The sequence below is a fragment of the Cuculus canorus genome, chromosome 7 (assembly GCF_017976375.1).
Source record: "Cuculus canorus isolate bCucCan1 chromosome 7, bCucCan1.pri, whole genome shotgun sequence".
Lineage (NCBI taxonomy): Eukaryota > Metazoa > Chordata > Aves > Cuculiformes > Cuculidae > Cuculus > Cuculus canorus.
In genome coordinates, this window is record NC_071407.1 from 8,863,732 (window position 1) to 8,924,679 (window position 60,948).

At 41.5% G+C, this 60,948-nt stretch overlaps 1 protein-coding gene across 1 annotated transcript; it reads right to left on the minus strand.

Annotated features, from left to right (window-relative positions):
• Positions 1–30,702: 30,702 nt before the first annotated feature.
• Positions 30,703–59,015, minus strand: LOC104054570 (solute carrier family 22 member 15-like). Its single transcript, XM_054072120.1, has 12 exons — positions 58,919–59,015; positions 55,510–55,656; positions 51,671–51,803; positions 50,417–50,581; positions 48,652–48,781; positions 46,599–46,820; positions 45,563–45,703; positions 44,374–44,459; positions 40,145–40,253; positions 35,601–35,673; positions 34,969–35,132; positions 30,703–33,942 (listed from the first exon to the last, which is right to left on the minus strand). Exons 1-12 carry the CDS (start codon positions 59,006–59,008, stop codon positions 33,930–33,932), a joined length of 1,473 nt encoding a protein of 490 aa, XP_053928095.1. The 5' UTR covers positions 59,009–59,015; the 3' UTR covers positions 30,703–33,929.
• Between the last annotated feature and the right edge of the window lie 1,933 nt (positions 59,016–60,948).

The following is a 60,948-nucleotide window of genomic DNA, read 5'->3' on the forward strand; positions in this document are numbered from 1 at the left end:
GTCAGCTTTCAGAACTTGAGCTTATTTATAACAACATGGAGTTGAGCACACGGGGTGACTTGAGCCTTATTTTTCCATTTGTGGAAAGTCTCCTTTTCCGCACCAGCATCACCACCAGCATCACACCAGCCACCACAGCCTGAGGATGGGTGCAGACCCCAATGGGGCTGGCATTAGTGCTGGCTCAGCTCCCTAAAGCTAGTGCCAAGTAGGCAGCTGGAAGCTGTGAAGTTTAGTCAGAAATTTTGATGGAAGATGACAAAAAGTTAACTAAAAGCTGCTGAGGCTTTTCTTACACAAGGGACCCAGAATTTCCACTTACAGAAAGCTTAGAAGCAAGATCAACATTTCAGGGAGCTGGAGAATTGGATAATATGACAGCTGAGTTATTGTAGCAGCAACTCCATCCAAGACTAAATTACTTCCCAGGTCATCTCAGCCATTCAGGATATGTCTGGAGGATCTTGTTTAGAAATAAGTCTTTTTGGTAAGACTTCTATGGCAAACCAGCAAAGTTTGTGATACAATTTTGCTAACAAACACTCACAAAAATCCAGTTAAATAAAGAAATAAATGTACGCTCATTCCCCAAAGTACAGCATGCATTAAGTCCTCCCCAAATGGAAAAGCACCAAAGTGGTTACCCGAATCATTCCAGTGACTTTCCAGCACAAAGGATTATTTTATACAGCACTTGGTCACAATTTTCCATCCGATACTTGAAAAAAGCAGTGACCAGCTCTGAAGGGGAGTCAATCCATTAATAATGGGAGACAAACTAAAATATAGCAATGTTAAAACGACACAAGAAGGAAGGTGTTACTGAGGTCCTGTTCACCCAGACACAGGCAGCTCACACACAAGCACAGAACTACACACACAAACAGACTGGGGTGACAGCCAGACAAGCACACCTTCACCCCGCTGCCCACAACACTGCATCTCCAGGGGTACCTACAAGCTATTTCAGACGCAGCAAACTTCACACACTCTTCCTGTGGCAATTCAGCATTTCTTTTTTGACCCCAAAACAACCTGATGTCCCTCTCAAAGCCAGCCATCTCTCCAGAGGCTCGTAAAAGAAACACACCACAAGCAAACAAAAAGTTCTCCAGATTTCCTCCATCACCCACAGCTTCTCCAGTTTGTGACCCAGCCTCCCTTCTGATCTAGCTACAGCATGTTTTGGCAGCTAATCCATTTAACTACAGAATATGGGTCCAAGCCACTTCCAGTTGCCCTACTCGCCTCCATCTCCCCCAAGGAAAACTTTCTCATTTAACCCATTTCACAGTTTTTCCTTCTGATAATATAGCCACACTGCTTACAAGAAGGAGCAGAAAAGACAAGAATAAAGAAAACATAGACAGAAATAACTCTCTTTAAAAACAAATGCCCACATTTCTTCCAGACATTTCAAATGTTATCATTCTCTTATTGCTAGGCATCCTGCTCACCTCCTCCTCCATGCAAGTGAGAGCACCAGCAAGGGTACGGGTCTCTGAGGTATTTCACACAGCACTGCTTTATAGCTGTCGTTTCTGATTAAAAGCTGCATGTGTATCCCTCTCAAGCGAGGCTGGATCTCTCTGCAGGACTGTTGTCAGTCCGCATAAGGCCTCTACATAAAACAAAAAGAAAAAAAAAAAGAAATGCTGCAGCTCCTTGTGTTCATCTGGCTCAGCAATGAACATCTAAATATAAAATGTTTATTGTCACTTAAGGTGAGTTCTGTGTCCCAAGCCAACGAGTTGGCAGCCTGCATAGGCAGGCATATATTTGCAATTTTTGCCATCTGATACTTTGCATTGTTACGAACAAGATTTAATGGTTATGCTCTGTATCTATTACCTGTTTAAATTACTATTCCAGCATGTTAATATTAAAAACTGGAAGAGGCAGATGAATTCCTGCATAAAACTACAGATAGAAAATAAAGATTCAAATGAACAATGTTCTAACCAAATATGTAACGGAAACAAGTACTACCCTGACTGTGGGGACATTTCATTCCTCTCCGTCAAGCCCAGAGTGAATTACATTGTTCCAAACTTGTTATCATAAAATCATAGTATGGTTTGGATTGGAAGGGACCTTTAAAAGCAATCTGGTTCAATCCCCTGCAGTACACAGGGACAGCTTCCACTCTGTCATGTGCTCAGAGCCCCATCCAACCTAGCATTGAATGTTTCCAGGGATGGGGCACCTACTACCTCTCTGGACAACCTGTTCCAGTGTTTCACCACCATCATTGTAAACAAATTTCTTCCTCATATCTAGTCTGAATCTACTCCCTTTCAGTTTAAAACCATTACCTCTCGTTCTGTCTCCACAGGTCCTGCTAAAACGTCTACTGCAAATAAACCAGTAAATAAAACATTTCCATCTTCAATATTGCCCTGCTTAACTCTTGATTTACAAGAACAAAATCTTACACACGAAAGCATTTTTAAGAAAGTCATACAAATTGGTTCCTGTGACTTAAATGGCAATAGCAAAAAAAAAAAAAATTGCATCATCAAGCTGCTTTTGATAACCTTTTTTCCCATAAAAATGTTTCCTGCAAACCAGGTGTTCTTCCATGTTTATTCTCAAATCTTTCTTCTATATTTCTAACATAAGTCAAAGAGATTCAACATTTTTTAGCATGATTCCAAATACTATAAAGAGTTATTGCTCTGGGGAGGAAGGAGGACTTCCCCTCTAGTTTTTTTTAATCTGGTGCCCATGACTTGGACATCTTTCCACAGTTTATTTCTAAAGCTGAGTACTCAGAAAAGTCCTGTCATCAGGGCACTACAGCAGTATTCAGATCATTCTGCACTGGGAAGTCCAATATCACCAACAACTTCCTGAGGAAATTCAAAAAAAAAATAAAATCTCTGTTTTGATTGTAGAAGACACTATTGTCAATTAACATTGTCTGATCACTCCTTGTATACCAAGCAATTTAAACTCCTTGTTATAGCTGCAAGTCAACCTTAATTAGACCTCATTTTCTTATTTTCTTCTTCTGGTATAGCTTCTGGGAGGGACACATCCAGTTGTAGCTCTGCCACTTCCTCCTTAGCCTAACATCACATTTCTTTTTTGTGGCCAGCTCTTGGAAGTTACTTGGCAGCACAGTTAGTGCCCAGCTTGTAGAGGACAAGGACAAGTCTCCCTGCCAAGGAACACTAAGGACACTGTGCTGCCATGGTCTGTCCTCACCCTGCAAAGAAGAAAATCAAGCAAAAAAAAAAAAACCTTTCACTGTTTGGGGGTCTCCCTGAAGACAAAGAAGGAGGTCAAGATTGTGCCAAGTTGGTTGTGCCAGTGTGTGTGTGTATAAGGAGTCCCTATACACGAGGGAATGAGAGTCCCTTGGTACAAGCCCTGGCCATAAACAGCCTTCCTAGAACTAGGGTAGGAGGGAGAAGTCATTAGTCAAGCGTATCCCTCCTGTTGATCCTTTAGACTGTATCCCTGATCCCTCCTATGTACCTAAACCGCTCATCTGGATCTCTACAGCACCTGCTTACACCCTTCCTCAGCCTCCTTCCAGCTGATCTCCGCAGCTATTCTGGGGCTGGCTGGCAGAAAGTGCCACCAGACCTTCTGTCATCTTCCAAAGCAATAATCCCCATAAAATGTAATGGATCCCAGAGGTATAGAGTGGAAATGGGAGGGAGCAAACCAAAAGCAAACAAAAACACTAAGATCTTTCCAGCATGAAGAACTGATAAAAGATCCTTTGAATCACCGGATCTTCTCTGGATCCCCGAGTCAGTTCTCCTAAATCACCCTAAAAGAAACAAGACAAGACAAGACAAAAAAAACCTACCAAACAACAAAAGCCCAGTCAACAAGATCATCACCTTCAGCCTGCGGTGAATAAGGGCAGGGTATGAATTATAGGATGGCAGATCCTTCACAGACAAAAGACATCTGCTTTTATTTTATCATACAGCATCTGCCTGCTGCTCTTGGCCCAGCAGTAGCCACCACTGCACTACTACTCATCATCAGGGAAGGGCAGCAGCCTCTTGCAGGGACAGTCTAACATCTAATGACAGTAATTCCCTTTCTCAGTTACTAATTGAAGTTGGTATTGCAATTTTCCTCCCTGACCTTTGGATTCCTGCAGCTCGAGCATTACTGTAAAAGGCTCACAGCAATCTCATGTCATAGCCTGACCATTACAGGCTCTTACTTCATGTAATCTGCTCCCAGATGTGAGAGTAAGGCTACTTGTGTTTTGGCAAAACAGAAGGTTTAGCATTAAGACAGAGGGCCTTGCTGAACTGAACTTATAACTCTTGCAAAATATGATTTTATGGCTGTTTTTCAATAAGACAAGGCTGAACAGGTAGTTTGGAGAAAGAAATAGGTAAGAAATTGTAAGAAATATTAACATCTGGTACAGTACACAAAATTCTTAGGAATGCAAGTACTTAGAAAGTACTTATACTTCTGCCCAAACAGATTGGGCAAGAAATCTAATGCAGAATCATAGAATAGTTTGAGTTGGAAGGGACCTTAAAGATCATCCAGTTCCAACCTCCCCTGCCATGGGCAGGGACACCCCCCACTGGCTCAGGCTGCCCAAGGCTCCATCCAACCTGGCCTTGAACACCTCCAGGGATGGGGCAGCCACAGCTTCCCTGGGCAACTGTACCAGTGTCTCACCACTCTCATGGTGAAGAAATTCTCCCTTGTGTACAGTCTAAATCTGCCCCTCCAGTTTACACCCACTGTCCCTCATCCTATCCCCACAAGTCTTAGTGAAGAGCCCCTCTCCAGCTTTCTTGTAGCCCCTTCAGGTACTGTAAAGTCTGTATAAGGTCTCCTCAGACCCTTCTCTTCTCCAGGCTGAGCAACCCCAATGCTCTCAGCCTGTCCTCGTATGGGAGGTGCTCCAGCCCTCTGATCATCTTTGTAGCACTAAATGCAAAAGTTAACCTAGTAAGAGCCTTGTAGTAGCTTTGAGATAGGTTGTAAATTTGAGGAGAGGGTGGTCTTGCCTTGAAAGCGATGGTATAGAAGGCTATGCATTTTTTGACAAAGGGGAGCACTTTCCTTCTTGCCAGAAGAGAGCACTCCTGCGATTGCAATCACAAATAAATCAATATTGCTGCATCACAAGATACATGCCTCAGTTTACCCATTTGAATCGCGAGTGTTTCTCACACTGTGTAGCCCACAGACAGTCCGCCTGAGGCAGCAAAGACATCTGTGGCAGCAGGTTAGCATGGAATTCAGGGAGTGGATCAGTCTGGTTTGGTGCGAGCCAGTGCTAAGTATAGCTGAACACTCTCCCTACCTGCCTGTCGTGCTTTCATGGGTGCAATGGCCCCAGGAAAGCAGCACGTGACAGGGCTCACAAACTCTGGGTCCTGCCCTTCCCAGGATGCGGTGGCTGTGGCCCTGCCCCAAACTAGTGGGAACACCCCAAATAAACACATCTATATGCGCGCATCCATCGTCCTCAGGCACTGGGGCTGCTGAGCTCCCCAAATGCCATGGGACTCCCTCAGAGGCTGTGTATAAGTCTACAGAAGCAAAGGCTTCAGGCACATTCCCCTGCTCCAAAACCCACTTGTGCAGAACCTCCTTCAACATTTTGGCATCCTTTGGCAGAGAAGGCAGCATTACACTTAATCTAATAAATTTAATTAGCAAATTTTACAGACTTGCTAACACTTCTAAATTCCTGCCCAAACCAAATTAACTACTTAACAACTAATCCTGTCTCAAAAGGAGAATGCAAACAAAGTTGCTCAGTCAATAATAAGGGTCAGAAAATATTCTTTCAAGGTGAGTCCATTTAGTCCTGCATGAAGGAAGGTGCACAGAAAAAGGCATGAACAGTTATGTCAATACCATCATCCACAGGCAAGGGGTGCATAGGCATACACGAAGATTTTCACCTTACACTTTTCCGTAGGAAAGAAAACTAACACTGAAAAACAAAACCACTCCAAACAATTAAGCTGAGGGGTTAGGTTTCAACTCTGATCTGACAACGCTACCTAAAAATAACCCACAGCCATCGTACCCTAATGGTCATCATGAAGAAAAGGTTTATTTTCTTTAAGGCCTCCCCAGTACTAAGTTCCAATCAGACAGTTCAGAAAGTCAGGTTAAAAATAGATAGAAATCAAACAATGGCAGTTATTTAAACTACTGTTAATATGTCACTGCCAGCTAGTTGCCCCCACAAGCTGTCCGCCACCTAATCACCATCAGCTTACATTCAACTGAAAATTAGATGCAACAACATTGAAAGGTTTATGGAACTCTTTCAGTTGTATAAAAAAGCGTGAATGAAAAGCAAATATGCATTTTCTTTATGTCATCTCTCAGTCTGGCTCATAACTCAAGGACTGCTTAGGTTGCAGGGGGTGATTTTTAAACTCGTAGAGTCTTTTCAGAGTTTAAACTTTAAGTTAACAAGAAAAGATAGACTTCAGCTACCAATGCTGCAAGATACCACTCTAATATGGCATCAACAGTCACACCATTTTAACCAATGTTGTTCCTGTTCACTGAAGCACATTTCCGATCTTCAGCCGAATCACACAAGAGAAAATTGCGTTTGTATTCCCTGGCACTGCTGCTTCTCAGTAATCTATTACTGTGTTGAAGCAGGTTGAAAACCCTTTCTCAAAGACATTTTTCTGTCAGATCTTCAGAGGAGGGGAAGAAGGGGCAAAAAGCAGCATATCTCCAGCCCACAGTCCCACCAAGGGTCCTTTACTCGTAAGTGAGCATACTCACCGACTAGTGAAACAGGATAGTAGTGAAACACTTAACACATTAATACTTAATACATTATTATCAGCCTACAATACGCCCACAATTTTGGTTCAGTAATTAGATTTCTTCTCACAGCTGCATCTGGCAAGACAATCTCTTCTGGAAGTTACCTTTTCTGTCAATGAGCAATTAAAGGGATATTTTTTGCCACAACATTTTTCTCTCTTCCATCATCTTAGGTTTTGGTCTGTGTTTTTCATATCTAACCTTTTGTTTGCAGCTTTTGTACCCACCTGTATTTGCACTGCACTTAGTCAACACAAAACCCCAGACATCACATATTTGCAGTCTTGGTGAGTTTTAAGGGTTCTAAAAAGTACATAGCTGAATTTCTCACTAATCTTTCAGCAGGACCATAACCCTCAGCACCTCTAGAAGAACACTTACCCTACAATTCCCGTTGCGCCACGCACGCATCAACTGAACAGCACTCTACAAAGTACTGATAAATCTTTCAGTTTTCAGGAAGCACATACAAATTCTACACCACACTTGAAAAAAAAATATGGGATCTGCAGTAGAGAATAATGGGCCAAATGACAGGATTTAGGGCTACAGCAGATCACTAAAAAAAAAAAAAAACCAAAAAGAAAAAGATAGAATCTCTTTTTGGACTTATTAATAAGTATGTCATCAAAACAGAGTTGTCAAGCCAAGTCCCTACACCTCAAAAATGTTTTGGAGAAATGCTTGCCCCCCACTCCAATGTTACCTCTTTAACTTGCAGTTGTGTCTCCTTTTTAGCTTTCTGCTATCACAGGATCACAAAGCTAAGAGATGCCAATACTCCGACACACGCAGATTTCCCCAGGAGCTGTGGCATTGGCACCAAATGCCACAAAGCCATTAAAGTCATGAGAGTCAGCAGAACCTATAAGCAGTGGAGATACCTCAAATCGCCTTTTCCCAATGCCCTGAGCTGTCTTTCCACAACGAGAAGGAACTGGGGTTACTGCACAAGTTTGCACATTTCAGTCCTAATAGTAGGAGCTGTATCGTACAGGGGAGTGGTGGGAAACAATGCTCCTCAGAGGTGTTTCCAAGTCTCACAAATTCACTGTGGTGCTGCAGTGCTGGAGTTGCTTTAAATTCAAGTTTCTTAGGCCACATGAGTAAAAGACAACCTCAGCCTCATTTAAAACTAGATACATCTCTGGAAACTCTGATCCATAAAGAGCTTAGAAAGACTGGAAATATATGCTTGCCAGGTCTCAAAGTACATGATGGATCGTTAGAAAAACGCTGTTTTACTGTGGGTTTTTTCTTCTTTGTTTTTTTTAAAGCATCACTGTGTATTTGCAGAGGTTTAAGGCCAAAGTACTGGACACAGCACCTCAACGTCTTTCTGAAGCAGTAGACCACTACAAAGAACAGAAGGGAAAGCTAAAATCCTGCATTTCACTGGATGTTCCGACTGAAAACTGTGTTTCCAATAGAAAAATCGATGCCTACGTCCTACCTCTAAAGCCAGCTCCACTACGGTCAGCCCAAAGAATTAAAACCTCAGTAAAGATTTGTTCTTACGGCATGCTCTGCTTCCAAGATGTCCTACCTAAGCTTATCTTAGGCACCGCTCCGTGCTTATGTAAGCTGTTCCCTGTTATCTGTTGTGTCCAAAGGACATGCTCTGCCTCATAAGGGACTTGCACACACACCTGCAAGTGAAGAGACTCTCTCAAATCCAGGCACGTTCATTAAACTTGACAGCTACATCTTTAGCCCAAGGTAAGAGTTCCTCAGGGCTGATATTTCAGGCAAGAACTGTTCTTTGGCATGCCTTTCCTCCACAGAAAAGGGATTTTGGTTGTGATTCTGCTTCCTTGTTTTCTGAATGCTAATGTCCTCTGCTTAAAGCTGCCGTTTTTACGATCACATTGTTCAATGCCCAAATCCCAGTCCTGCAACTCAGAATTACTGGGGTGATGACAAGCCCCACAGGGCCACAGCTCAGGTTCACGTGGACTCATACCATCCATATAAACAATTTGTTTGATTCTGTTGCATTCTTCTCAAACTGCTGAAAGTTTTAGCAGCTCCAAGATGCTTTCAACCATCAAATAGAACAGCCTGTGACCTCCTTGCTGGCAACCACAGCAAGAGCTGCTCCTTCTACTTGAAGTCAAATTTCTGCCTTCAGCAGGGGTTCCCCAACTTACTCTGCTCTGTTGCATCCTTTCCAAATAGCTATAAATTCAGGTTATTGTAAGACACTTAAAGCTTTTAAGTAGCAAAGCTGAACTCTGCTCCTCTCTGACATTCACCCTAAAAGCCATATAGGAACACATAAGGTGGAAGCAGCAGAGCACGTTTTACTGTTAGCTTCCTCATGATACATAAATACACATGGTGTTTCTCATCATCAGAAGTTGCAAAGGCAACTGTTGCCTGACTTACTGCTCTTTGAAGTGGAAGAGACAACTGGAGAGCAGTGTTTGCCCTTACCTGTGCTTTAAACAAAGTTATGTGAGCAAACAAATAGAGCAGCTGAGTTTATGAGCACTCAGCCCTGTGGAGTTACAGATCTGTTACAGATTCAAGTCACTGATACTAAATCTAGGCCATGAAACAGCCTTAAAATGGCCTAAAACATGCACTTGGGTTCATACTTAATCTAGAGGAACAGAGGAGTTTGTGGCTGCTGCAGGTATCTCATGTGTTATTCAAACCCCCCTGTGATGCTCACACTGAGCACCCACATCACACACAACACGGGGGAGAGGAGCCACGCAGTGTGCACCGCTTAAGCCTAAGCACAGACACCAAAAATCACAGGCATCAAGGAAACACAACGGCCACTTCATGAAAAGCCAGACTGTGGACTCCAACAGACACGTACGTGAGAAGAGCAGAGCAGGCGATTCTCCCTGCATGCTATCAAGCCCACATCAACACACAGTTTTAGCACACCTGATACTGACTTGTTGACAATTTTGGGTGGCTAACCAAGCATCTTGTTTTACCTGTGAACAACCTGCAAAATTCAAGATGTTTCCCCAAACCACCTGCTTTCAGCATTTCCTAGCTTTTTTTATAGGGAGTTTGCAACAGAATGTGTTCAAATATATTTGAATGCATCATACATAAAACGCAGCAATCAGACCACTTCATTTTTATCCTCAGTGATCCACAGAAAGAGCAACAAGGACTGAGGTGCTTTAGGAAAAAAATGCATTGGTATTGTTCTTTTATGCTACAACTAAAAAATTTTAAAAAAATACAAGACTTATTCCTAATCTTCCAGCAAATCCCTGTCTGATTGCCTGTTGTCTGCATGATCCCAAAAGGAACGTAAAAATCAGAGCAGTAAACAGGAACAGAGCCAGAGAGATGTTGGTGGGATGAGAAGAGGTTTACCAGGTCATCCTTTACTCATGTTACCCCTTACTGATTTTTCAGTTAATGGCACCTGCCACTGTTCTATTCAAACTTTTAACTGGTTTTTTTTTTTTCCCCTCCAGGTTTTTCATGGATGTTTCATTGCCCCGGCCCAGCACTGCACCAACAACAACAGGGCTACACTGCACCCAATGGCAGGTTAGAAGGAGTTAGGTTTGAACAGTAAAACCCTGCAGGGGCCTTCCTTTAAGCATTTGTAGTTCTCTAAGTCTCATTCTCCACACTACAGCCATCAGCCAGCTGGGAAGCAGTGCCTGATACTCTCCCCTCTGCTTTCTCAGCTGTTTTAAAGAAGTGATGAGGAATTAGTGGTGGTTCCCTCCTGGCCCCTCCTAAACCCTGACAGAGAGGCACTACAGAGCCCACACAGCCCCGTGCCCCCTGCTCCACCTTGTCAGGTCTGCTGTCTGGAAACCCTTTGGCAGCATGGAGCCAGCAATACAGACCACAGATTGCAGACTGAGAAATGTGGCTGGTTTCTCCCCTTTGATTTATACTGGTCTATATTTTGCTGCTGGAGACCTGGCAAACTCCATGTCCCGCGTCATGGCTGCCATCTGCAGGTACCCAAGCTCCTCACTGGGGAACAGCCTCTCTCACGCATGGTAACAGGGATGCATCTGGCAGAAAGGCTTTTCCTCCCCTTCCACCTTGCTCACTATTTTTCTAGCTCCCATCTGTTCATCTTTTCCCTGTGTTCCTGGGCTCTCTGCTTTCTCCATATGCTTGCACCACTGACATCTATATTCTTCTTCACCTTCACATAGGTCCATCTGCTGATGCATTGCAGTTGCAGCCTAAGCTTCAGCAACCTCCAAGCATCGGAAAGAAATGTACCTCTTCATCCTCCTTTAGTTCTTACCCATTCTCAATCCTCCAACGGCACCAAGAAAACTTTCTCCCAATGCTGCCCTCCTTATACTTCTTCTTAGGATGCTCCTACACAGCACAATAGAACCAGGGCAATTCCCCCATCCTCTGTGTTTAGAGCCCCCTTCAAGGCTCACTGTTTGCAGATGCTCCCAAGCACTGGCACCTCAGTCAGAGTTAGGAGCAGTGATTTCAAGGGACACATTATTGGCAGCCTCACAAGTCTCCAAGACTGTCCCACACCTGAGGCCAAACAGGTATCTCATAGTCTGCCTAACCCATTAATGACTCCTTGATTAAATATCTAATCCCTCTCCCCCTATCAGCATGTTTAAGTTGCTTAGCTCTCTCCTCTCGTTGCCTTTCACAAGCAGAGCATTTTTAAAATTATCTACCTGCCTTTGGAAGCAAAGAGCCTATTTAACAAGGCACACGCACCAAGCTACCTTTTATCATCTTGCCAGCAAGCTGAGAGCGAGAACTGCAAAACATGAAGAGGGAAGAGCTCATTGTCACTGCCCAAAATATATTCAATTACCTTCTCTCCCTTCTGCAAAACACTACTAATGAAACGTGCAAACCCCAAAGGGAAAAGCAGGTCCCTTAGTATATCATCAAAGCAAACATACTGGCCCTGTTTCACTCCTAACCATCCTCCTTCACAACTGGACATATGTTCCGTGTATTTGTTGAGCCTCCCCCTCCCCAAGCAAGTGTTAAAGCGCCAGACAGTTCTACCAAACTCGCAGTGACATATTCTCATTTTCTGCATCCACACCACACCATGCACGTCATGACAGCTCTTCTGATAATAAATAACTCACAAACATGGTAGACGGCAACTAAACTCCGTTATCTCAGTTTGCGAATGGGAACGCCTTTGCTCAGCTTCTGGCTTTGAATTGTATTAGAGCATTTGAATTGTATAAGACTTCTGAATTAAGGATTAGCAAAGAAAAAAAATTAACATTTTGAAGAGCTTGGTTTTGTCAGATATACCAAAAATATAATGATTATTCATATTTTCAATCCTTAGATCCACTGCTTAAAAAACATTGTTTTAGAGAGTTAAAACAGATCTGTTCAATATTTGTATCAATAACTATTGTTCAGGCTGGAATGGTCCAGGCTATCAAAAAATATTTTAATTCTAGAAAACAAAGTTGTGCGATCGCTGATTACCATGAATATTCAACAGAGGGAATGTAAAACCATGCTCAGCAGTAGCTCTGCTGCTTACACCTTACTCTTTGCATAATTCAAGACTTTCTTTTGATAGCGAATCAAGGCACTGTGTGGGCACCAAAACAAACCTGATACAGCTTGCAAGAGCTAGAAAATCATTACCCAATCTAACACAACAGCAGGCAATATTCCTCTTCCTCCTCCATTATCTTAACTACTTAAGATAAGAGTCATGCTGAACACAACTACCAGGTAAGCAGAGTGTCAGAAGAAATGTGCCCTCCCTATCACATCCCCTGGAGCATCTCAAGGGTGGGCACTTGTGGTCATCCATGTGAGAATCCAGCAGGGTATAAAAAAGAAACAGGGAAAACAACAGAAGCAGAAAAGATTCCAAAAATCAGCACAGGAAAGGGAGAACCACACATCTTCAACAACATGCTCTGAGAGAAATGCATCGTGTATATTAACGGCATTCCCTGCCATTGCACTGGACAAGCACCAAGGAGTGAAGGGACTCCCTGCTGGGGAAAAAAAAAAAAAAGGAGAGATTAAAGAGAAAAATACAAGGTCCAAGACAAAAAACAAACCAAGACTAACCCTACCTCACTGGAACTAAGAATGGGAGCGGAGAGACAAAGAGATAGTTATAGAACATGTTCTAACCTGTCATGGTGAGGCAAGGCTCAACTCAATCACTTCACTTAGTGAAGTATGAGTTACTATGAGTGAACGCGTATTCAAATATAGACATTTTCTTACTCTCAGACAGAAAGCGTTAGTGTGTATCAGCCCCCAACATTTTATCTGTGAAGCAGATTTTATCTAATATTACTTTATCTAATTTTATCTAATAATAACATCACTGTGCTTGAGCACACTTCGTTCACCAGACATGGCCTCTACGGTTTCTATCTCTTCCAAAAGAAGAGGTGGGTGCTCAAAGGAACCCAGTTTTTGTCAGTAGAAGACGTGAAAGCAAAACCAACACAGATCCTCAATAGCCTTTCGGTAATTTGTCTGCTTTGAACATTTGCAGCATCATATGCAGCTGTGTGTCAACTCAGAAGGGAACTATGTTTAAGGCGATCACATTTGATTTTCTTAATTTGTTAAATAAAAAGTCATAGGCACAGTCATTTTTCTTTTGTGTTGGGCCTCGTATATATATGTCTGCTCCCTTAAAACTTCTTGACAGTGTACAGCTTTTACCTTTCCTCTGGATTTGAGCACACTCAAACGGTCAGAGCATCCTCCCTGACAGGAAGCCCCAACTGCCCGTGTGCTCCTTCTCTTTCCTCCTGGGGCTCACCAGCAACTTGGTGAGACATGAGGATGCTGAAACAGATGGATACAATGAGCAAAAGCGTGAATGTCACTGTGAAGGTTTAAATTAAAACTGAAAAGGTGCCATATTAAAAAGAGAAAAAAAAAAATGTTTTAAAGCATGTCAAGTTTTTGCAGTGGGAGCAGTTTCCTTCCATCAGCATAACAATTGTGCACTTGTAAATGAATGCTCCAGAAGGCTTCATCATGGCACTATGGACACTGCTCATGAATTGCAGGGTAGCCCTGAAAGGAAGGGAGCCAGCTCCCACCCTCCTGGAGAAGCACTTGCTGAGAGGAAATTTCATACCTGGATTCCTGCACAAGCTCATCAAGTCCAATGCAATTAAATGCCCTCCTCATTACAAAAGCCCTATGAAACACAGGCTTCTCAGAGTGCGCTACCTCTCATTTGACAGTCCTCACCATGCAAGTTTCTGCAGCCACAGCTGGCAGGAGAGCACTAGAGACAAGTGTCTTCATATGCCCCCATCAGGTAAGCCAAGCAGAGCCTGAATTAATACTGACAGTGCTTTGAATTACAATACTGTGCAAAGCTATGCTATAGGCAGACCCAGCTACGCTGAGTTTTCACCTAAAAACTTTGTCTCTCCCTTTGTGAGTGAAAGCCAGGGGCATCTCTGTCCCTGGGAGCAGCTCTCCAGAGACACCAGGAGCTGCCAGCCAGACCCTGACCCCCTGCACCCACACCCACTGTGTCTCTCCCAACTAATGCAGTGCCCAGGCACAGCAGCTCGCTCACTGCCTGTCTCCAGCATAGCTGTTATGACAGGTTTATTCCAGTTTAATATTAAAGCCTAGAAGACTATTTGCATAATTAAACATTGATCTGCTCTCCCTCTCCGCATGTGCCTCTCTTTCACGTGAAATACATTAATTCATCGCCTGCCCTAGGACAGAGGTCCTGCAGATGTGATGTGGTGCCTGTCCACTATGGAAAATAGTGTCCATCTTCAGAAAAACACACAATTTTTTAAATGTAAAGCCAAGGTGATAGACCAGGGGCATTTTCCTTTCTACCAGAGAACAAAAGAAGAGAAACAAAGGGATGTGGGGATTAGCCTCCAGGCCGGCACAGAAAAGGAGACATAATTGCCAGCCTCTGCTACTGCAATGCCCATAATCTTCAGCTGTGGGTGTTCAAACAAATCAGCATACCCAGAAGAGGCAACAAAATAAAAACACCAAGCAAGAGGTATGTTACAGAGCTGGTTTTCAAAATGTGATGTAAGCTACTAACCGTGGGCCACACTGAACCCGCTCTTTTTGTTAAATGATATTTCAGGAAGTGTAATATTCTGTCAATCCAAAGTTATTTTTTTATTAAGTAATTCTGAGAAACTAGAGGAACCAGCTTGAGAGAAGAGATTCTAATATTGGGCTACTACCAATCAGTGTGCTGCCCCACAGCTCACAATCCTTCCTTGACTAAGCCTCAATGGAAACAAGGGGTGAGCAGTTGGTTTGTCCCCTGGAAAAGCAAAATAGGGAATGGTCTGGGAAGATAACCAATAGCACCATGAAAATGCAACTGCTCACAGATGAGAGCCTGCAAAATCCCAGAGTGAGCCTACATAGCTTTGCATAGCCAGGGATGCGACAGGAGTCAACTCTCATCTAGAGGAGAATCGGCCTTAGTTTATCCTTTGGGAGAAAAAGGATATCAGTGAAACTACTGACAGAGCAGTCCAGGCACTCCTGGTAAAAGCAAAGAAGCAATTACAGCCCACCACAGGTGGTGTGGGGAAAAGATTCTAAAAGGAACACTAAGGTTAAAATCTATATGAGAATTTTGTTGCCCAGGCAAAATCTTTGCTTTCGTCACTGTGTTATTAAAGAAATTCAAATGAGGACACACGTGCACAAGATCTGCGCTTACAGGACTCCGCTTTTTATGGAGGGAAATTAATAAGTCTCTCTCATACATAAGGATGAAAACAAAAATTAAGCAAATTTCTCAAGCCAAATCAGCTGACAAGGAAAAACTCTGGGCATCACTCGTGGCAATGCTGGCATCTGGGCAAATCTTCCCATTCCAAAAGAGGGTCATCCTGAAGCTGCGAAAGCTTCTGAATATCCATCCTCAGAGGGGCACCGCCAGCCCGCGTTGGCAGTGCCTGAACTCAGCCCCACTGAAAAGCAGCAGCCTGAATTGCCCAGGTTTTAGATTCACTCACGAGCAAAGCGTATCGCCTGCCCCAAACTGGGATCAAAGGGGACCCCAAGTGCTTTCCTTGTGCTTTGCAAAACCAGGTGATAGGAAGAGGACTCTTGCTCATACCAGGAAGGCGTTGGGAAGCCAGCAGGCAAGCCAGGAGCACAGGTTCTCTTCAACAGGCAACACCAGCAATGCTACTTTGGGGAAATGTCTTCAGTGTGCAAAATGGAATTTGGAAATAAGCAATTTCCCTATGTAAATTGCATAAAAATATTCCACAGAATGTATCAAAATACCCGAATGCTCAAATTAATTGCTTTCATGGGAGACAACTGGCAGATAAATAGCCAACATTAATATTTTGAGTTCCAATTTCTATCTTGTAAATTATTTTCACATTTAAATGAACAAACTTGTATTTAAGCTAATGAAGGTTTAACATTTGAGACAATTGAAAAATACCAGGAGACTCCTATTTTTGCTGCTAGCACTGACTATTCTTATTTTGAAATATTGTAATTGGAAGATTGCAACTTTTTCCTCCCTAGCTTTCCCAGAATAAACTTACATTAGGTTTTCGTTTGGGTTTTGTTGTTTTTTTTTTTTAAAGTCACTTTATCTGGATTTTTTACTGGGATGTATCTTTTGCCTGCATCAAGTCTCTTACTTTCCTTATATGAATATATACTGAGAACCGTCAGCTACTTTCCAGTATTTGTTCTGCCTAGCATTTGTAAAACTTGCTTTGCTTTTTGTTTTGGTCCCTTCCTTAAAGGCCAGCAAGCATCACACCTAATCTGAGTTGTAATCACTCTAGTAAACGTGGCTGAATAGATAAATGCCAGCACATTGAAGTATATAACATCAAATGCACTGCTCTCTGTTCCTAATGAACTAGATAACAAGAAAAGCAGAACTATAGCACTTTTCCAGTGCTGATTTATAAGCCAAGATGTAATGGAGTTTGTGTGTCTTTCACCTGGCTGTAAAGGCTCCTTTTCCTCCACAACACACTGATTACTCCTTCCTGCTCTTCCCCAGGAGCTGCAGAAGGACCGAATAAAACAGCTGTACGGCATGAGCAAGGAAATAACTTTAGGTGCAACAGGTCAGTTCATAACGTAATATACTTTGCATATCAGCTTCAAGGGCCCATTTGAGTTTTGATGGCCATTCATTATATTGATCAGATTACCTGGCAACAATAAAGTCTAAAAGATGCGTATTTCAGAAGCCTTCATGGATGAAGAAAGCCAAGCAAGCCAGTCAAATAACCAGTATCGCATCCAGTGTCACACGCCACCAAACAGCACAGCCTTGTCCAAGGACCAGGTCACCCCCTCCTACAGGGGAACAGCAGTAAATCCATACATTTACTTTAATGAGTTAAGATAAATAAACTAAAGGAGGAACAGAAGAACACATGTGCAGGGAGCACGGTGAGACCACAGGGAATTTTCCCCAGCATCAGGTGGGACTGGGCAGGAAGACGAAGTCATCACCAAAATGAAGGGAAAGATGAAGGAAACACCAGTTTGGAGGCTGCTGGCAGAAAAAGCTGCTGCTGGCTCCTGCTTACGGGAAAAGCAGCCCCTAGAAAATGTCTTTGCCGCTTCCCTCTTCATTTTGCTCAGACACAGCCCTCCCATTGAGAGAGCTGCTGCAGCTGCCCTGCTAGTCTGGGTTCAAATACCACATATTGGCTTCTCCACGTTCAGCCCATTCACAGCCTGGGTTTTCCACATCATCCTCAAAAATCCCTGTAAGGGCCTGCGGTCCCTGGGGTGCCTTCCCCTGTGACTTTGCACAAGGCTGGACTGCTAAAGCCCATGCTGTCCCCAGCTGCAAAGCTGCGTTTTTCATCCCAGCTTCCACATGCTGTTTTCTCAGCAGGCGGGCAGCGGAATATAATTTCCATACTTAAAAAAAAAATAATCAGAAAAAAAAGCAGACAAACCTAACTTCTTCTGTAATGCTCCCTCACTATCTGTGCCTGTATTCAAAATCTAATTTTTCAGTAGCATTTGCATTTCTCCTGTGAGAACGGAGCATAAAAGCAATCCAAAGCCCTAACAAAAGGAACCACAGGTTTCTGTGTAAAAAACAAATAGCTCTCATCCCAGTAAACCCCACAGCTGGTGCAAAGCACTTGATACAATATTTAATACAAATACCAGGCTCCAGTCCCTGACTGAGTCAGGATAAAGAGCCTATTTAAAAAAAAATAACCACCATACATATCACCCCACATATCAATATTAAGTGAAATGAAATAACAAAAGAAAATCGTAATTTCTCAACCACAACTCCTGTCAGAAGCCAGCCTAAGAAAATTGGCAGCCAGATTTGACTAATACCCACATTAATTTTATTAAGCCCACTGATGACTGCTGTGAGACTGTTAATATACCGCACCACTGCCACGTGTCAGGATAGAAATAGCTAAATCAGGTCAAGATTGGTACAATGTAAGAAATGAAAATCTCCTGTCAATGTAGGGAAGAAGACTGTACTTTTCCCCATGAATATATCACATACACAAAGTGGAAGAAGTAGGACCAGAGGTGCATTTACTTCAAATTTAGATATCCTTTTCTATGCTATCATTTGCATTGGTGCGATACCACCATTGTCCCTGCTACAGCCACCTTCTGCTCAGCACGGGCGCAGGAATGGCACAAACCCTGATGGACTGTAAGGGATAGCCAAGCTACAAGGAAGGCTACCAGAGTTTGCTGCCAGCCCTCAATGTCTGCCAACAGACCTGTACCTGCTACGAAATCACCTTAAGTCGGGTTCATAACTTCCTAGGTCACTTTCAAAAAGAAGACTGCAGCTCCCAGAGAAGCTTCTGGAAACCTTACCCCCAAACTTGCCTGGGCTGCGCAGGTCCTGCTCACTGCTGCCGAGCCCAGAGGCAGCAGAGGAGCAAACCACAACCCGCTGCCTTGTGCGCAACACTTCTCCCATTGCTCTCTTTTTCCAGCGAAGTTGTACAGTTTGGGATACTTCACAAATACAGACACACTTCGTATTTAACTATTGCCAAGAAGTTTTGTGAAAAGGCTGTGTGTTACCAGCAATGGCGTTGACTGGGATTCTCTTGGTCACAAGGGGAATAAGTATTAACTTGTGCACCAAAACTGGAATTGTGCAATTTTCTAAACTACTTCCAAATCTGATGCATATCAGTCCCCCATTAAGCATCATTAAAACACATTTTACATAGTCTCCAGCCAGCCATGTGTGCACTAAATGCAACTCATATTTTGTGGTAAGCATGCAGATGCCAAATGTGATATTTACATATTATTTAAGGTTTTACACATCCCTAGGAGCTGAACAAATTATTACTTTGATTAACTTAGCCACTTGCTCATATGCAATTATTTGCTAAAATTAATGCATTATTTAAATTTATTCAATAAAATAGCTTCTGGGGTGCTTCTCCTCAGGGTTGATTATAAGCTCTGAAGATCAAACATTCATAATTTGAGCTCTGTGGCTTTGATTATAATTGTTAAGGTAAATCACAGGGTGCTCCAGCTCTCCCTGGATTGGCCAAGTACAGGCATGCTCCTGCACACAAGCCGAATTTGGCACTCAGGACAGGCAACACAACCTTGACACTTGCTTTCATCAGACCTTCCAACAAATAAATTCAGAAAAATACTTGTGATAGGGGAATAGGAAGGGTCCTTGAGGGTGGCTTGAGGTAATTCATTTTAAAATGCGGTTGAATACACACAGAGAACACCTCCCTTCCTCCTGAGCCTCCTGCCAAGGATCCTCCCCAACAGCAGCACACTGGCAGCATAACCTTACACACAGTCTGAGATTTCCCATTACTCAGGAATAGTTATTAAAATGCATCTTGTTCTTTGTTTAATTTATAATATGCTCTCTTTTCTACATGCCCTAAATAATTGCTTTTTAATAGGTAATGCAGTTCTACATCATACTGTATGTTAGTATTTCCCTCTGGGAGGCTGGGATGCGCTCTCTAACAGCGTTGGCTCCTGTTCAGACATTCACTGACGCGCCTGCTCTGACCAGGAGCAAGCGTGCAGATATACAGCTTGTAATCAGCACTTAGTGCCAAGGAAGAAGCACAAGGGGGAAAATAACATCGGAGTGCTTCATGCCAGGGAAGGCTTTAAAAACATGGATGAGCCCTTCACAGTCCAAACTATCTATCAGCTTTCTAGTGTACATCTGAAAAACTACCAACAAAAGCAATTAGCTCTAGAGAAGTATTTAATTCCCAGCAATGCGTTTAAGTGCTTTGCTATTGCTTTTTAATTGGAAAACATGCTACCAAGAATGTTTACTGCAGATTTTGAACTGACCCTGCCAGTATCAGAATGAGTTCCATTGGGATTTTCACTTACTATGGCACAACTTTATCAGTAACAACAGTCAGTACTTTTTAGAAGCAGATTCTTCTATACACAGACTCGACCTCAGAGCTCAGAAATAGCAGCTTTATGTGTTTTGGACAGTTTTACCAGCTTAATCATCACCCAGTACAGCAGAACCTGAAAAACAAACACATACATCCGACTGGCTGATGCCAGCATATACAGCACGTGGGCGTCTGTCTGTTTATACACTGAGCTGTCTGAACCACCCAAGTCCACCTCTATTTCAGCGTGTTGTATCTCTCCAGTTCCCCATGGCATGCAATAAACAGAAGTACATTCTTTATTCTAACTGAACCACACAAATAAATGCGCATAAGCTAAATGAGAAAGCACTAGATGACAGATAACTCCTAAGCCAAAAATACATAGAACGTGGGGGATAACAGTCTGTTCATTATTTCTTTGTTAATCCTTGAATTCAAGTCTTCTCAGTGACTAGAAACCAAACTCAGATTGATAAAATCTGCTGTATTTAAGTTCATTCAGAGCTGTTCAAGATTTTTCTGCGCAACACAGAGAACTTCAGAGTCCTACAGTTACTGTACAACAATTCACCTGCTCCTTAAGTTCAAATGGACATGATTTTGATTTTAAGGTACTTAATATATCACTTTAGTAACATACCCAGCTGGAACACACTAAATAAAAGCTAATGAGCACTTATAGAACAGTGCCGACGCTGCAAAACAACCACCAGAAAGCCACTGCGGGAGAAAGTACAGGGCACGCCAAAGGGAGCGTCATTACGGTTATTGAAAATATAACACCTAAAAGCAGCTGACAGGCCTTAAAAATATGGAGTTCGGGCTTTAAGAGAAGGCTTCTTGCAGAAATTCAAATTTTTGCCATATGCCAAGCTACTGTGAAGAAAGGAAATTTAATGCTTTTTTTCTGCAAAACTTAGCCCCTACTGCCCCCTGCAGCTCCCATAAAGTGCGCTCAGATTAAGCATTTCCATTTCCAAGCAGATGAAGCTGCTGCACACCTCTGGGTGCGAAACTGGGGTGCCATCTCAAACCAAGAACAGCAAGGATCATCCTTTCTGCTATTATACTTAACTGCTCGATGCTTGTTGCATGAGAGTGGGCCACATCCTGCTCTCCCTCACACACCGCCCCCAAAACAGGTGAAAAAGCCACCAAACTCCGTGCAGACGCAGCCTAGAGACCTGCCAGGTTAAAGCACTGCCCTTGCAGTGTTTGCTGTCCCTTGTAAGTGACTTGTGCACATTCAAATATGCAAGATCCCAATTGCAAGCAACACCCGTGCACTTCTCAATTTCTCTCTGGTCTTGCCCATCTGGCATGAATTTTGTCAGGGCTGTCATCTCTTCTCCTGCTCCATGTTCCTTATGGAGCCAATGCAATGCTGACTTATTGCAAACCACTTATTGCAAATAAAGAAATAAAATTAAAATGAACCAAAAATACTTTTTAAAAATCACTAATACATATATAAGCGATTCAGTCATTGCTTCAGGGAAGACAGTTTAATATCTAAGTGTGTATATGAGGTCCTCTCTGTACAATTTGCATTTTGATTCCTGACACACCTGGAGAAGAGAAGACTGAGAGGAGACCTCATTGCTCTTTACTGCTTCTTCCCAAGAGAAGGAGGAGGATCAGGCCTTGATCTCTTCTCTCTGGTGACCAATGATAGGACCCAAGAGAATGGAGGAAGATGTGCCAGGGAGGTTTAGGTTGGACATTAGGAAAAGGTTTTTCCCCCAGAGGGTGGTGGAGCACTGGAACAGCTCCGCAGAGAAGCGGTCACAGCACCAACCCTGACAGTATTCAAGAAGCATTTGGACAACATCCTCAGACACATGATGGGAATGTTGAGGCTGTCCTGTGCAGGGACAGGAGTTGGACTTGATGATCCTTGTGGGTTCCTTCCAATTCAGGACTTCCTATAATTCTGTGATTCTATATCAGCTCCTTGGTGGGCAGCTCTCAATGATCACATCCACTCTGGAGAGCACAAGAGGTCCCAGCAGCAGTCAGTACCAGAAACTCTTCTTCTAAATCCCACCACAGTTATGTTTTAGAGATCAAGTAAGAATTCCTGTGCACCAGATTGACCGTAGCTGGCTGCCAGGTGCCCACCTGGGCACTCTCTCCCTCCCTCTCCATAGCACAGCAGGGGAGGAAACGCAGTGAAAAATCTTGATGTTCAAGATACAGAGATGGATACAGACAGGGAGATCTCTAACCGATCACCATCACACGTGAAACAGATTCAGCTTGGGGAAAATCTGTTTCATGCCTTACCAGTTAAACCAGTTTGAGATTCTGAGAAACAAACATATATTACTTTCTCCAAGGTGCTACTCCGAAGGGCTCAGCCACGGAGCTGCCAGAACCATCTGCACCCGACCTGGGTCAGTCCCAGCCTCTCCTCACACAGACCCCTCAGCCCCACTGCTGGCCCTGGGTGCAGGCACCCCGTGCGTTCCCAAAGGGAAAAACAAGGAGTAAAGCACATGGGTACAGTCACAGAAGCTCTCTTGGGCACATAATCACACATCCTGTTATTTTAAGAGTAATTATGAAGCAGCATTGCTTGTGTGCATAGGCAGCACCATCACCTTTGGGACATCAAGAGCAAAACCACCCTCTGGCTTGGTGCAGAAGAGGATGGGGCGAAACTGCTGCGTGCCCCCTTGCACTGTTCACCTTCACCACCAGCTACAGCCAGCTGCCTTGATTTTATTTTTCACCTCTCCTCCCTCTGCACAGATAAATCTGGCAATAATCACAACTGAACAAAAACCATCTCAAGGTTTTATTCATTAACTGCATACTTGAAGTAGAGAGCAAGGCTTCACAAACCTGCTCATGAATAAACACCTGGTTTATGGCAATTTACTTTGTGTTCTCAAGCCATTTTCTTTCATCTTTTACTTTCACTGCAGTGTGTTCACGGTTTTCACGCTTTTTTTTTTCCCCCTCTCACTTTTTTTTCCCCCCCCTTTCCCTCCACAGCAGGATTTGGGCAAGTGCAACATTGTCCTCATTCCACCACCAAGCTGGTCCCAGTTACCTGAGGAAAAGATCTCGCCCAGAAAACAGCAGCAAAAACCAGTATCTTCTGCACCCCACCACCAAAGCTCACCAAAACTAGGAGGCAGCTTCCCCAGGAGGGGGAGAAGAAAGGGAATTGCACACTGTAAGTGAGCAACATTAAAAATACTAATCCATCTGTCACACACAAAGGCATCTGCAAGTTATCATCACTGTACATCACGCAGCAGGCAAAGTCACAGACTAGGAACAGTGAGGAAACCAGCATGAGGCAAGGACAGGGGTTTTCTTCTTGAAAGCAGTAAAATGAAACTCAAAGATCAAGACTGTGTCTACCGGAGTTCCTTCAAAAGCCACACATTCAGACCTTCCTTTTTTTCTCCTCCACCCTATCACATGGTCATTTCACAGTTTCATTGTGTATAATGCAATTGTGGAAGAGTGGAAAGCAGAGACTGAAACCACGAGGGAGATTTATTAATTATAACCCCAAATAACCGCAACCTGCCTGTGAAAGCAGCAGCTGTGTCCCGTCTGGAGCAGAGAGGAGGCACTGCTGCCCCGATGGGACAGGACCAGCAGCTCAGGGGCATCACATTGGCCAGACAGGATGGTCCTTTCTTCTACGCAGAGCGGGTGATTTATTCCGGGCTGGATAAATAGTCTCCCTGGATGTATTTTAAAAATTCATGTAGAAAAATGTGGCTGTCTGGGCGAGTGTGTTTGCCTCTAAGGGTTTTGGCACAGAAAAACCCTCCAAATGAAAATCATCTAAACCTGCGACCATACACACGATAATACCTGTATAACAATACACGTATATTAACAGAAATGGAAAACCTTAGTACTGGTAACATCTACAACCAAGACACTACCTAAGTGAAAACAAACACCCTTACGTCTCAGTGAGATAATATACAGGGTCACAGCTCACACCAAGGCTGAGGGCCCACCAGAGGTGGAACATTCATCTGTATTACTGCCAAAGCAGCAGAAATCATAAGACTTGTTTTTTTTCAGGCCAACCAAATTTCCCCATGGCTGTCCCAAAGCCAGAGGCCGCTCTTCTTCTCCCTGCCTAGTCCTGCTTTGATGTGGTCAGAGGCAGTCTACTGCACAGGGGGTGCCCTGAAGTTCAGAAGGACTTCTATATCCCTTATTATTTTTCAGGAACGTTCAGGGATACATTAGTTAAGCCATAGCAATTCATTTTGTATTCCCTTGCAATTCCATTACAAGCTTATTCATTTTCTCTTCAACAAAGCCTCCAAATTACAGATGTGAATTAATAAGCACAAAGAGAAAACCCACCTTTCTGCCATTCTTTCACCAAAATTATTCAAATTACTTTAAGTTTTTCTGTAACAAATGCAAGGTGAAGAGACTATCACCACTCAGCATTAGCCTCCCGAAGCAGAAATACATTAGCTAATAGACTGTTCACCAGCTGCAATGGTCAATTAAATATACAGAAAACATTATCCAAGTGACAGTACAGCATCCCCTCTTAATCCCATCAAGAGCATAGGCAAGGAAGCTCATCATATTTTCCTTCCTGCCCTGCCATCCTCTTAAAACCAGAGGAACCAGGTGAATTGTTCCCCAGTCCCTCTGAAATAAAAAGCTAACATTGTTTAGGGCACAAGTGGATTGATTAACTTTCAAGAGCACTTCAGTAAAGACCAGACACTTAATCAATATTATTTTGCTCTTTTAGCCTTCTTGTCAGAGAGAAGTATAAAACTGCCTAAAAGGCACAGTATAAAATTTTATTTTCATCCTCTTTTATTTCATTGTAATTTGTTGCTCATGGAAACACAAAGGGGGGGGAAAAAAAGAACTTTTTAATGACATTTCTAGACCTCCATGGCTCATACAGCAACAAACCTGGTGCCACCAGGAGCCCTGATGAGCAACGTGTTGGTTCTGAGGCACATCAGCAGGTGCCAGAGAAGCACTAACCACCATCTTCCCATTTTCCCTTTTCCTCCCAGAATGCCACCAATTCAGGACTGGCATAGTCCCCATCCTAACACCTTGATTTCACAGCCACCTGCATCATTAATTTCTTTGAGCAACTAATTGCGCCTGGAATAAGTTATTTAAACAGAAACTGCTTCTCTAGCAACCAGTAGGGAAATGGACATGAGCCCAGCAAGGCCGGGGGCAAGAGCAAAGCCAGCCCTGGATTATTCACAATGCGTGAGGAAAAGTGTTTTCTTCCAAGATCAGAGGCCTCGGATGCTCACCTGGCACAACCACACTGCTTCTCAAGGCTGCGTTTAACAGACCAGATGATTTTCTTAAACAGGAAAGAAAAACCCAAGGCAAAATTAAATTTCAATGCAGGAGAGGAAAATTGAGGCAAATTCATTTCACACAGTGATATCCTGGTTCAGGAAAACCCAGAACAGTTATAAACCCATTGCAGTTTTAGTATTTCCAATATATCCTATTGGCATTAGATGTCTGCATAAATTTCAATCAGAAGAAGAATTGTTCTCCCTTTCTGGTACGTACTTGTGCACACCAAAAGAAAGAACAATAGGAAACACCTGTGTCAAGATAGAGGAGACTTCAAATTAAAAGAGCCATTTAAAGTCATTTACAATTGTTTATTGACTTTCATTTGATTTCTTTACTAGTGATTAGGCTAACACTCACCGATGACCAGGAAGGAAAAGACATGATTTGTTACCTGAGCTGCCCGATACTACTGTGGATTTCCAATTGTTGCCTGATACTATTCTAGATTTCCCATTGCGCAGCTGTGTAGTTGTATGCAAGCGAAGAGGGACTAAACATGAGCATAATCCAGTATATTCAGACAGGTACAAATGATACACGCAAAATGCATCCTCTGGCAAGGAAACATCACATTCCCATGAACACTGAGGCACGCAAGAATGAACTAAAAAGTTTAACAAAAAATCTGTGCTCTGCAAATCTCAGACAGTGACAAGCAAATTCATTAGGACAGAACTGATGATTATGGTTTGTACATTATCACTGCAAATACAGATGTTCAAGCAGGCAAGATCTCCTTTCTCCAATATGCAAACCACCCCATCACTCCAAATTAGAAAGCAGCCTTGATGTAGCTGTCTCTGTAACATCCATCTACAGTCAGCATTTGCTTGAATGTTTTCTATTCCAGAGCACAGAAAATAAAACCATTTTATTTATTAAATACATAATATTATGGAAAGTCCTGCAAAATCAAAGTCACACATTGTGACACTAGACCCTAAACAAAGAGGCGTGGGTGCCCAGGGATGAGGCACCCCTTTACAACCCAGGAGCATTCGTGATGGCCCCACAAGGACACGGCAGCATCCCTGTCAGGCAGCCCAATGCCCATGGGCGCTGGGAGAGACAGCCACTTTGCATTTCCCACTTTAAGCCATCACAACCCCATATCAGTATCCTGCAGGCAGACAGCCATGGACCACAGTTGGTGACCACAGTCACCAACCCCTCCTCCTGGAGGACAGACCCAGTAGTTTAAAGGCCAGCAATCTTAACTATTCTAGAGCATTGACTTCAACAACAACATTGGTCCTTGCAGATGAACATTAGATGTTAAAGGGATGAGACTTGAGTGCAGCTACCCACAAGTTCACGCTGTACGCTTCCCACCCACTTCTCCTACTCAAGAGACACATTCAGCTCCCATACCCAACAAATCCACCACAAGAGCCAGCGGCCTTATTCCAATATTCCTAGGAAAGCCCCAGGAATCTTTCTTGAAGATTCTTCAAGAAACCCTTCTCAGTCCCCCAGTACACACCCTGTCCTCTTACCAGATACCGCCTCCAAAGCAGATGCTAAGGACAGCTCAGCAACTTGGAACACCCAATAAACACTCCTCTTCCTGTACCCAGAGACTCTCCTGCCTTAAAAGCAGAAGAATTTAATTACTAGAGAACTATCAGCTTTAACCAATTCACACAAATCCCACCATTCAGCAGGTTCCATTCTCACCCCCACCTTTTCATGGTTCTTAACTGATTTGTTGATTCAGTACCTCACTACAATTTTCCACAATAGATTTCTGGTTTAAAAGCACAGCAAGCTGCCAATAGCTATATACTAACATACAAGTGTAAGGTAGTCTCTTACAAAAAGCAGTTTTTAAAAACCACATATATTTTGCATGATGCATACCATGAACCCACTACAACTGTAATTAGATATAATTAGTCGTGTGTTTGTAAACTCAACAGTTTAATCATGTTTAATTAACCACATTGTAATTGGAATACTTGATAGTTAAATGTTGCCTTGTTAAACTGATGAGCACCTGGAACACACAATTAGTTCCACCAATAATAAATTAACTTTTAACGAAAATCTGTCATTAGTAATTATTTTCCTTCCTTCCTGCTAGACTGCTAGGATTAAAAATAATAAATAGCCAATTCAAATCCGTAGCAATTTGTTAAGACCATGACTGCAGGATCCCTTCTGCTGCCAATTTTACTTTTCTGTGATCCATTCTTCAGAGATGATTAACTGCTGCACAAGCCATCGCTTTTCCTTGCTTTTTTATTTCCAAACCTAATTTTTACCTGTGCTGGGCGTTGGTTTTCAGTGCATTTAATGGTTTTTTTTGCAAGCACTACGAGGTCAGACGTAAAAAGATACCTCCAGCTGAGGAGCAGGGAGCAATGATCACCTCCTCAAGCAGCCAACTTTTCTAAGACAGAGAAGATGATCATTAAACAATTTTTTTGAGCTAGCCCTACGTATACTTTTGGCCTGAAGCCCCCAAGGCAGTGCAGTACAGGGCATATGCATACATTGTTCCAGGAAGACTATTTCTATTTCTATGCACAATGGATGCTACAATAGCTGGGACAAATTGCAGTGGAAGTAACTTTTTCTGGAGCTAAATACCAAGTGCTCAGTAAAAGTGCAATCCCCAGGAAAGGGCGAGAACTCGGCAGAGCAGAGCAAAGCAGCAATGATAGAAGATGCCTTGTCAGGGCAGCCTGGGGGACAGCTGACCTCGGCCCACTGCATCTCCCATGCTGCGGAGTGGGACCACCGCCAGGGTAGTGGGAGGTGGAGTTGATTTCCAGCTCTAACCCAAACCATGTGGGTCACCACACCCACAGTGGAATTGGGCAGGAAAATCTCACCAATGAGAACACCTCTCAGATCCCACCAAAGCAGTTTAGGAATTCAACATCGAAGAGCCCACCCCCCAGGTAAAGGGAAGGTTGGGCAATAGTCTCAGATACAGGCAGGGACATCATCCTGAAGTCAGAGTGGTCACTGACCCATCACAGAGGCTACAGCAGATGGTTTATGAGCACTTCTTAGCACGAGTAAAACTGAGCACACGCTGAGGGAGTTCCCTTACAGAAGCTCTTCAAGAGTTTTCTTACCCATTTCAAAGCACAGAAACAGATATAAAATAAAAGGAAAAGCATCCATTCACAGAAATAATTGGAACGTTTTAAAAAGGAGAAAAACTAGACAACAAAAAATATATAGCATTTTACTGCAGGGTGTATCTTTAGGTCAAGCATTCCTATTTGCTGTCATTACTCCTGATCATTGGTAACTCCGGTGGAACAAAGAGGCAGCAAGTCAAAAACAATAAAAGGAAGCAAATATAATGCAATGACTGACTGTTCAACTGTCCTATCATAGCCTTGAAATAAAGAGATCAGGAGGCCTTAAAAAAGGATTGGAAATTTGCATGAGCAATAGCAAACACTATCATGAGGATTAAACAATGGTTTGAAACAGAAGAGGTGCCTCCAAAGCTGCAGCAGAAACCTGGTGGAAGGAGTGAAACCCGGTGGTGCTGAGCTTCTCACAGCAACGTTAAGGGTCAGTTGTTACTGAATATTGACACCAAGAAATAAAAATCTGATCAACCACAAGACAGCAGATGGGGAAAAGAAATAGCCATTTCTTTCAACCTGGACACTTCTGAAGTAACTTCGTTTCATGTACAGATTACAGCTACCTTGGGTGTGCCAGCAGCATACCACAGTCTCTTTCTTTTCCTTCTCACATTTGTACACAGAGATGATAATTCAGTCAGGCCCTGCAACACTGTGGAAGTAGGGAAAAAAGTGCAGAGGAAGGCAGAAAATTATGTGAGGCTATGACAAACAAGAAATGAGGTGTTGCACATGCAGAATCTCTTTTTCAAGAGTTAAAAAGAAATGTAATCACCATTTTTCTCCTGGGGTCTTTCACGACGACAGTCAAATACAGCCAACTGAATGTCAGCAGCACCGCTACCTGGCAGACAAAAGCCCAGTGTAGAAATTTTCAGCCCAAATAACTGAAGTTGTTGAAAATATTACTTAGAGTCAGCCAGTCTATTCAGCCTTCCCTGTCATTAGCGTGACTAGGTTGCTGCTACATGGGAAGATGTCACTTAAGCAGTGTTTCACACACCTCTTTCTTAGGCAAAAAGCCAAGAAAAGCCATCAGCCTGAACAGCTTCAAACCTCTTTGGACCACTGTAGGGAACCCCCACTGCAAACATAGTTCAATTCCAAACCTACTCTTTGACTTTTCAATCGTACTCCCTTTCCCTCATAAACATCTCCAGCTACTGTGGTCTCACCTCCTCCTCACATGGGCACAAACAGTACTCCCATGGCACACTACAGCCCACACAATTCTTTACAGATTTGGAAGTCCTAGTAAAAAGAAAATTGTACTACTAAAAGAAAAAATCATCCCAGATTTACATATAGTTTGCCCGTAGCTGTACATCTGTCCACTATTTTCACAAATTTAAGTAGTGGAAGGATTTCATCTATCAAAAGTCATCACTAGTAAATTTTACATCTCCTGTAGCGAGTGAAACAAAGAAAGATGACCTTTTCAGTAAACTACTGATAATTCACTGCATGGGAAAAAATAGGTCTCTTGCATGCTGTAATGCACGATATCGTTATATGCCCAAAGCAGACTAAAACTGAATGGCAGAACCAGCTGGTTACAGATGATAGTGTGAGAAGTTCACCTCCTCCCTTCTCTGCTGCTTAGCTGCAGGAGTATTAGTCAAGAAAGCAAAGGATTATTTGTACTTCACTCTGCTCAGATTAAAAAGGATAAATTCTAAAAACTAGTCCATAGCCCTCACTTCAAGCAATAACATACAGTGCTCCAACAAAGGAAGAAACAGCTTTGATGAAACATCAAATGAGATAATGAAAAAGATCACCAAGCTAAGCTTGATGTGAATATTGGGCAAAGTTAACTCTCCGGAAACAGGAACTCAAATCCTGCCTTTATATCTGACCTGATTTTAAACGTGGTGGGGGGTGTACATCACTGGCTGACAATAAAATAAAGCAGAGGATATTTGCCAGCCAGGAAAATGTAGATTCAGCCAAACCCCCGATGCTTCCCCATGCTGAGTCTGTCACCAGGAGGGCCACGGAATGACAAAATGTGAAACAAAATATAAAACATAGCATGAGCTGGAGGAAAAACATTTTTTGTTATTTACAGCTGATATTCTTCCTTTGACAAGGGGAAAACTCAGGCTTAAGCAAGCCTAACCAAGCATTAAAGGATAAATACTGTCTTCTAATGACAGGGAAATAGCATTAAAATGTAGGCAGCCTAAATGACTGTTCAAGTTCCATCTCTGCTCAGCATTCTTAGCACCTAGGAGAGGAAAAAAAGAAAAAAACAGTGCTCCTTAGGGGAAAATCCAGTAAGATTAAAAGGTGAAACACAGAAAGGAGTGAAAAAAAGCTGAAATCAGGTCAGACTTCCTTTCTGGACAACCTGTGAGTACCACAGATGTACTTAAGGACAGTGCAAAGCAGCCAATTAATTTCTTTTTTTTTTTCCTTTAAGCCTGAAGATTTACGGCTGAAACATGGTAAAATCCAGAGAGCAGTATAATTTGCTCAAATACTGAAGTAGAAAGACTTCAAATCAGTTTGTAAGCAGATAAAGGAATAAAGGCAATTTCACAATTAAGCGCTAAAACACTGAAGACGTTGTTCTACCACAGAAACAGATGCACAGTGCAGATGCAACATTATAATAAAATTTGTATGCACAAATAAAGCACAGGGGAAGAGCTAGAAGTGATACTTGAAAATGGGGATTGTGACCTAATGTATATAATAAGCCATTTAAATCAACTCAGCTACTTTTGTTCTTTTTACAGAGAAATAGAAAGTAATAGCTAATAGTCCCATATTGAGTAAAGAATTTATTAGGGCATTCCTCCCCAAAACTGCTTTCCATTCATTAAAAATGACGGGGGAAAAAAGTTGCTCTAAGTGAAGAACTTCTAATTCCACAAAGTCAAGTGCTTTAAGGGAAGATATCTACTCAAAAAAAGCAGTTATTTGACCAAAAACGCTGTCTTCTCTGATTTGCTGTGACATATACAGTAAAGGACACAGCTGGATTCTTAACCTAAGGACTTTGTAAGATATAATGCACTGATTACACTAGTGCAAATGAAAATATTTCTAATAAAGCTGCAAATAATTTCCTTCTTTCTAAATGAGTAATGCGAAAGACACTTTTTTCCAAACAGCATCATTTTATCTAACAATAGCAAAATGCAGCAAGGATATCTAATGTAAAAAGCCAAACAAGGTGTTAAAGTGAATTGAAGAGATAAGAAGCAAAAATGGAAGTTGATATTTCCATCTGTATTTTCTTTCGGGTCTTGGAGATGAAGTACCAAAGCAGCTTCCACGCTGGCCCATACTCGTAAAAAGAGCTGCAGATACCGTGAGTGACTCCAGGGCTGCTGAAATGTTCGTTAACTTCTTTTTTGGGACACAGAGCTTTCCGGTCATCACTATCAAATTCAAAGAAGTCACCCCAGGCAAAGAATTTATTAATTCCAGGTCAAATAAAGCAGAAACAAGCATGTTCAAAATGTAAATTATCTTTGTTTCCTGATTTCCATATAATGTGAAATAAAAGGCAGAGGAAAAATGCACTGATACAGCTCAATACGTGTGGCAGGAGGGAGAAAGACTCCCCTCACATAATAGTACACTTACAATCTTCCTATATCAGTGTTTTGTCTCTGCTTTGGGAATACAATTTTATATCATTCTACTTCTTATTAAATTTTATTTCTTCTAATAAAAAAATTGAAGTCAACATTAATAAAACTTGGTCCTTACCATATCCCTGCTGACCCAATTATCCTTTGAAGAGGTATAAGCAGTCACGACGGTTATAAATGTTAATGCAGTGGAAGGCATTAATATTATTCTGACAAAAAATTCTCAAACTCACGAATGTGAAACATTACAAAAATGATGTATAAATAAATGATCAGAAGACAAAAGTTTGCAGCATATTCTACAAGCTGTTTGACATCAAGCTTCAGCCCCAGAGGTTAGGCAAATACACGTGCAATCCACCCACAGGTCAACATTATCTAGAGGTTGTTCTGACTGGCAATTCATTTTCACCTCCTGGGGACCTGATCGGGCTGTTCGTAAAGCATGCGCGGACACAGCACGGATTTCAGTGAGGCGTCCTGGCACAGCAACACGCGTATGCTTAGGGAGGCACGTGTGTGTGTGTGTGTGTGTAAGTGCACACAAACTTATATTGGGTACACATTCATTTGCAGAACTACTACTTAGCTATGGAATGTGCTCAAAATACAAAGGCTCTCCAGTAACTTTTTTCTATCAGACACATTACATAAAGGGTCAAAATCAAAAGTGATATGGGTATTCTTCAAAAAGCCTTGGTAAACATCTCGGAAAAAGCAGCACTCATGATACAGATGTTAAATAATTTTCTTTTTAATAACAAAATTGTGTTTGCCATCAAAAAACGGTAACATTTGTGGTGCGTCTATTCCAACAAAAATATATTAACTGTTAACTAAACACACACACTCCCCTTGCAGGGAGGATTTCCAATTCATATGTGAAATGTATTGGACAATATATAACTTGTATAATATATGACTCATGTTCAATTATTTCTAGTTCCACATGTACAGCTAGAACTTAATGAGTTCATCTAAAAGGTTACTCATCCTTCTCTTTAAATGCACCTTTTAAAGGCTTGACGTTTTCCTAACATAGTATTATTTTTATCTTTACGTATCTTTTCATGTACAACCATATTAAAAAATTACTTACTCTCACAATAAAATCAATTTATTCTCTTTCATATCTCCTGCTCAGATTTCTCGTGCTAGGCATACTAAGGCAGGCAACCCATAAAAATCTTTGGTCTCTTCACACTGTGAGGTATACCATAATATAGAGGAAAAAAACCCTGTAGAGAAAATTAGCATATAGAGGATGCTGTTGCTTTTCACAATTACAGCTTCCCTGAATATACAAGGCCATCTAAATTTTAAATTATACACATCGCTTCAGTTACAACATTATCACTTAATCTGAAGCTAGCAATTACATTTTGTAAAATAAATTAATACTTCATTTTAAGAAGTGGTAGAGAAGTCCAAACATCCACAGTATGTTTTTGTTAAGTCGTCAGTTAACAGACAGAGTTGTCACCTCTTTTGTCACAAGCTTTGATCAACTTCTTCCATCTTCTCAGTTTGCCTCCACGTAAAGCTTGTTCAACGTGCTACAAACAGCATTATACAGGAGTCCCCCAACATTTCCTGTCAGATACAGAGAGCAAGACTCTGCCCTTCAACTGTCACAGCATCTCCTCGATGGAGGCTTCATTTTCCACTAGGCAGGCCTTCTGAAATTTAAGTGTTTTCTTCTAACTGGTTTGCCTGGCAGAAGAAAAGCAAATATTTTAAAAGAGTTTACATGTCTTATTTTTCTTGTCCTATTTTATAGGCTAATATTAAATGTGAAAAACAGAACTCATTGCTTTTTCAAGAATTAGAAATGAAATTATATTCAAAAAGCTCAAAAATTATTCTTTTTTTCCCATTTCAACTGAACACAACATTATTATGTATTAGGCATAAAAAGAAAGCATAACAGTGTGTGTAGTATGATTAAACTGATTAAATGCAATAATTACCAGCTAACTAACAGGACAGCATGTCACACAAAAAAAACCTGAGAAAAACATATTCTTTTACATCTGCACTAAACCTGCTTAGGTCTAAGCTAACAATTCATTGCTTATAAGATTGCCCCCAACTCCTTTTAAAACTAATTCTTCGCTTTTTCTATTACCTGTTGAAACAAACAACATTTTCATTTCCCACTTCCAAAGTTTTATTTATTTATTTATTTATTTATTTATTTATTTATTTATTTATAGCTTTATTTATTTATTTATAGATGCTATGATTCTATGATTTAGTGCATATCAACAAAAGAAGAACACTTTAAATGGCTCTAACCCAGGAGGCTAACAAAGGCTAAAACACTTCCTCAGATATGTATTAACTTTAGATCTTGCTCCACTACAAAACACAACAAAAAGGCACAAATCCAATATATGAAAAATAAGCCTAGTTGCTTTTACTGTAAAAGCATAGGAATGTTGCCAAATGTATTGTCCCTCACTATTTTAGGCTGCCTTTCTAAAATTTGTTTCCTTTAAAGAAACAAAATGGTATTTATTTGCATACAATTTAATACATACAGCTGAAAGCTGTTAGCCTTTTTGTCTTTAAGAGGCAAACAAAGAATAAATTCCATTTCCACTGAATGAGAGAAAAAAACCCCAAACCTCATGCACACGTTCATTCATGCATGACCTAAACAATATGCTCTAAATCATGGTTCACATAAGATACAGGGGGGAAAAATGTGAAACTACAGTAAAAAAAATCAATTACTCCGCCTCTTCGTTCTTAAGCGCTTGGTACTTGGCACTTTGGAGATCTTCAACGCTCTCAGCAATTGGTTTGTTTAGTGTTTCTGGCAGAAGGAGAGTCAGGAATCCCGCTGACAGTCCACTGATTCCAAACACCACGAACGGTACAGAAGGACTAAGAGATTTCTGAAGTTAAAAAAACATAGTAAGAACCTGCTCTTAATCCATACAATCCACATGAACTGCAGGCAAAACCAAAAGGCTACAACTTTTGACTCCAGCAATTTGTGCAATTATCCATATACCGGAGAACAAAGAAAGCCAAGAAACGTCGTTTCAGAGAAACAGCTTCACATGAAAACTTTGTTTATGTGGCTAAAAACTCAGGTACTGAGTAAGCCTTAGCAGTACCGAATGCATCATGTCACCAACAGATGAAATATTAACACAACACAGAACATTAGTTTATTCCCATAAAGGATATGTTGGGTATTTTTAAGCATCTTGTTCATTAATTCTTGAAACGGAGTGAACATTATTTGATTTTTCATAAAAACAATCTTTTTCAAGGAATATGTGGAACCAAAATCTGCAAAGTGCTTTTAATATTATGAAACAAATCTGAGTTACAGAAAAAGTAGAAAATAATCTTACCATTGATGGCACAAATGGAGCCAAAATGCCCCCAAATCTGCAAGACATGGAACACACACCCAAGCCAGCATTTCTGTTTCAAACAAAGGATGAGAGATCTGTAGTTTCAGAATACACAACTGAATCATGCATGAATATGCAACGGCACTGTCAGAACCAACTTAGACTTTAAAGTTACCAATAGTCTTTAGTTTTAAAAAAACTGGTTTTAAAGGCCTGAAGACTATCTACAACTACCTCCCATAGCAAGGTAAATGACATGTTTTCAAACCCCTAGCAAAGCCACCCTGTTGTGCAATCCTTCACAAAAGTTTGAACAAAGAGCCATATAGGGCAATTTATTTGGACACTCCTGTGCTGGATGGGGAATGACTTCAAACTTTGGCAAGATCTTCAAACAGAAGATTCTGAATGCAATCTCCAGCTCAGGCCATTGGCAGCAGCCTCTCTCCTGCCACCTCAGCATGCACAAATGAAAAGGCGGTGCTTACCAACAAATGGAAAATAACTATTTGCCAGTGTAAAGCATCAAAACATCTGGCCAGATGTGTCAGAGGGGATGCTGAATTCTGCTCTCCCTTCAATTTTCAGGCAGGTTTAAAACAATCTCATCTAGACTGTGATACTCAAAGCACGGGTTAAATCAGCAGGGTCCTCTTCAAAGTTCCAAAAATCCTCAAAGTCTTTCATTTTCTGATCAAACACAAAACCCTTCCATCCTTATATCACTCCTACATATGGTATTTAACAGTGTCTTCAGAGACTGACATTGGCACAAGACACCAGCGAGACGGCAAGAACGAGCTCATAGTGGTTGCTTTCCCTACAGTCCTCTATTGCTTCCTCTCATTCATCATTATCATCAGTCACACCACTGAGCTGAGCTGCTCCTGCTCTACCCTGTTTCCTTTTCCTCCTCTAAAGACAGGAAGACAGTGACAGGATTAAAGATGACAAGCAGAGGTGACATGAGTTGCTAGAATACCAAACCACCCACCTGCATGGCCCTTCGTAATGGCCTTTTGCACCGGTTAAGGGAAACAGATGATGGAAGGAGCTGATAAGAAGCCAGTGACTTTGGAGTAAAAATAAACAGACAAAGCAACCTTTTCTTTCATCAAGTCTTCTTGGGAACAGCAAAATAGTAACCCACACTTCCTTGCATTGAGGCAGCATCAACCCAAACTCCACAAGACAAGGCTAAGCACCTCCTCTGTCAAAAAAATCCCTGACTAGATGAGAGACACCAGTTTGCTTGTGAACCATTCATTTAGAACTATCCTTCCCACAGACTCTAAGCCAGTCCATATCCAGAGGTTTACTGGCTTCTTTATTTCTGCTAAGAGGGAACAGAGTAAAATGTTATCCTCCATGCAAAGTGTGTCATTTCAATGAAATGCAAAATGAAAGCAGCTGTTAAAACACTCCAGGATACCTTTAATTCAGAATTCAACAGTTTGGGCTATGCAGAACGTGATGGTACTCAAGAGGAAGAACGCATTATCACCCAATAACTATTGGTAAGTATTCTTGAGGTGCTACACTGTCAACAGCTGACCACCCACCGCCCGTCTTACCTCACTGCCCCAGCTTTGCCACGCTCATTAGAAGACCTGCTAAATCGGGCTGATGGCACATGCTTCTATTATCCCACAGAGCACAGCCCTGAGCCAATGCCAGCCAAAACAGCTCTGCAAAGCAGGGTAATCATATCAGCCCAGGACTTTGTTGAAGCCAATGGGACCCACTGCAACTGCCTGGCAAATGCCATGCAGCACTCCTCTGGCTGCACTGCTTGCCCAGCACCTGCCCCTCACTGCCTGGTAAGCAGCCCTGCACAACTGCAAAAGCTTCTCTGCTACTGGCACTGGCAGCTCTAAAGTTGCACTAAGCAAGGACTGCTGTTCAACAGAAAGAATCATGGAGAGTTACTCGCAAAGAAAGCCAGAGGTCAAAAGAGCAAGTATTTTAAATAAGTAAAACTTATCTACCACCACTGACATTAAGAAAAAATACAATAGTTTCTCCACTGTGAAAATAAGCTTTCCAAAGCCATCCTAGCCAGTCCAATGGCCCCACTCTGATTTCACCCACCATATGCAAAGGATGTCATCATTTTGCAACCATTTTCTCATTAAAAAAAATGAGTTTAGTTTTACATCTTCATTACTAGAGCTATGATTACATTTTGTCCCCAAAGACCACCTTTCTTTTTGTTGTTGTTCCCCAGCAGGTATTTTAAAGACACATCAAAAAAGAAAAAAGCTTTTCAAATCACATATTCTCCAGGTTGCAACACCTCCCCACGTCCAGCATGAGGTGTATTTGCCATCACTCCACGTACCAGCTAACTGAAAAAATATTCCTAACAGTCACAAAATCACAGAATCGTTCAGGTTAGAGAAGACCTTTAAGATCATCGAGTCCAACCATAAATCAGAGGTTAACGGCACATTCCACCCAGTCTGGGTATTGTGAGGGCCCTGCCCAACATTCCCAAAAAGGCCTCAACCCTCATGCTTAAAGTAGTAAGTAGCTTTAAATAAGGAGCAGTAATACTGAAAATATTTAATTTTTCTGCAAGACATCTAACTGGAAGAAAAAAAGAAAAAAAAGCTTTTACTCCACCTCCTCTCCACTCCCTTTGAATGGTACATGTCTCATCCAACCACATGCCTCAGCTCTACAATATGAACAATACCAGGATCACTACAAAGCTTTGCAAGGACCACCAGATGGTGCTGATGCTTTGCTTTAAATTAAATACTCTCCCATAACTGTTCTTCTTGCATAAACTATAATATCTGTAATAAAGTAGCAGAGAGATATCAAGCACTTTAAATGCAGAAATTGTCACATGTAAGGAATTTTCATATGGTGTAACGGAACAGTTTTCCATATTATTAAACAGAAGTCATCTAATAAAGTTACTAATTTTTTAACTGTCTTTATTCTTGCATTTTCTCCACTGGCGGTCTGTATCTTTGATAAAAACCTACGTTTTTTTGCCAGAACATTAGTGCAGAATCTCAAATTGAGCAGCATTTGACTTGATTTTTTTTTTTAATCTTCTTAATCAGTAATACTTAAGTTTCAAACACAGAGATACTACTGTAATTCCTGGTAGGTATGAGGTGTCACATTCTTGGCATTGAACATCAACGGGACTTCAGAAGACACCATGACATGAAAACACAGTGAAACAAGCAAAAGCTGAGAAATTGAAAGATTTTAAGATTTAATTCTCTTGATTCTGAACTCCAGAAAAACCAGAGGGGACAGGAAAACAAAAAAAAAAAAGTCAAAAACCACCCACATAAAAAAAAAAGAACTGAAAAGTTTAGACAAGGAGAATGTAAACAAACCCCACACCCAATGTCAGTCAGCGTGCTTGGGACTTGCACATCAAACCTAAACCTGTGCCAAGATTCACAAGCTCAGTATCCAGAAACAGTCAATCCACCTCCACCCTCACAAGTTTCACCACTAAACTGCATTCCCAGTCTAGCTTTTACGCCTCTGCAACATGTGGTAATTTGTGAACCTCAAAAAAAATAAAGAAAAAAGCCAATCCAAGGCCAGTCACCCACATCCCCCCAGCTCCCTCAAGTCCTCAGTCTCCTTGAATCAAGCGACTTATGTCACCATCCTAACCACCTCTACAGTGCTACTGGATGCATCTACCACCTTCCCACTCCATGTCAGCTTTCAGCTTTCCTGCTCTCTCTAGGAAGGGCTCAGGTCTTGCAGTAGTTTCGTTGTTGCTGTTCTTCTGCAACTCGTGCAAGATGACTCAAACTCTGAACATCTACTTCGAGTAGCTTTCAGAAAACCACATGGAAACACAATGGGGGTGAGAAAAAGAAGACTGCGTGGTATTATATTTCCCTATCTCAGGTTTACTTTGAGATAGCAGAAGACTAACCTTACAAAGTGTGGGTAAGAACTATGATAAATAAACTAAGGTTTTAGACCACTTGTTCATTAATTAAATGGTGTAAAGGAAATCACTGTCATGTGGGAACTATTAAAATTAGCTGCATTATGAATATTCAGTTAAATAAAAAAGATACAGAAAAGCACTTGTTTGTCAGGAGGCAAAAAAACATAATCATATGGGAGATATAAGTACACAGAAAGGCTGTATATAGTCTATGTTTATAATTAAGTTAGCATATGCTTCTATCATGTCATTATGTTTGGTTTTGCAGCCTATAATTTTACTTCCAAAATCAATATTACAATTGAGAAATAAGGCATCTAGTATTGCAATGTAAGAAGCTGGGTTTCATATTTTTATTCTGGATTCGGATATGGTGGAAACTATATCTGGGCCACAAACAGCCCAGAAAAGTGCATCGGTGCAAAACATGTGACTAACGGGAGAAGCCCTTTCCAGTTCTGGCAAGCTGCCTTAATTACAGGAAGAACTCATGTTGATATTTCAGGAAAAATAATTACAGATAAACATTAAAGTACACCCAAAATCAGTATCTCTGTGCTTAAAAAGTATTTTAATTCACCCAGAAGCTCTGTAAAATTACCTTAGCACTGTTGGGTATAGTTCAGATGTATAAATATACACAATGTTGAAAGCAGCGCTGACCATCATTTTTCCACACAAAGCTAGCAAAGAGGGACTGAGCAGCAGACCTTTCAGGAAAGAGAAAAATAAGCTATAAGCATAAATACTTTGTTTTCTTACTCTCTTTACACAATGTTGAAAACATCCAGTCGTCTTTAAGAGACTGTCATGAAAGTCAATGTTTCATCGATATGTTTTTCAAGTATAAGCACAAAAGCAATTACCTCAGCTCTTCCCAACCACTCCAGGAGCTAGCCTAAGAATATATACATAAAATTATATTTAGGAGCAAGAAAAACTGCCCCATTTGGGGAGGGAAAGTGTAAATCTATCACAGTGTTAGTAGGAAGGGATAACCCTTCCACCTCTGCAAGTCAGAATACCTTACTAAGGCAACTATATCTTTTGATGAGCACACACAATACAACTCCCTTGACTAATTCATTAGATTAAAACCATAAAACTTGATTTGCATCAACGGCTTATTTGCTCCCCAAGGACATCCTTCTGGGACTTCAAATGCAGTAGCTCCATGATTGGAAAGAACAAATGCTAATGCAGCCCAGTTTACCAATAGACAGTCTTTAGTTGGCTAAACTGAAGTGTGGTTCTTTTAATGTCCAAAAGAAACGTGGCTTTCATTATCCTGACTTATTTTTGTTTGCACCAACCATTTTAATAAAAATAAAATCTAACATATTTGTTTAAGGATGAAAAAAGAACTAATGCTCTCATTAGCTGTATATCAGGTTCTCTTCCTCAGAACTGAGTTCAGCATGTTTCCGTTTAGATCAAATGATGTTGATTAAGTAATGGGAACATCTGATTGCTTCTCAATCACTTTTCTTTTAATTTTGCCCTCAAATATTTTCAGTTCTATTCATCTGATCAAGTCAGATTCTATTTCAGCTGATGCAGAAATTCATTTGTACATAAACTGAAATCCTTGATTTAAGTGTGAAGTATTTTTTCAGTTATTTCTGTAATTCATACAAAACGGATGTAACATTTTCATCCAAGTTCTCATTTTGTTCAGTAAAAACTGGAATATTGAATACAGGTGCCAGATGCAGAGGTGTGAATCTAGTCCTCAGAGCCCTGCTGGGTACCATCAGAATGCTAGGACATCCCTTTCCTTCCATCAACCAAACATGAAATGATGAAGAAGAGATCTGTAATTCTCCACTGTGTTTTAAAACTTGCTGGTTTTCACCCAGGGAAATTTAAATTGAACACTGCATATCCATATACTAGAAAATTAGCATTACTGCACTTGGGAAATTTTGGGTTTACTATCAAGACAGAAGAGTATGTCTAGACAGAGAAATTAGCACTCAGAAGCTTGGGAGTGCATTTAAAGAGCACTGTCATCTCCAGCTTCTTTCTCTCCTTCAGGGGAGGATGAGGGTTGGCCACATGAGAAATTACTGTGGGATTAAAAGCACACTGGAAATTCACTGCACATCAGCTTCTTTGTGTAAGCAAGCCCAGATAGTCATTATATTTTCCTCGGAATCTTAGAATATATTTTTAGCTATTCTTGCAGAACAGTCCATCGTCTTCTTTACATATATAAAATATAATGCCATTGTGCAAGAATGCACTTTCTCCTACAAGGATTGCGGTGACCATTTCTAGGTCATTCACTAGGTCCAGCCTAGCGTATCTATGCAGCATCTTTAACACATATTTTGCCTAACACCCTTTCACTCGAACATCCAGTAGCAATGGTCTGCACACAATTCTGTCTGAAACTGTACAGTCATGGCAACTGTTTCAAACGTTGGTGAAAGTCAAAGTTGTAAGTTCTTCATAAATTCATGCATTTGAGTTTCAGTGGAATAATCTACTAACTGATCTTTTGAACTAGGGAAATAAAATGGGTAGAAAGATACAAACAGTGTTGATGGTTAAGAGCTTCTAGAACAGGAGTTAGAAGTTTTCATGCATCAGTGCTGTTAAGAGTTGCATTTGCAGTGGTATAATGTAGATTCACCTTCCGGTTGTTATCTTCATAAGCAGAAGTTCACTCCAATGGTACTTTCGAAACTAAAGGAGTCTTTAAATTTACTTCAGAAAAAATATCTACCGAGAAAGGTTAGTTCTCGACAAAAGGAAACACCCAACATCAACAGAAACTGAGACAAATGATGTAAAGAACTGCAAATTTTCTTCCTTTCTTCATTGGAAAGTAGATCAATGAAATTCACAAAGAGTTATTACGCATTCAGCACAAGCAGATAAATCTAAATGAAAGGTAAAATCTAGTTGTGCCTAGACCAGAAGTCTCCTTTCCTTGCTATAGTTAAAGCTGATAGTAAATGCTGGAGCCATGTTTGTGCTTTACAGCAGCTTTTAAAAGAAAAGAATATTACAGCTCCACTCCCCCTTGACTACCACTCCTAACCATCTTCCAATCTGATACTTGCACAAATTAACTGACGAATTCTAAGCGATAAAGAAAGAGGGAGCTGAGGGATGTATCAGTTCTTGCTTAAACATTGCAGGATTTTTAGTCTCAAATTCAGTATACATCTTTAACAACTGAAATGTTCTTGTCTTATTCCACAGGGAAGATGACTTGGATAAGATTCTCATTCATAAGTTAGCAGAGTTACTTAGAAATTAAGTGTAGGTTACAGACATGAGAAGCAAGTGCTCAATACCTCATTAAAATCTTAAATCGCTTGTAATAAAATCAAGGCTCTTATCCCTCCAAAGAATGCAGACTTACACAAACATAAAAAGTGTTCTGCTTAGTAACAGGAGGGCTAGATTAGAGAAGCAACAACCTTCATTTCATCCAGTGAAGTGACTCATCTTCATCATGCTTGAAGCTGAATTTCTTTCTGCTTAACTGACACAGAACACTCTGGGCCAAGAACCAGCTTTACTCTTACCACAGCGGAAAGTAAGACGTTTTAATGGGATTAAAGTCAACTGGAAAAGGCAGAATATTTCCTGAAATTTAGTGACTCTTCAGGAACTATTACCCTATCCTGATTAGTCACTACTGCTTTTCCTTCATTTTGTTTTAAAATATATAAAAAGAAACAAAAAGAACTTGTTGGAACAAAGGAAGAAACAGTCTCAATAAAATGAGCAACAAGACGTCTGGGGACTTGAATTAACACAAGCATGGCAAATAGGATTATGGGATATTGTCTCTTTCTGTGTTTTTCCTCCTGAGACTTTTTTGAAATCAATTTGAAATGGATGCCTGACAATATTTATAACTGTAAAGAATAAACACAACCTATAGAAGACTACCTTGTAGCATCACTAGTGCAGCTGTGTCAAAACTCTGTTAAAGCTAAAACATTTCTACTGAAGCAATATTAAGAAAAATACAAGCAGAGGGCAGCCACTTGATTTGTTAGTGTCACATAGACATAAGTTTTCAGTAACTAAAATAAACATTAGTATAGAAAAACTGTACTTGAAATAGAAATGTGAAAATACAAAACTGAACATATGTGAATGTCACTGACAATGTTAGAAAAAACAAATCTTTTGAGATGAGAAATATACTTGATGATACTCCACTGTTACTGTCCTCAAAACTGCATAGTGCAGCAATATGCAGCATGAGACTGAGAAAGGCAGCAAGCTTCTTGCCATCCGTATGGTTTCCACGTTGCAATTCTGAGTTCCATTTCTAGTTTGAATATATGAAATATATATTTTTTAAGATTCAGTGGACTGGGTTTTTTTAATGATGAATTAAGCTTCTAATTTGGAAAAATCTCATTTCCAATTTCTAGAAATGTTACATGCCACTAAAGAAAAATATAAAATTAAGCTTGGCATATCACACTGTCAAGATCCAGTCAAACTCAACATTACACTGCACTGCAGTCTGGCTATTAAATCAGTATTTTAAGGTAAAATGCTTAAGTGATAAATTAATGCAGTGTCAATAACTGAGACAGAATGTGATAGCTTGATTTGACCTTCATAGAGCAAAGGGCCTGCAGTCAGACAACTTAAATCAATTAACAGGGTCAAATTATGCCAGCAAGAAGTTAACAGTAGTATCAACAAGACCCCCTAACCCTGACCAGCCCCAGAAGAGACAGAGAGAGGTATAAATGAACTTGTCATACTTGGTCACAGAACACTTAGTGTTTTTTGGTCAGTTTTTATCCAATTTAACAAATACCTACTTCATCAGCAGGATATACTTACCAGCATTTGTTGGTAAAAACATGGTAAATATACATGCAAATCCTGCAAATATCAAAAAACATGTCATAGTTTTACGTCTTCCAGACCTAGAAGGACAAGCGCAGACAGACAAAGATGGAAATCAAGTCTTTCAGTATTTTTTCATTTGTCTACGCAATACCAACTAAAGTACACAGCAGCACTAATAACAGTTATATATCTATTGTACCTTGCTAACTGCTTCAAATCTTCCATTATTTTCCTAGTTCTGTGTCCTAAATCCTCCCACAAAAGCTTTGTTACTTCTAGACAAGTTCTAGCTACTGTATTTGTAGCCTTGAGAAGAACCCACCTACTTCAGCAACAAGAACTCAGACTTTTCTTCTCTGTACTGAGCAAGTCCTGCCACCAAAAGCATATTTCTAATTAAAAAGGAAAAAAACAGGTAGAAGAGAACTTGTGCAGTTTGTGGTTTAAATACATGTCCTTGACTTAGGCTCAAGGTGAAGGCTGGTTGGTTGGTTTGCTTTTGAGCTTGACTGAGCTGACAGCTTCTTTTACTGCCCAAAAAACCCAAAAGGTGACATCCTCATCTGACTGAAGAAAATGGGATTTTTGCCACTGACATCCGTGACACCGAAGTATTGTCACAAAGATAGTAAAACCAAAGGTTGCATGAAACCCTGAGTAGCTCTGGGTTGCCAAACTGTTCAGCCTTCAGCAAAAGTACCCACCGAAAAGTATGAAAATACCAGACATGGATCCTTCACACCTTAATGAAAACTAAACGGCTCTCACTTCAAAGTTCTCTTTGAAAAGTTCAAGTAAGAATAAACACCACTGAAAATTGCTTTCAACTGCAGTTGGCATATAATGGAAAAATTAGTCATTCTGAATAAAATATGTTAAGACTTATAAGCTATAGATACTTAAATAACTAGGCTACTCCCATTTTTCCCCACAAAAATCAAAATTTTTTTAATAACATCAATCATTGAGAAGCTCATCTCTTAAACAATTCAAAAGATGAACAAAACATAAAATGGAAGATGTAGAAAATCAGAGCCCCATTTCTATATCAACTGGAGGAAATCCCCAAAGAATCCACTGTTTTAGAAGAACAGTGAAGTATCTTACTGAGAAAAATGTTAATATTTTTCCAGGCTAACTACAAATACATGCAGAAAACTCGGAAGTAAGCTTTTCTTACCAGGGTTTCTCAATAAAAAACATGCAGAGAGGAAATGCTGGAACTTCCACAAGACCAGAAAGAGCCACATTTAAATACAGGTTTCCTCTTAATTCACCAGCATTTAAAGTTAGTCCATAGTACACGAAGCTGCAGACATACCTAAAAATAACCATAAAAGATATATTACTAACAAAACAAGTCTTTAGGGCTAAGAAAGTATTTAAAAGGTCAATCATACCAAGCTATGGAGAAGCTATGTAGAGTTACATGCTACAAAGAGAATTCTTTTTTTTTTTTCCAAGTAGTACTACTTTTCAAGATAGCACCCAGGCACTGATCTCTTCTCTCTGCCAATCAATGATAGGACCGGAAGGAATGGCACAAAGATGTGCCAGAGGAGGTTTAGATTGCATAGTAGGAAAAGGTTCTTCACTCAGAGGGTGGTGGAGCACTGGAACAGCTTCCCAGGGAAGCAGTCACAGTGCCAAGCCTGATAATATTCAAGAAGCATTTGGACAACGCCCTCAGACACATGGTGTGAATGTTGGGGTTGTCCCGTGCAGTGACAGCAGTTGGACTCGGTGATCCTTGTGGGACCCTTCCAACTCAGGACATTCTGTGATTCAATCTGCATTTTATCTTGCGTACAGTTTTTCTCCACTGAACCTGTGTAATGTGCTTTTGGGCTCTTAACACTTATTCTTACTCTTGATCTCTATCGTTGCCTAACCAAGTAGTCCTTTTCTTACTAAGACAGGTTCAAATACACATCCTCTCAGTACTTTCTGCTTCAGCTTCTCATTTCACTCAATGCAAATATGTTCTCACTGGATTATTTCTCTGTAGGTTTTGAAGCAGTTTTTAAGTAACACACTGAAAATAAAATTCAACAGAAATAATAATGAAACATCAACTTTACAACACATCACTCTAGATTATTATTGTCGGCCATCATTAACTGACAAATTTACTATTTACTTAAAAGGATAAAAATCTTGATAGTTTCCTCACATCTGACTCATTGACAGCATCTCAGCTTCTTATTATTACATACCAGATGTACATCAGAATGACAGTTCGCCACCGAAGGACTGGGTGTTTCACTAAGTTTAGGATACCAGGTGTCGATTCATCATTTCTCGACGTTCCTGCACATGGTTTTAATTTTAGATTTAATCTCTCTTTTCCATTACCAAGGGCAATATATTGCAACACATCTTCAGCTTCTGCTGTTTTCCCTTGGGAATACAGCCATCGTGGTGATTCTGGGAGCATACTAACAGGAAAAAAAACCAGAAAATCAACAATGACAAGTTCATGCCTATGAACAAAGCACTGAAGTCACCTTTCCATTTTGCAAATCGACATTTTTAAAGACGTACCACTACAAAATTCAGACATTCTATTTACACTGTTCCGCATATTAATTCGCATGTACTCTGATAACACTGCACTTAGCCTTACAGAAGGAATGTGGGAGATGCTTGACAACGCACTCCATCATATGAGAGGAGTTTAAATCTACATCTTGACTTCTGCTGAACTGAATTCTTAAGAAACACTACCCCAGTGTTATCCAGGAAGCATCTCAAATCCCAGTTATCTGAACAGCCTGGATGAATATTTGTTTTCACAAAGTTTATTTCAAGCTTCTCCATTATGGGCAGGACTCTGAGTTGGAGTGAAGAGGAAAGAAACCTCACTGAGGAATTACTTGTTAGGTTCCAGAACCAGCTCATCACCACCTGCATAAGTTTTAAATGTCTCATTCACAAGTATAATCAGAAAATCCTTGCTTACCGCAACTTCAGTTCATGATTCCTGATTTTTTCAGGTTGTAGAGTGTGCTGCAGCTTTTATATGAGCCATAAACTAGAGTGGAATAATTTTAACTGAACCTTTATTTCTTCCGGTACTCTTTAACAGAGATATACAGCCTACATCTTTTGATTACTTCAGAGGATCCCAGTATTTTAGTATTTGAGGGAAGTAATTCTACTTCCATCAGAAACAGAACACCATAGAGGAAAATGTATTATCCAAAACTTCTTTCCTCAGCCTAGAGGCTCTGTTTTCCTTGATTACCACAAAAGGGTGGGTTTTTTGGTGTATTCTTTAACAGAACTTATTGCAAGAGCAAACCTATCAAAAGGATAATTGATTTTTTAAAAAAAATTAAATAGAATCAGGGAGTGGTTTGGGTTGGAAGGGACCTTAAAGCCCATCCAGTTCCAAACACCCTGCCATGGGCAGGGACACCTCCCATTGGATCAGGTTGCTCAAAGCCTCATCCAGCCTGGCCTTGAACACCTCCAGGGATGAGGCATCCATGGTTTCTATCTATGCTGTATGCCAGACATTCCCTGTATTATTGTGTAGACAACCTACTACACCAACTTTTATTTCTTCCACAGCTTTAATTAGTGATCAGAAGTATACATGTTATAACAACACAGGCCAGACAAAGCTAGCCCTTTTAATTCCTTAAGTACTGATGCATTTCATAATCATTTTTATGATAATGTCCAGGTAGGAATTATAAACAGGAGCATCATATACAACAGCGCTGGGAACACACACCAGGGACCTCAAAAGTAAGCAGATACATAGCACATCATGCTAAAAGGGCAATTCCAAGTGCTTTCACTATTTCCCCTTGCATGCATGTGTCTCATAAAAAGAAACTCCAAAATGCCTCTAGGATCACTTCCAAAACTTCTGAAGTGTTGAAGCCCTTCCTTGGCAGAAGGCAGTGTTCCTGGCTGATGCTCCAGCTCAGGGCCTCTGGCAGGTCTTCCCTTCCCCAAGCAGATTTGTAATCGAGTTTTATTGGACAGCTGGCACACAGCTGCTCTTTGCAATGCTGGCCACCACAACTGCAATAGCATGTAGAAATACAAGCTTGTCTTCTGGGTAACTCTGACCTTCTGCTTCATTTAAAACTGCTTCTTCCTTCACATTATGATTTTTCTCTTGCTCAGTTCACAAAAACATACAGAAAAGTGTCATCTTTGTTCATACCACTCTCTTAAACAATGACAAAAAGAAGTAACTGTTAAATTGCTGCATAATTTTTCTCATCATTGTAGTGCACATGAACCACTTACAAAGAAAGAAGAAGGAAGATGACTCCTGGACTATTTGATACCAAGGCAAGGTAGCGCCATTCCCTTATCCAGTAGCCCAGTAAAGCATAAGCAGCAATGCCAATCGCAAATGTCAAGTTAGTTAATGAACCTGAAAATACAAGACCACAAATGTGACTAAAGAAACCATTCACAAAAGAAAAAAAAAATTATTAAGCAAAAATCTGAAATTCCTAGCCTGTGATATACCTAAATAAAATAGCAATAAAATCTTTGAAGTATCTTTACAGCACTCATTAACCATCTGGCTTGAGTATACTGTGTAATTCCAACGAAGAATAACTTCGTAAAACATGAGTGGTGTCCCTTTCTACAACAAAGGATGGTACATAGGAGACAGCAAGAAATGAACAGGAACCTATCGACTAAACAGATAACCTGGGGATAGGAAGGGGAAGTGTTAAAAGTGATTTATTTAGGTCTGTTCAGGTAATCTTGAATAGAGGTGGCAGACTGGAACAGAAATTGGAAGAAAGATACAAAAATATAAGGACTGAATTCAGTACATAACAAGCTGCAAGGCAGAGGTGTACTACAGCAGCCTTCCGATGAACAAGGATAATAGAAATGTTAAAAATCAGAGTCAACTTGAACTCCAAAAGCTTAACAACAAATCCTCTGGAGTCTAACACAGGAGATCTTGTAGTAACCCAGAAAACCTCTGCTATCGCTCCCAAAGCCTAGCTCATAGCCCACACCTAGGAGACCTTCTGTAACACTGCCCGGCTGCATCCAGCAGGTCCCTCTCCTTCAGCCTCTGATCAGTAGTTCAGCATCTCTTTCTCAACAGCTGAGCAGAACTAGAAGAAAGCACCTGGAGTGACAAGCGGCAGGAAGCAAACTGTCTCTTCGGTCCCTCAGGAGGCTGACTCTGCAGGGAGGAAGACCAGGAAAAGTAGAAAGAGACAAGAGGAAAAGGGAAAGGAGGGGCAGGAGACAGAGAGGGCGTGAGTCAGAAAAGTGAACATGGGAGAAGAAGAGAAGTCTGTACTTAAAAAAAAAAAAAGAAAAAGAAGTGGAAAGCTATTACTAAACCACAACTGCTTCATACATCCCCTGGAGTCCAGAGAAGAAACAAGAAAAATAGTAGAATGGGGTAACTGAAGAAATGAGAAATGCACTCACAGCCACAGCAAGTCAGAGTTTGGACCAAGTTTTTCGCCACACTGCACAAGCCAAAAAAGTATTACAGCCTGAGCTACTCCAGCTCCACAACAAACTGACACGCAAGCGTTAAATTTATTTTAAGTCTTGGTAGAAACATACGTGAAAGGGCATTTAAAAATACTGGATGGTCAGTACATTCAGCAGTGGAAAAAACACTATCCAGGCACTAAGTCATTTTGTGGTGCAGAGAAACTTCAAAGAACCCTTTTACAAATACCTTCCCAAGATACCACACAGCATTGTTCAGAAGCTGGCAGGATCTGCCAGAATATTTATGTATTTTTTTTAATGTAATGCAGTGTAGAAATCGGGAAGTTTTAGGAATCAATGGACCAGTTTTAAAACCTCAAGTCTACTATTTATCAAATAAACTCAATCCCATCCTCCTTATTCAGGTATTTTTTCCCAGAGAATTTAGAACTTGGAATCACACCACACATCTGACTTCTGCTACAAACTGACTTTAGTTGGTACAAATGTAGGAATTTAAAATGTAAGGTATTGATAGACAGAACAACACATGGCACAATAATAATGATTAAATATTCTCAAATCCCACCTGTAAATGACCAAAACGATTTTCCTACATATTCTTGCGTTAGGACAAAAGACACAAGAGCCATTCCACCATTCATAATTCCAACAAAAAAACGTGAAACTGCAAATATATCATAATTTGGAGCTAATGCTGTGACATACCCCAAAACAACATCAAGAAATAGACCTGTAGAGAGAGAATAAAATGCAGTTATTACTTATGTTATGCAGCTTGAACTCAGAAGACTGGCAGCGAGCACAGTTCATTACAGACTGTAATGAGCAGTCTGTACTCATCTCTAATCTTCATATTTGGATTTCTGAAGTCATACCATGTGAACATCTATGATCGTGTTCAAGTCACACACTTGAGGTCTGCAATGCCAAAGATGAGTTTCCTTGAGGTAACATTATCAGTAAACAAAAGACTCTTTGGCTGCAAACACAGCTGGAAAACAAAACACTGGGATGCGAGTTACCCACTCTAAAGATGTTTAGGTAAATCCTTCTCCCTGAGCCCTCCCTCCCAAAAAAGCAAATGATTTTTATTGGAGACAATACGGTCAAGCAACGTGTGGAACACTGTGCTCAATGCTCAAATAGCGATAGTCACAACAAAACCAAGTTACTTTTCATCTCCCACTGATATTCCAGTGATCACTATGCTGCCCAGCACACTCATATTAAAGAACTTTAGTGCTACTGTACTGAGAGAAACATTTATGCTGATCGTTGATGCCCTAACACTGATGCAACACAATGGCCCAACAGAGCACCTCTGCTATGAGGACAGGCTGAGAGAGTTGGGGTTGTTCAGCCTGGAGAAGAGAAGGCTCCAGGGTGACCTTACAGAAGCCTTCCAGTATCTGAAGGGGCAAGAAAGGTGGGGAGGGACTGTTTACAAAGGCTTGTGGTGATAGGAGAGGCAATGGGTATAAACTGGAGAGTGGCAGATTTAGACTGAACATAAGGAGGACTTTCTTCACTATGAGAGTGGTGAGGCACTGGCACAGGCTGCCCAGGGAAGTTGTGCCTGCCCCATCCCTGGAGGGGTTCAAGGCCAGGTTGGATGGAGCCTTGAGCAATCCTGGTCTGGTGGCAGGTGTCCCTGCCCATGGCGGGGGATTTGGAACTGGACGATTTTTAAGTTCCCTTCCAATCTAACAATTCTATGATTCCAAGGGCAGCCTCCAGGCAAGCGCGTCCCACAGGCAGAAAAGAAAGAGATGCTGTTATTCATGTAGTATGCTCAGGAAAAACCTTTTAACAATCTTACCTGAGATATACACTGGTTTCCTGCCCAGTTTATCTGACAAAGGGCCAAATGTGATATTTCCAATAAGCAATCCAGCAAAAAACAGGGATGATGCAAGACTCACTTTGTAGGCTTCCTGTTCAATTAGGTACCACTGTCAAAAAAAAAATCTCCTTATTGTTAGCAGTATTAATACCAAGTTACTGGCTTCCTCAAAAATAATAAAATCTATCAAAAGTCTTCTCTTGCCATTTTATCCTTCTTGTTCTAAGTTTGATGGGTAAGCCAATGGTACTTTCTTCCTCTCTAACAGACTCGCATCTCTGCCTTCTCCTCTCCAAGAAATTTCATTATCATATATTATAAGCCTTCAATTGGATAAGTGTAATTAGTTGCACTCCAATTCCCAAGCTTTGACAATGCATCTTAAGATATTAAACCATGGAAAGTCTGAATTGTTAACAGCTTAGCCATTTCAGCACTGAACAAGCTTAGCTATTCCAATGAATGGATAATAGAAACTGTGCATTAACAAGAATAAAGGATGTGCACTACTGCAGTGCACAGAGGGTTAACACTGTGCCACTATGCTTCCTGAATCATGAGTACTCCCCAGTGCCCTTCGTCCTCATACACATGTTGAATTGTTGAAGAGAAGCAGGAAGAGGTTATGGAAAAATGTCGTTTTATAAAGGGACACTTTTATAAGACCTACTTACTGACAACTCATTGATAGTTCAAGAGCTTATTGTGCATTTATAATCAAACAGAAGTTAGAAACAAATCATGGGTTTCTCTATAGAATATACTTTCTGCCTCACCCAAAAGCTAAACGGAGGCACCATAATCACAAACTGTCAGAAGAGAAGAAAATGAACTGACGGTGGGTTGAAATCGGAATGAAACTTATACTATTTCCTGGTGGGGCAAGGCACACAGACAGTTTGCACAGATCCTCCTGCTACAAACAAGGAGAATCAACGCTCACAGAAATGCATTGTTGAGATTACAAACACTGACATCATGAACTTGGGAAAGAACGGAAATCATAAAATCCTAAGTGATTTTCCAGGAAAATAATTTAACTAATTCGATGCAAAGCTTTAGCCAAATGAATATTTAACCATTTTTTGAGCATTTCAAATAACTCCCAAGGTATTTACTAGAAAATGTACTTTCAGAAAAGTAGATGACTGTCATGCTGACTTCTTAAGTGATATGTGCACTATGTCCTTTGGGGAAAGGAAGAAGAATCCTAGTCCCATTTGCTTTTTTTTTAAGAAGTAGAAGGTTAAAAAAAAAAAGCCTACGGTAAATGGCCCATGATCAAAATCTAGTACAACACTCTAGGACCACAGCCCTGAAGTGTCTGCCTTGAATTAATACCAATCCCCAAAGAATATTAGGAATTTACTGACTTTTAACTATAGCAATCTCAAGATACATATGCTTTTATTCAGTCTGAACTCACATAGTGGCAAAGACAACACGGCTCCTTCCACCCCGTAACCCACCAGTTACCTGTGCCCTGCCCACCCAGCAGCCTGCAAGACACAGGTTACTAGAGCAGGACGAGATCTAACCTGCTAACAGAACAGCTTCTTTAGTTCAATGTATCCAGTGTTGGGAGACTTCTGGATACGCTGGGAAGGTAAAACTGTGCAGCAGCATTCTACCTTACTACATTGGATAAAGATATCACCCCAAAACCTATGTTTTTCTTAACTTTCTAAGGAAACTTCAATAATGCAATATTCTCGGGCATGAATCCTCAGGAAACTTCAAGTATAAAAATATCACAGCATGTGCCTTCCAAGGCACGGAGCACTGCTGGCATAAATTCTTCTTTTCTGTGCTAGCACTCCACAAACTCCAAACTCCCAGTTTTCACCTACAGAGTTTTTCAGGCTGATACAAGAGACAAAACAAATTTATGCTTCTAAATATGGTTGTAAAACTTAACTTCTCAAAGTTAAAGGAGAATTTCTACACCAAAGGTAAGACGTTCCTGAATTCACCTTCCTAAGCACCATTACTTACTAAATGAAACAGGGGACTGAGTTGATGCCGGACCAAGAAGCAGTTCTTGTATTTTCCACAAACCAAGCCTGAGCTAGTATTTGCGAAGTCTTAGTTATGCCAAAATTAATTACGCTGATTAGTCATTGAAGCAGAACTGAAGAACTACTCTGAAGTTTTGTTGAGCTTCAGAGCAGAACAGGGTCTCTGCCAAGTCAGAATAGATCTGAAAACATTTACAGTTTATGCTCCATCACCAAAACAAAGGAAATGAATTTTCCAAAAGCAGTCTCCTTTTTCCTGGACACAAGAAGAGAGAAGATTGCCTTTGCAAACTATTACTTGCATTGCTTGGTGAGCTCCTGGAAGATGGTTATATCTTAAGAAGTCTGACAGAATAACCTGTGAAGAATATAACTTTTAAAAGAATGTGTCTATCTACTTTATTTGCATAAAAGGAACTTGTTAAATATTTGTCAAAATTAACTGCAGCTTGCCAACAAAAATGTTGCCAATTTTGTTATCACCAAAACAGACATCCTCTCAGCTCTTCAAATCCACACAGCAGTTTGATTTAATTACTAGACTGCTAGCATGCATCAAAAAGTTGGCCAGCATCTAAAGATTTCAGGAAAATACTATTAACAATATAATTTTTAAAATCTTACAATAAGGTTATTGAAATGAATGGGAACACAGAATTGTTTTGATGAGTCTTTAGAATTACTACATATTTTGGAAACAGGGACACCGACTTGTACAATTAAAAACATAGTATTGGTTAAAATTTGCTGATTAACGATTATAAATTAAGCACTACCCCATATCACGCTTCCTGCTGAGAGTTTGAAACTGAAGGGTGATCTTGGAAAATATGCAAATCAAGAAAATCTATTTCTGACAGAGGATATGATTCAATATTGCATCATTCCTTCTTACATCTAGGCACTACATTTTTCCAGGAGAAACATTACACAGTCACATTTGGGATAATGGGAAGGAAGCAAAAATTTGGCACCAGCTACACCAAGTGATAACCTGCCTTATACAAGTTTACTGACAACGCTCCAAGATTCCAATTAGCAGAACTCTTGACAGTTCACACTACAGCCAAGCCACCCACGCAGTCTTTTTTTCTGGTACTGGCAGCGGTGCTTAGGTCACCCTTGCTTGCCTGAGTGATTACAGCCTAGGGACCAGCAAAAAGCAAACACAGCCTTTTGCGTGGAATTCACAAGGCGTGAGGATGAAGGGTCAAGCTTCTGTCCCACTCAGCAAACTTCAATCTGTTCCATCTCCTGCTCTCACCACATATTTAAAATACCCAGACATGTGGCGTGTGAGTTTCATTTGCATACTAGTTTTAACATTTAAGATGTATCTTCTGTGAGAAACTACTGCAACTCATAGCAAAGCTTACACGCACAGCAGATTGTGCAGACATGACAAACCGAACCCTTTCTTGGTAGAAAACAGACATTAGGAGGAGTAAATCCCAAATTCCAGAGTTATAAACTGTAATAAAATTATCACCCCTTGTTAGCAATGACTTTCTAAAACATCTGAAGGTAAAGAAAACTGAAAACAAAGGAAGAAAAGGAAAGTTTAACCTAAATTAATAAACATTAGATTTAGAGTAGGAAAGCTAACCTAGTAATTTAATCACATTGTTTCAGATTTTAAAATAATAATAAATGGTCAAATGTGTGGGTGCCAATAATTTTTACTAGCATAAGCAAAACATTACCCTAAGCCCCACTTAGCTTTTACAACCACCACATCCTGCACTAGAGGCATAAATCCCAAGAGAAGAAATGGTTAGGCATGACGGAAGTACTTGCCTCAGTTACTATAGACGTGAAGTTGTCTGCAAAGTGGATATGCTTGGCAAGCTCCGCTCTGCTCGCTGGAATTCCTTCTTGGTCTATATGATACTCAGGCACAGCTCCCACAAGCACAATAAGCATCGACTGACAAGCCACGTATACCTTAAAATAAGACACAACTATTTACCCTAAACTATCTGAAGAAGAACTGATAGAATACTTTAAGCTTTTCATTAAACTAACAATTAATAATCACCCTTTACTCAGCATCTCAAACAAAATGCAATCAGTCTGCTGTGTTTAAATCCCCAGCTGTGATCAGCGAGGCAGGCAGGTACTAACTTCAGAGATACTGGCACACTTTCTGTGAAAGCTTCATCTCTTCCCCTGGCAGAAAAGGACCTGGAGGTGCTGGCCAAGAAGGCCAACGGCATCCTGGCTTGTATCAGAAATAGTGCGGCCAGCAGGAGTAGGGTTGTGATCGTCCCCCTGTACTCAGCGCTGGTGAGGCCACATTATTTTGGGCCTCTCCCTACAAGACAATGAGGAGCTGGAGCGTGTCGAAAGAAAGGCAACAAAGTTGGTGAAGGGTCTACAGAACAAGTCTTACGAGGAGCGGCTGAGGGGACTGAGGTCATTCAGTTTAGAGAAAAGGAGGCTAAGAGGAGACCTTATCGCTCTCTACAACTAGCTGAAAAGAATCACTGAATCACAGAATCACTAGGTTGGAAAAGACCTCCAGGATCATGAAGTCCAACCGTTCCTATCAACCACTAAACCATGCCCCTGAGCATCTCATCCAGAAGGACAATCAGAAGTTGTAGTGAGGCCAGTGTTGGTCTCAGATCTTCTAAGTAACAAGTGACAGGACAAGAGGGAACGGCCTCAAGTTGCACCAGGGGAGGTTTAGATCAGATACTAGCAAAAGTTTCTTTACTGTAAGAGTAGTCAAGCACTGGAACAGGCTGCCCAGGGAGGTGGTGGAGTCATCAGCCATGGAGATATTAACAAAAAACATGCAGACATGGCACTCTAGAACATGGTTTAGTAGGCATGGTGGTGCTGGGCTGACAGTTGGACTGGATGATATTTAAGGTTGGAAAAGACCTCTATGGGATGTTGAAAGTTTTTCAGGTTTCGTTCCATTTGCTCTTGCTGTTTTATAGTCCGGCACAGGAAAGGAAGATACTAAGAACATATTAGTTTCACAGCTGATATCTACCCCTTCAACCAAGATTATTCATTAAAAAAAATAATTTCACTTACTTATACTTGAAGAATATAACCTGTAGTGACAAGTCCAAAAAAAAGAAAGCTGAGATTATATTTTTTAACATCTCTGCTTCTTCTTTCCATGGCAGAGAATGAAACCTTACTCTGATCAACTAGAATGTGTAGGAATAAAGATTTTCATATAGATTCCCTTATAAGAATATTTATCCATCAATATGGGCTTCAAGATGTTCTGAATGTCCTCTGGGGTTTGCATGCGATTTTTTCTAACATAAAACAACCTTATCCTTAAGCATATACAAGCACCAGTGACTTTCAGCACATCACCACTGATGGCAAAGTTTTTAACCTAGAAAGGCTTCCTTCACCAGGCCACAAGCCAACATGGACATGAACCAGCAGCGTGCCCTGGCAGCCAAGAGGTCCAACCATGTCCTGGGGTGCATCAAGCACTGCATCGCTAGCTGATCAAGGGAGGCGACTGTCCTCCTCTACTCTGCACTGGTGCGGCCTCACCTTGTGTACCGCGTGCAGTTTTGAGCATCACAGTATAAAAAGCATATCAAGCTACTGGAGAGTGTTCTGAGAAGCCCATTAAGTTGGTGAAAGGTTTAGAGGGGAAACCGTCTGAGGAGTAGCTGATGTCACTGCGTCTATTCAGCCTGGAGGAGACTGAGGGGAGCCCTCATCGTGGTCCACAGCTTCCTCCCAAGGGTAGGAGGAGGAGCAGGCAGAGATCTTTGCTCTTTGGCAACCAAAGATAGGACCCAAGGGAGTGGCAGGAAGATGTGCAAGGGGAGGGTTAGGCTGGATATTAGGAAAAGGTTCTTCCCTCAGAGGGTGGTGGAGCACTGGAACAGCTTCCCAAGGAAGCAGTGATGGCACCAAACCTGACAATATTACAGAAGCATTTGGACGATGCCCTCAGATACATGGTGAGAATGTTGGGGTTGTCCTGTGCAGGGACAAGAGTTGGACTCGATAATCTTTGTGGGTCCCTTACAGCATATGACATTCTATAAGCCTTTGGGTAGTGGATTTGTTTGGACTTGGTTTTAATGTGCTGTTTCACCTCGTGCTTACCTCAAACTTTCTTTGAGAAAGAAGTTATAAACAAGCCCCCGTGATGAGCACCATCTCCCTCCCTCACAGCAGCATTTTAACTGAAAACACGGAACTGCGCTAATAGGATGCAGACTGCTCTGCAGAAAGGAAGTGAGTGGAATAGATAAATGTTTGCATACGGGGGTGTGGGTGCTATTTCAGGACAGTGCCCTGCATGCCACTGTGCACAAGAGACTTTTAAAAGCCACACAGCACCGAAACACTGGTTGCTGTGGTTGGACTGCATTTCTTCCCACTGAGCAGAAGCTTCAAAGACACTGCAAAAAGTGGGAGACGGGCACAGAAATAAGGAAAATGGGTCACAAACCCTCTGTTCCTCTCTTGCCCCTCTATTCATCTTTTATGAGACCTCATCTGGAGTATTGTGTGCAGTTCTGTAATCCTCAATATAAGAAGGATACGGAGCTGTTGGAACGGGTCCAGAGGAGGCTAAAAGGATGATCCGAGGGCTGGAGCAGCTCCCATACAAGGACAGGCTGAGAGAGTTGGGGTTGTTCAGCCTGGAGAAGAGAAAGCTCAGAGCACACTTATAGCGACCTTCCAGTACCTGAAGGGGCTACAAGAAAGCTGGAGAGGGGTTGTTTACAAAGGCTTGTGGGGATAGGATAAGGGGCAATGGGTATAAACTGGAGAGGGGCAGATTTAGGCTAGATATAAGGAAGAATTTCCTCACGATGAGAGTAGTGAGGCACTGGTACAGTTGCCCAGGGAAGCTGTGGCTGCCCCATCCCTGGAGGTGTCCAAGGCCAGGCTGGATGGGGCTGTGAGCAGCTGTGAGCTCCTGATCCAGTGGGAGGTGTCCCTGCCCACGGCAGGGGGTGGAACTGGAGGGGCTTTGAGGTCCCTTCCAACCTACGCTGTTCTATGAAACTTCGGAAAGTGAAGCGGCGAAAGAGCACCGAGGTGAGAAAGGAGTTTGGGAAGCAACCTGCAGAAGGCAAACCCCCCTCCCCCCGACCCGTTTCCGAAGCGCCTCGGGAGCGAGCCGCGGGCACGCCGAGGTGCCGGGCAGAAACCAACCCAGCCGCCGAGCCGGAGCCGGGGGAAGCGCCGGCCGCCCTCTCACCTGCAGCAGCACCAGCAGCGCGGCCAGGCGCCGCTGCCCCGCGCCGAACGGCCCCGCCGCCCCGAACGCCTCCTCCAGCCCCAGCGCCATCGGCCGCCGCCCGCCCCGCCCCGGCGAGAGGGGAGGGGGCAGCGGGGGGGCCGAGCGGCGGCGGGACGGGAACCTGCCCAGGTGCCCCGCGTCCTGCCTGGGCCGGCCCGGGGGGCAGAGGCGCTGGGGTGGATTCGCCCAAACCGGCAAACAAGCTCCATAGTTGTCTCAATAGATCACAGACTCGCTAGGCTGGGAAAGACCTTTGAGATCATCGAGTCCAACTGTCCCTGTCCACTACCAAGTCATATCCCTGAGCACTTCATCCACCCGGCTTTTAAATACCTCCGGGGTGGGGACTCCATCACCTCCCTGGACAGGTATTCCAGTGCCCAAGAACCCTTCCGGTGAAGAGATTTTTCCTGATGTCTAATCTGAACCTGCCCTGGCGCAGCTTGAGGCCATTCCCTCTTGTCCTATCACCTGTCACTTGGGACATGAGACCAACACCGACCTCACTACAACCTCCTTTCAGGTAGTTGTAGACAGGGATAAAGTCTCCTCAGCCTCCTCTTCTCCAGGCTAAACAACCCCAGTTCCCTCAGCCGCTCCTCATCAGATGTGTTCTCCAGCCCCTTCACCAGCTTCATTGCCCTTCTCTGGACACACTCCAGGACCTCAATGTAAAAATACAGCAATATGGACAAATCTCCTCTCCAACAAAAAGGAGCTCAAAGCAGAGCTGCAGGAGATGCTCCAGAGCAGAGCAGAACAGCTGCACAGGTGCTCCTGAACAGGAACAACTCTTTCTCTTCCACTGTTGGAACAAGTTCAGAGGACGCCACAAAAATGATCCAAGAGCCAGAGCATCTCTGCTACGAGGACAGGCTGAGAAAGTTGGGGTTGTTTAGCCTGGAGAAGAGAAGGCTCCAGGGAGACCTTAGAGAAGCTTTCAGTACTGAAAGGGACTACAGGAAAGCTGGGGAGGGGCCTGTTGCAACAGGACAAGGAGTAATGGTTTTAAACTAAAGGGGGGTAGATTTAGACTGTATATAAGGAAGACATTTTTTATAATGAAAGAGGTGAAATACTGGCAGGGGTTGCTCAGGGAGGTAGTAGGTGCCCCATTCCTGGAAACATTCAAGGTCAGGTTGGATGGGGCTCTGAGCAACCGATTGGGTTAAAGATGCCCATGTTCCTGCACGGGGGCTGGACCAGATGACCTGTAAAGTCCCTTCCAACCCAAAGAATTCTATGACCTCAATTTCAAGAGAGGCAGGATTTTTGATAAGGATATAATCTACCCTAATTAACTCGAGGTTCATTTTGCTCTGTAGGCTTCTCCCCAGGCTGCTGTCTCTGGCCAGATGTGGTAACTGGACTCCTACAGAACACGTCAGTTCTGCTTGCGGATTCAATAAAACAAACTAAATGACCACAAATGCTCATTCACCGTGGGGCTTTCATCCTGTTTGCAGAGTACTCCACATCCTATGGACAACAGGAGAAACTCCGTTAAGCTAGCAATTCTAATATTAAGAATAAAGACATTAATTATTATTAATTAGTCTCTGGGAAGACATTTAACAAAAGCACCGTGAGTGGCCTTCTTTGGTGTAATTCCTTCAAGACTATAATACACGCGATTATGCTGGCATTTTTCCTAGCATGATGTTTGAACGTGCAGCTTTGCAGTTACACTGGCTTGAGACAGGGCTTTTGGTATGCTTTAGGTGTTTGGGTTTTTTCCTTTCTTCCTCTTAGCCATATCAATTAATTCTTTTGAGGAAGTAAGTTACAATGATCTCCCCTTAGTTTCTTAGTTCAGGAGACCTAAAATCAGTGGAACAACTGGATGGAGTGGTACAGCTCACTGAGAAAGTAGTGACACACAACACAGTGGGTCTGTTGCCCAGGAAGAGCTAAATGAGGGTCAAAGTGTTGCTTACCTTGGAACTGTGACAGCATGGTTGAAAGAGCCTTTTTAATAATTTCTGAGC

Coding starts and splice junctions, on each gene's coding strand:
- LOC104054570 (XM_054072120.1), bottom strand. CDS start 59,008: ATGGCGCTGGGGCTGGAGGAGGCGTTCGGGGCGGCGGGGCCGTTCGGC. Junction 48,782..50,416: donor ATCGTTTTGGTCATTTACAG/GTGGGATTTGAG, acceptor TTGTATTTTCAG/GTTCATTAACTAACTTGACA. Junction 40,254..44,373: donor GTTTTTACCAACAAATGCTG/GTAAGTATATCC, acceptor CTTTCCTGAAAG/GTCTGCTGCTCAGTCCCTCT.